At 42.3% G+C, this 70,780-nt stretch overlaps 1 protein-coding gene and 1 long non-coding RNA gene across 7 annotated transcripts in view; one reads left to right on the top strand and one right to left on the bottom strand.

Moving 5' to 3' along the window:
• The window catches only part of Gng2 (G protein subunit gamma 2), a 98,265-nt gene extending 72,022 nt beyond the window's left edge, over positions 1 to 26,243 (top strand). For all 6 annotated transcript variants that reach the window (XM_028758601.1, XM_028758598.1, XM_028758600.1 and 3 more), the window contains 2 exons: positions 10,880 to 10,995; positions 25,765 to 26,243. In XM_028758601.1, the coding sequence (XP_028614434.1) occupies positions 10,909 to 10,995; positions 25,765 to 25,893 (216 nt within the window). In that variant the 5' untranslated portion in view covers positions 10,880 to 10,908 and the 3' untranslated portion in view covers positions 25,894 to 26,243. The remainder of the gene's footprint in view (positions 1 to 10,879; positions 10,996 to 25,764) is intronic.
• Positions 26,244 to 56,031: 29,788 nt separating this feature from the next.
• On the bottom strand, positions 56,032 to 62,331 carry LOC114613246. Its single transcript, XR_003710156.1, has 3 exons — positions 62,272 to 62,331; positions 58,722 to 58,851; positions 56,032 to 56,399 (listed from the first exon to the last, which is right to left on the bottom strand). It is a non-coding gene; the product is annotated as an uncharacterized LOC114613246 (long non-coding RNA).
• Between the last annotated feature and the right edge of the window lie 8,449 nt (positions 62,332 to 70,780).

Genomic DNA, 70,780 nt, shown 5'->3' with positions numbered 1-70,780 from the left:
ATATATATATATATTACGAAGCCCGAGTGACAAGAAAGTGTATGGTTCTTTAACCAAAAAGTTCCTCCCAAAGAAAATGAAAGAGCTGAATGTGTTTTGAAGGAAAGGAAATTGTTATCACCCCCGTAGAATTCTGTAGGAGGAGCTAAGGTGGGAGGAGTAAGGAATGGAAGAGGAGGAGGAGTAGGAAGAGGAAGAGGAGAAGGAAGAGAAGGAGCTAGGAGACAGGAGAGGAGAACGAGAGATGTAGGAGAGATGGAGGCAGATGTTCACATGTCTATAGCAGTCAAAGGTGGTTGGTATATCTAGGTTGGGTATTGGGTTACACTTCTGATTGTATGGGCATCTTGTTACTGATCATTACCAAATATATAAGCTTTTGGATAATTTAAGCATTAGAGTCTCATTTTCCTACTGGGCCCACATGAATGGCGGGATGGTCTGGGCAATGCCCAGCCTTGCAGAGATAGAATGGAAGATTGGCAGAGCCATCTCCCACGCTGGTGTCTTGTGGGTGGCAGGGCTGGTGTTTCTGGCTGGTCGGTTCTAGCTGCTGCACGCACGTGGCCTCCAGCTGAGAAACATGGCGGGTGAGCTAGGCAGAGCCATTGCAGTTTAGACAGTCGGCTTGACCTGAGGCCATTTTAAAATAATTACTATAACAGAATTCTTCTAGTCCTTGGATTGGGTGGGGACTTGTAAATTGAATAGAATAATGTCTTATGTGTTCTTCTTGGGTTTGGAATTCAGGTGGGATGTGACATTACTACAAAGTTCTACAGTCCTTCACATATAATCTCTGTGACTGTTCTAGAGATAGTTGTTATTTGTGGGGGTATTTAGGTTTTGTTGTTGTTTTGTTTTGCCTATGGGCAAATCCAACTCAACATAATCTCAGTCTACCAGGACAAGGCACAAAGAGACTATGTTCTACTTTAAATGCTCAGGAATCACAGATCCCTTAAACACCAAGATGCTAATGAGAATCATGAGCTCTCAGCCTTCATTCGTCACTGGGAGGGTCGTGGGAATCATAAAATATCAGGCTCTAAAAAGTAGGTGGTGGATGCTTTCTGCATGGTGTGTGTTCTGTGAGCAGCTTTGTTGTACATGGCTTGATGGCTGTATTTGAGTGTTTTTCCACTGAGGGCACGGGGGCATTTAGAATAGCACACTTCACTGTTAAGTGGAATGCTGCAGAGCACTGGGTGTCTGCCTCAGCACATTACATACCACTTATGTCTCCATTTATTGTCACAACCGGAAGTCCACACACTTCCAAACGCCTCCTGGTATCACTGCCAGTGGGTCAAGTGGAGGATGCGGGACAAAGATTAGATCCACTTGAAATTGCCATAAGGTAGATTATGCAAATAAGAAGGAAAAGAGAGAGAGAGAGAGAGAGAGAGAGAGAGAGAGAGAGAGAGAGAGAGAGAGAGAGAGAGTTAAAAAATGTAACCACACACATCCCATGCTACATGATGGCTGGTAAATGATACAGGCTTGGTGACTATCACAATTGCTAGGCGAGGGACAGCCTGCTAGTCCAAAAAAAGTCATGTTAGCATTTGTCTGACTTTTAACCATCTCCACATCTGACTCCCAGAAATGTTCTGAGGTCTTCTAGACTTTCCCCCAAACAACTAAAACCAGACTCAGTTTTCTTTGCCCCATAGACTACTGGAAGAGGTGACTACCGCTGCCCAGCACATCTCTGTTGGAGTGTTGAGGGCTCAGGGATGGACTCTGCAGAACTCAAATACATCACCAAGGACTAGGCTGGTGAGAGAGCAGAGAGGCAGTGTGTAGAAATTATCACTTTAAGTTTGGGTTTGGCTTTGGTTGGGTTGGAGTAGGGCTTTGTTTGGTTTGGTTTGTTATACCGGGGATTGAATTGAATTGAGTTGAGTTGAGTTGAATGGAATTCAGGACCTTGGCATGCTAGGAAAATGCTGTACCACTGAACACATCCCAACCTGTATTTTAACACAAAGACATTTTTTTTTTGGCCACTGGTCCTTAATAGGTATGTAAGATTAGAAGCTTTGTGTGATCCCAGAATTTTCCTTACTTTTTACAGCCATTTCAGCGATTAGCTAGCTTGAATTTGTTTCTTCTCTCTTAGAATAAATGCTGTCCAATTAGAATTACCTATAAGATGAAAGAGAACATTAGTAGTGTTGACTATGTGTTGGCGATTCGCTGTTGATGTGCCTAAGCATCCGATGGAATGTACTGCTCTCTTAAATCCCTTGTATTCACAAAGTGCAGTACACGCCTCAACCACGCTTCACCGTGTATGTATGCACCTGCTTCCAACTCAGGGCTGGGAATTAGTGAAGCGACATCTCTATACACGAACAAGAAATGATCCGAAGGGAAAGTTTAAGAAAATGGTTGCTCTTATAATTACATTAAAAAGAGAATATTTGGTAATTATCCAGAGATAAAACTACAGTGAAAACTGACAAACATTGCTGAAAAAAATTAAAGAATGTATACATAGATGAAAGGATATTCCAGAGCCATGGATTGAAGAATGACCACCGACATGTCAATACTACTCCCAAGAATTTTATGTTAATAACACTGATCGAAATTCCAACCGTGGTTTTAGCTAAAATAGAAAAATCTCTTAGCATTTATATAAAGTCCCAAATATCTGAAACAATCATTGAAAAGGACAAATTAAAGTAGTCCTCACACTTGGTGTTTTCAAAATCTACTACGGCTGTGTGGTCAAAACAGTTTGGCAGAGAGGCCAGTTATCTATAGACCAGTGGGACAAAAGCGAGAACACAGAATAATGTCTCACATATTCAGACAATTTGTGACAAGGGTACCAAGACCATGTGTCTTAATCAGTTTGGTCTGCAACAACAAAAGCACAGGCCAGGAGTCCTCTTCCTACTATGCTGGTGTCAACCTTCTCCTCACTTTTCTTGGGGATTAATGGGCAAGATCCTCTCTTCTGTCCTCCTAATCACATTTACAGGACCTCTCCCTGAATGATGTAACTCCTCCCAAAGGCCCCAGTTTTAAATTAGGGGAAGCCAGTAAGCTTTAACAAACAAACTTCTAGTTTATAATTAGTGAGGAAAAAGATATTTTCAACAAATGAGGTTGGAAAAATCAGATAGCCATAGGCAAAAGAGTGATATACACCTGACATGTCAAAGAAAAATGAACTCAGAATGGATCAAAGAAGGCTTGTCCATAGCCCAGAGTTGGGTTGACTGATTGCAGTGAACGTTTGCAAGTAAAGATGTGTGGACAGAAGGGGTATACTGTGGGGCACACTACAGCTTCCACAATGAGATGGTTTTGTTTTGTTATAATGTATTTTTTATTTCCTTTTGGGAGGAAGAGTGGAGGGTGGAAAGGCAGGGACATGGAGATGAGTGGGATTGGGTTGCATCCTGTGAAATTCACAAAAAATCAAAAATAAGATTTTTAAAATGAGCAATAAAGTTGATATGCCATATTTGGTTGATATTTATGGGAGGCTTCCCCTTTTCTGAAGAAAAATGGAGGAGGGGCAGTGGGGGAGGGGTAGAGGTGGGAAGGAGGGATAGGGAAGAAAGGAAAGAGGGCAAACTGTGGACAGGATATACCATATGAAAGAAGAATACATTTTAATTTTGTTAAAAAAAATATGGGGAATAGATTCCAAAAGAAGGCAAGAGAACCACCATTTCCCAAGTGAAAAGATGTCCAGCCACACTTATAACAGAAATGCAAATCCAAGAAAACAACAAAATAATACTAATATAACTAATTACTATTAAAAAAGCAATATCAGAAAATAACATTTGGCTAGCATGTACAGACACACTTATGCACTTTGGTGAAATATAAAATGGCATAGTCATGCTGGAAATCAGTATGATAGTTACAAACACAGACTATATACTGTATGTTACATATATTTATATGTTATATATCTTTGTATATTTATGCATTCTTGTTGTTATATATTTGTATATCCTTTATTCTGTTTTTATATATTTTATAATTTTACTTCTATTTATATATTTATATCTTTACATATATACATAATCTTAAATTCCCCTTTGAATTCTACCATAAGGAGTTGAAAGCATAGTATGGAAGAGGTATCTAAATGCCTGTCTTCATAGCAGTGTTCAAAATAGCTAAAATATGGAAGTAACCAAAATGTCCCTCAAGAAATGAATGGATTTTTAAGCTGTGATATTACACACACACACACACACACACTAAATTGTAAGAAAAAGAATATTTGATGTACATTGCATCCTTCATGAATCTTTAAGCCATCATGCTATGTTATTTATACCTTCTTTCCTTCCTTCCTTCCTTCCTTCCTTCCTTCCTTCCTTCCTTCTTCCTTCCTTCCTTCTTAATTTAAATAAATTTCATGCAATATTCTCCCCAGTACCTCCCGGATCCTTCCCACCTACCTACCCAACTTTATGTTCTTTTCCTCTTCCTTAAACAAAACAAAACAAAACAAAATAAGAAATATAACACATAAACACACAAAAGACCACAGGACAAAAAAATGCCCAAATAAAGTAAGATGAGACAAAAAAATTACAATAGTACTATATAGTTTGTTTTGTGTTAGCCAACTACTACTGTGTGTGGGGAAGGGGCCTGCCATGAAGTGTGGTTAATAATCTCAGTCACACTCCACTGGAGAAAGCTGATTTTTCCTTTGCCAGTGCATATCTACTGGAGATAGCTTCTTGGATAGGGTTTGCAGCCTGTATCTTACCTCTCCATCTACAGTGCTCAGACCCCTTCTCAACTGAACCTGTGCAGGCCTTGTGCGAGCTGCCACAGTCTCTGATAGTTCATGTGTCCATCAGTCCTGTTGTGTCTGGAAGACACTGTTTCCTTGGGGTCAACCATCGCCTATGGCTCTAACAACCTTCACATCTCCTCTTCCACACAGATCCTTGGAGGGAGGACTTTGATGAAAACACCTCATTTAGGACTAAGTGTCCATAAGTCTCTTACTCTCTGCACTGTGCCCATTTGTGAGTGAGACACTGATCTATGGTTATAGCAGAATGACATTAGGAGCCACTTTATTGTTATGTTCCTTTAGAGGAATAGTAGTAGTAAGTTATCCCCTAGGCTCATGGTCTATCTATTCTCAAGTTCTGGGCCACTTTAACAGTGTTAGCTATGGGTTTTATCTCATGGAGTCAGCCTTAAATCCAATTAGAAAGTAGTTGGTTCTTCTCAACTTCCTTGAAGTTGGTCAGATCCCAATTCCTATAACCTGTGAGTACACAGCAAAGATGACTTCGGGTCACAGATGAAATTAAGGCTCTTGATCATCTGACCTAACAAGAAGAAGAGTATCTGGGGTGAGCTGGGAAGTCACACTGGAATTTGAGGATCTTTGCAGAAGTAGACAGAATAGGAATTAGAGTCAAGGGAAGATATGACTTCTCCGAAAGTCAAGGCAGTGGTCTGAGAAGGATTCAGCTCACCTTCTCCAGCCATGAAGAATTCTCTGTAAGACATTAAAAATTAGAAATGAGTTCTTCCTTAGACCACCACCATCCAGAAGGAGCCATGTCTCCTTTCTTTATACCTAGACTTTAGCCTAATGAGACCCATTTCATACTTCTAATGTCCATAAGTACAAGATAATTTCCTGATGTTTTGGTAACTGAATGAATGTGCATGGTATATTACTGCAGCAAAACTGCACAGTCTAAATCTGTCCCCTCTGCAGCAAGAAAAACCACCAGGATACAGACTTCCACAGAATACAAAAAAACAAGACTGGAGCATTTAATCAGTTGCTAGTTTGGTGGCCAGCAACAGGGAAACTCTTAATAGCAGTGTTGTAATCAAGACACCCCTAGCATCTCTATCACATAAAAGGTGCCCAGTCCACAGCTAGCATGGTATCCTTACACTGGCCCAGAGAGATGGCTCAGAAGTTAAGAGCACTTGCTGCTCTTTCAGGGGACTTGAGTTCAGTTCCCAGACCCAACTCAGGTGATGCCTGTAACTTCAGTTCTAGGGTGTCTATCATTCGCTTTCAGTCTTCACACGTACATAGATACATGTGAAAATACACATATAGACATATGAATTTTTAAATTGATCTATTTTTTTTAAAGAAAGGGTACAGCCCTAAAACTTTTTAAAAAAAAAAAAGAGAGAAAAAAAATGCAAATTTCTCCTGCTCATCCTGGAATATTCAAGATGGCCAGCAACAGAAGAGAAATGACAGTGAGGGATAACTCCTTCTTAAGGGCATCATTGCTGTGTCTTATTAACCAAAGCTTGGATAATCATATCAAGTTGCAAAGGAGGCTAGAAAATGGATCATTCAGCAGACAATACCCAGCTAAGGTCCAGGGCTCCTGTGATTTCTGAATCAGAAGGAAGGTGGGCCTGGGAAATGGCTATGTTGCTAAAGTGTTTGCCATGCAAACAGGAAGTCCTGAGTTTGACCTCCCAGAACCTACATACAAACTTTGGGTACAGGGGCATGCACCTGTAATCCCATGACTGGGAAGGCAGAAACAGGAGGATCCCCAGGGCTCAGTGGGCAGCCAGCCTGTAAGAATCAGTGAGTTCTGTTTTCAGTAAAAGACTCTGTCTCAAAAAAATTAGGTAAAGAGCAGTTGACATTGACCTCTGGCCTACACCACATACACACACACACATACACACACACACACACACACCCCACATGAGCATACACAAACGTGTAAAACACACATATCATAAGAAAAGAAATGAAAAGAAAAGGTATTCTTACTAGGGAAGGGTACTGGGAGGCAAATTATGGTCTGTGGGTCAGGTTACTGAATGATTTAGTTTCAATTCAATGCAAAAGGTTAGCTGGCCAGACTTCCAAATCTCTTTCAGGCCCAGTGAAGGTTCAGTAATCCTATGATTATCTCGCTCTAATGTAATGAATGAATTCTAGTTCAGCAAAAATGTTAGCTTCACAAAAGATTGTCCAGGGACTTGGAGATCATGGCTGTTTTTATCTCAGGCTGGCTGGAAGTCAATACTCTGTCTTGGCTTTATAAAGTTTTGCTAGGCTGTCAAAAGTTTATTGGGTTTTGGACTTATAATATCCCTACACAATGACTAGGTTCTTAACCATGCTGATGAATTCATAGTCTTTTATTTTTATTTTGTGTGTGTGTGTGTGTGTGTGTGTTTCTGTGCTGGACACACATGTGGAGGTCTGAGGACAACTGGCAGGGATCATTTCTCTTCTACCATGTGGGCCTTCAGGGGATTGAACCTAGGTTGTCAGGCTTGGCAGCAAGTTCATTCACCTATCAAATCATCCCTCCAGCTCCATCGTTTTGTTTTGTTTTGTTTGACATGAATTTCTCCCTCTCAGTATAGAAGGGCTGTGGTGATTCTAATCTTGCGAAGGCGGGGATAGAGGCCTGACCTCCAGTAATTGAAGGGGACCTTGTAATGGCTCTGATCCCCCTGTCGTTGTCCAGTGAGGCATGAGGGCCATCCCATCCCGATATCTTTTTCTTAACCCTTCTATACTTAGAGAAGAGAGGAGATATCAGGGGCAGCCCTGATTACACACTGAAGGCCTAAAACCAGCCATAGGCCTAAACAGCAATAGGCCTGTCATATATGTATACTAACACCAAGTCTTGGGTCTCTGTGAAAAAACATTGAAACAGATAGCTATAAGCTATTGTAAACAGGCAGCTTTTGTGGAAATTTACCAGCCCGAGTAGTCATAGACCTTGTAAATAGGTAGCCTTGGCAGACAATACCAACTTAGGTAAGGACAAGGGAGTCATAGGCAGAGTCATAGCAACCTGTCCCCTGAACAGGGGACAGCTGATACCCGGTTCTGAAAGATATCTGTATTCCCCCTGAACACCCACACTCCAGTGTCATCCCCTTCCCCACATCCTGCCTTTCTGTGTTTATAACCCCTGTGTGAATGAATTACGATTTGAGAAAAAATAAATAAATAATTTTAAAAAAGAAAAAAAACCAGAACAAAACATAATTTTACTATTAAGTTCTTTCATTTTTTTTTTCCAATTAAGGACATGGTCGGCATGTGGTAGTGCAAACCACAGACCCTAGTTCTCTAGAGGCAGATGGTAGAGGACGGTGAGTTCGATGTGGCCCGGGGTTATGTCCTTGTCTCAAACAAACTCATTAAACATAGAAAAGTAGATAAAATTAAGGAGGTTATCAAATGAGAAGATTAACAAAAAGAAAATTATGACACAAGCTAGGAGATTTTTTTTGTTTCCCTAATTTTTTTCTCAGCCTGTTTATCCTTTGAGTAGAGGGAGGCTACTGATTTGTTTGAGTTGATTTTATATCCAGCCACTTTGCTGAAGTTGTTTATCAGGTTTAGGAGTTCTCTGGTGGAATTTTTGGCGCCACATTAGTATACTAACATATCATCTGCAAATAGTGATATTTTGACTTCTTCCTTTCCAAATTGTATCCCTTTTGTTGTCTAATTGCTCTGTCTAGGACTTCGAGTACTATATTGAGTAAGTAGGGAAAAGACATAACATTTGAAATGTAAATAAATAAAATATCCAATAAAAATCATAAAAAAAAGAATTTCTCCCTCTCTTTATCTTCAAGTGTCTGACGGTAGTTTGGAGCTCCTTGTTGCTTCAGATATAGCTTCAATTTCTCCCTCACTGTGTTGTCTCCAAACCCTTTGAAACAAAGTTGAGGGAACAGTTAATTGCCTTCCTGTTTGCACTGCAAATGTTGGGCAGCCTGTTTTCAGCATTCATTATAAACTAACTGTCTCCGAAGGAACTCGACAGAGAATTTTATAAAATATCCTCTTTTATCTTGAAGAATTATGCATGGAAAAATACCAAAGAGATAATTCATAGACTTTTGTTCTTAATACTAAAGAGATCACTTACAGTCTTTTTTTTTTTTAGTGTTGGATAAAATTATCTATGACTTATTATGTGTTATTCTTCATCCCTTGGGCTTTCTATGTGCCCTTGTTCATTTTTTAGAAGGAGATCCTGGTCCTGTTCCATTCCTGCATAAATACATTTCCCAAAGTGAGCCAGCAGTTCAGCTTTTAATATAATGGATCCAGAACAAGAATGGATCAGTGTTGACCTATGCCATGTGGCGTGTTTCATTTCCTGGGTCTGGTACTCTAGTTAAATTAAAGCTCTTGGATATTGCTACCCTATCAAATGTCAGTAACCTCCAGGGGCAGCTTTAACTGATAGCATGGAGCCTTGGTGAGAAAGCAAGACCCAGTCAAGATTTGAGGGAGGACACCACCAAACATGAAATGATGATTTTTAAAAAGAGCAGAAAGAATACAGTAAGATAATCTGATAGCCCAAGAAAGAATTAGAAGAGAAATAAAACTTAGGATAGGTTTGGAAGGGTGTGGAAGGCATGCCACAGGAGGGGGCTTGGGAGCTCCGGCAGAGACACTGTCTCTTGATCCGACACTGGCAGAGAACTTTGAAAAGCACAAGGGCACACTTTTAGCATTTGAGACATGGTTCTCCCCTGGATACTGTGGGTGTCCCTGAAGGACTAAGAAAAATAGCTGTGAGCAAAAAGCTGCAAACTCAGACACAGGTCAGAGTATTTAGGGACAGCTCTTCACAATGTGCGATTAAGTGGCACTGGAAAGCCGACCCCCACATCCACTACTACCCCTGTTGTCCCAGTTTAGTGTCCCTGTGGTAAGCAGTTTGAGGTGGTCACCTCTAAACAGTAAAGTGGAGCTTGATTCTGTGAGAATATTGGAGATAGTGTTGAGACCTGAAGGAAAATCAAATTTGCCCTGATCGCTCTGCTCAGCTTTCCCTCTCATCCTCTAAGGACTCTTCCTCCAGCCCTGGACGATAGAGAACCCATAACCCACAGCAGCCATACGGTGATGGTGTGCACCAGAACCCTACCACTTCCAGGGCATTTTATAAATTAAATTAAGGTGATTTGATATTATATATATGTTCTGTGTAGTTTTAAAATGCTGCTGCCTTTGACCGGGATTGGCCAAGCTACTAGCCCCTCCTGGCTTCCCTTTTGTTCTACCCAGTTTAGCTCCAGGATCCACCACCACCAGCCCTAGCGCGGCTTCCCTTTCTACCTTCTTTGCTCCGTGGGTAGGGGTGGGAGTCTACCCGCCTTTGTTCCGGGAGGTGACCGCACTACCAGCTCCTTCCTGAGACCCTTGAATCCGTGGATAAAAGACACTCTCACACAGCTCGTTACTCCATAACATGCCTTCTTGGCACAATTGCTGGGCGCAGATATCTCCCACCTGGAAAAGCATGCCCTTCGTATTTATTATCTCCGTCTCTCCACCTGCCCTAAACTTAGCGTCTAGTCCCACCTCGCCCCTGCCAAACATCCTTGGCCATCTGCCTGTGGTGGAGGCCACAGCCCCAGCTCTCCCGGAGACCTCACGTGGTTGCTGCGTTCTACTTGTTCCGAAGCATGGCAGAAAAACAAAACACTCTCCTTCCTTGTGCCTGCCTTTTCCTCCTGTGCCCTGAAGTCCCACCTGTACCCTCTGCCCAGCAGTTGTCCCCTGGCCATCTTTATTGACCAATTGGGGAACAGGATTTTAACATCAGGATCTCCCTCTACGTATATACATATGTGTGTACATGTATATACAATATGTATATATCAGTGCATTTTACTGCGCCTGACTAGGTGAACTCTTTGGGGCAGGGCAGAAATGGGAAATCAAAACCTGCTAGTTATAGATAATCCTGACTGGAATACAGGTGGCTGGAGAATTGGGCCTGGTTACCAGCAATTTTTTGAGGTCCACCAGTTGTGAAGAACTGCACGTCTGACAGCTTGTGAGTTCTCTAATGCAGTCTTCCTCCGTGTTTTTTAGAGTGTCTGAAGACCTCATCCAGCTCTCCAATGGCCAGCAACAACACCGCCAGCATAGCACAAGCCAGGAAGCTGGTAGAGCAGCTGAAGATGGAAGCCAACATCGACAGGATAAAGGTGAGGATGATGTCATCTGTAGCTCATCTAACTTGACTAACGAGCAAATGTCTTGCAGCCAACTGCCACGTGACTGGTTTTCAATAGAGATGTGCAATATCAGAAAGTGTAGGAGCGTGATCTAACAGTTCCACTGATACTAATTTCTCTAAGGTATCTTTGCTCTCTTGAGGATTCTCCAACATCAAATGATGACATTCATTGAAGTAGGCTCCCTATGTGAATCAGAAACAAGCCAGGCAGTGGTGGCACATCACTTTAATCTCCGTGCTTGGGAGGCAGAGGCAGGTGGATCTTTGAATTTGAGACAAGCCTGATCTACAGAAGGAGTTCCAGGATAGCCAGGGCTACACAAAGAAACCCTGTCTTTAAAAAGTAAACAAACAAACAAACAAACAAATGAATACCACACCAAAAAGAAAAATGGGCTTGGGCTGAGATTCAGCCAAGGAAAAGGGTGGGCACTTGAGACTTCGAACCACCAGCCACCTCCAGACCCAATAAAAATCGTCTCATTTTGGGACCTAACTTTTTCTGTCCCGTTCAGTATCTAAGACTTAGTGCTGATTTTTATGAGTCTAATCTGTTTTATTCATTCATCACTGACAATTTTTTCATCTTTATATCTTACTGATTGTTTTTCACACTTGAGGACTTAGGTAGATGTCTTAGTGAGTGAGTGCCTTCCTTCATGCTATGGGGGCTTGAGTTTGGGTCTGTAGCATCCACACAGAAAATCAAATTTGGGTGCCTGCAAGATGACTCAATGGTAAAGTTACTCGATACCAAGCCCGATAGGCTGAGTTCAAGCTCCAGAAGAACCCAAAGAGTAAAAGGAGAGAACTGACCCCTCTGAGCTCTACCATATGTACACTCTGTTGTGTACGCACGTGCGCGCGCGCGCACACACACACACACCACATAAACATCACATACACATATGCATACCTCACCATACACACACACACATACATATACACATACTACACATACCATATACATACACACACATTTACCACATATACACACATACACACATACCACACACACTCATACACACACTTACCATATGCATACACTCACATACACACATATCACACACACACACTCATACGTACACATACACACACCACACACATTATGTGCACATCACACATACACATACCCACCACACATACCACACACACCACATACACACACATCACACATATACACACACATGTACACATGCATACACATACACACACACTATGTGCACATCACACACACACCACGTATACACACATCCTACATACATCACACACACACATATACACACATACTATATGCACATCACACACATCACATATACACACATCACACACACCACATACATGTACACACCACATACACACACACTACATGCACATCACACCACACACACACACCGTAAGCATCGTAAGCGGGTACCTTAAGTAAGTGATGCATGAAGAAAACATCCAAGTGTGGTGGTGCTCAGAAACAGGCAGGTCTCGGACTTGCCAGCCTGCCAGTTAACAGAAACAGCAAACTAGGTTCAGTGAGAGACCCTGTTTCAAAAACTGAGGTTGGGAGAGATGGAGGACAGTGTCCAGCATTCACCTCCTGCCTCCACAAGCACATACAATGTCATTCTTGTTCTCCCCTAAAAAGTCAAGCGGCATGGAAGTTTAAGGAAGGTTAGTAATCTACTTTTCCGTTTATGCCCCAGACTCTACCTGCCAGCTTTACTGGGGCTAATTTAGATAAAGCAAGGTTTCTGTTCAGACCCTTTGGCATATTTTGAATGTGAAACTAGCCCCACTGTCACTGTGAGTAGACAGCTATTATAAGTTGGATTGCAAGAGAGGTGAATTTCTGTCAGTCACCACAATTTTACTTCCTTAGAAACACTTCAGGAAACGGAACTCGGAAACATATCTCATTGTACTAAAGTAAAAATAGAACGTTATCCCAAGTGCCTTTTTTAAAGATGGCAGTATTTTTCTACTTTTTCTTCCTCTACACCTTAAAAAGTCCGGATCAGTCAGTGGATGCACTGAACTGTGCAGTAGGCAAGAAAACGTGGCTCAGGACCCAAATCCAGCCCACACTGTTTTTATAAATAAAGTATTATTGGAACACGTGTATACTCATTCACTTACATTTTGTGGGTGGTTCCAGTCACACTCCAGCCATAGAACAGAGGTGTTAACAGAGATCACACAGCCCACAAAACTTCAAATAATGACCCTCCGTCCCTTTACAAAACAAGTCTGGTGGTTCCTGGTTTAGAGCAGTTGTTCTCAGCCCACTCTGTGTTCACATCACCCAAAGGACTCTATAAACAGACCAATTCCCAAAACATGCCAAAAGGAAAGCCAATTAAATTAGGGTCTCTTGGGTTTAAGGTTTAGGGATCAGTGTTTTTTTTTTAAATCTTCAGTTAATTCCAATATATAGCCACAGTTAAGACCTGCTATCTGAGAGCAAGGGGTTTGAACCTCCGCGCTGCTGTCTGCCCAGTCCTGGATAGTGAAGGGAGGGCTCATCTACCTTCATAAAGAAGCTGGGCAAATACCCAGGACATTTTTCTTTGTAAACTCGGGCTCCTGATGGTGGGCCACACCATCGTCAGATTTCTCTCTGTTTTCCGTGGCATTCATGTTTCCTTGATTGTGAATGAGACAAGGGCTCTTCCCCATGTGCTTTCTCTTCGGTCACACTGTGGCTCCTCCTCCTTCATTGCTTTGTTTTAATTCCCTTACTGAAAAAAACTGCAGAGACTGGTGGGTATCTTAACCCCTAGGAGAAGGGAGGTGGCCCAGGAACTGCTGCTTCAGAGAGAGACACTCATTTCCTTTATGAGGGACTGAGGCTCCACAACCGTCATCCTGAGTGACAGTGGTTATGTCCTATGAAGCTCTGCTGTATTTGGCACGTCCACCACTCTTCACAACCTCTAGACACTGGTCCTGAAGGAGAGTGTGCTGAGGTGCCCTCGTCCATCAGGCCATCCTTTCTGCGTATGCATCCTTGACTGCAATGGTTCCTGCCTGGTCCCTGCAGTCCACTTCAATCCACTTCCATCAGCTGTCTGTCACCTGTCACACTGCTGCCAAGAAAAGTTTCCAGGAGAAGATTCCATCATGTTCCTCTCCCACAGAGGCCTTTGTTATTCCATAGCTCCTCATCCGTTAAACAGTGAGTCTCAGACTTTGATGGAACCCCCGGAGTTCCCTCGGACATCTCTTCAGCTTTATCCCCTTCCTCTTGCCCACGCTGGTCATATCAACCACCTTTGATTCTCTCGAAAGGAACCTCAAGTACCTTGAACATCCTCCATCTTTCCCTTTCCCCTCTCACTTTACTAAGGAGAATGTCATGGACTCCCTGAGGATTCAGACCAGTCAATAGGTTCTCAAAGAAGCTTTCCAGGACCTTCCCTGTGGGGTTTAGATTTTTTTCATCTGTCCATTTGTTCATCTATTTGTCTAATAAGTATTTTACTGAGATTTTCCATGTTGCTGGCACTCAGTTAGGTCTGGGAGATAGAAATGAACAGATAGGATTCACACCCTCAGTTATATGTAGTATAGTGAGGGATAGGTACAGAAGATACAAACATGACCTGTTATCAGAATAAGCAGAAATATCCAGGAAGGATGGTTAGCAAAGATGTCAAAGCTAACTCCTGATTGCCCTTTGAAGAGACATAAGTAAATAGCTTCTGAGAAATGTGATGCGGAGGGGAGGGGTGTGCGGGGACAGCACATGCAAGGATTAGCCCAATGAACCACACACTCAGTGGCCACTACCCAGGTCATCTTCACAGTCGCATCTCTGAGTCCTTCTTGATGTCATCAGACCTTCTGTTGATGGAAATACAGCAGCAGCCTGTACTCTGACATTTGTTCTGTACCACACAGCCAGGCAGGCACGCTGTGGTGAAATGACAGATTATTTTTAGTTTCGCTGTTGGGTAACACTGTGACTATATTGACACCATTCTCAGCTCGATGGTTACCTACGTTCAGGGATCCTTCAAGGGCTCTGAGATTTCTAGCTACTTCACTTACTTTCTAGGCCCGAGCCTTTCAGCAGCACAAGGGGACTTAAATGTTTGTTTTTGGTCTTGATTTTATAGACAGGGGTTCTCAGTGTAGCACAGATTGTTCTAGAACTTGCTCTGTAGACCCCGCTGACCTTAAACTCACAGAGATCCACCTGCCTCTGTCTCCCGAGTGCTGGGATTAAAGGTGTGTGCCACCACTAAGATGGGGCTTTTTGGACAATGCTAGGCTTGTGATTTTCCAGGTACAGCAGTAACCTCATCAAACAATAGCTTTATGTGCATCTGGAAGAACCAGCTGTAGCTAAGGTGACCTGAGGAGGACCCTTAGTAAGAGGAGCTAGGGTACAGCTGCCACTGGAGCTCCTCCAAAGGTCCTATAAGCAAGGGGTGCCTTATCCCTCAGGTGGCCCCCAGAGTAACCCAGCCTGCTCTGTTGGACCTGGATAACACTTTTTGTTTTGAAACTTTTTGTGGTTTTTAGCCTTTGTATCACATGTCCTGGGAGATTCAGACTAATGAAAATCCTATCTGTTCATAAGCCCAGGCCTAGATAAATGACCTTCCCCCAAGCTGTTCTCTGTCTCTTTGTTAGCATTTCCTTCAAGGATTGGGAGTAAAAGTAAGGGAGTAGAGAGGGATTGTGAATGGTAAGGACTTCTAAGGCAGAGAATACACCAAGGATAATAGTGAAGTCAGGGAAAGGTTGTCCTTAGAGCACAGGTGGGAGACACAGAAGTAGAGGGCAGCAGGGTTTCAGGAAGTGTCTTATTACCATGGTAGGACATTTTGGGCATCAAACAGAAACCCAAAGCAAACTAACTTAAGCAGAAAGAGGGGATTAATTGTAGAAGACACAAGATATCTTAAAATACAGGGGCAGGAATGCCGTTGAAGGGTCAGCAGTTGAAGGGACAACTGGGAGCCATTGGGAACCGTGGGTCCTCCATGATGAGCCATTGCGTCTCCTACCATTTGTGTTTCCTGGGAAGAGTGGATTTCTCAGCTGATTGGTGCATATGACAGACACAAGATGGCTGCCCTCAGGTAGCAGAAAGACTTGACCACTTTTTTCAGTTTCACTGCGACAGTCTGGCATCTCTGTTTAGCAAGAATAAGACATCTTTAGCTTCAGTCACCTGCCATCAAAATCAAGCTGTAGGATAAAATCCTGATTTTTAGAAATTAAGAATGAAAAAGGAGCCAGGAACTGTTATAAGCTAGTGTGATCTTTGATAGATGCTACTCCTAATGTTACGAAAGGGAGTCTAGAGGTAAGAGGGGGAGAAATCCAAGGCCAGAAGCATGAAGGAACTGATTGGTTCTTAACTGGCTAGACTCATAAATTGACCTCATATAAAAATTTCAAGCTTGCTCATTTCTCCCAAATATTTCTCATATACCTTTTCAGTGGCTTCTCCTTCTTGCTCTAGCAATGTGTTATATAAATTCCCACTTACCAGGCTATTCCGAGTTCCTCACTGGAAATAACCCACCCCATCCCACGTCACTCTTTGCCTGTGTAAATAATATTCCTTCGTTAAGTGTTAGCTTAATCCTTCATCTGTTCATTAATCTTTTTCTATTCTTACCAAATTTGCTAATTTAACTTTTATTAAATAAACTTTTCCAGACAGACTACATGGTCCTTAAAAGCCAAAGATGATATTTGTGTCCTTTGTGATTCTTTGAGGATTCTAAGTATGAATGTAATTAGCTAAATAAAACTGCAATAATCAGAGAGAATTCAGATGCCATATGAAAAGGGTTAGGAGAGGTGTTTTTAAAGTCAAATTGCTGTGTATTATAGTGCGACTATAGGTAAACGCCATTTGTAGTGCACCTCTTAAAACAATTCAAAAATAAAAAACATGCTGATTTTAGTAATTGAAAAATACATAAATTAGGGAGTCAAGCCTGAACATTTCTATCATCTTTCTGATGATAGACCCATACCACATATGAAATGAACCTTAGACAGCCTGAGCTGCATAGCAAGATGGGGGCAGACAGAGACAGAGAGAAAGAAAGAAAGAAAGAAAGAAAGAAAGAAAGAAAGAAAGAAAGAGGAAGGAAGAAAGATACAGAGAGAGACAGAGACAGAGAGACAGAGAGACAGAGATAGAGAGGCATCCAGGAAGTAAGCTGGTTAGATAGGCAGGGTGCTGGAGAATGAACTCATAGCCTCTGTTTGGGGCTTTGTAGATAGTTTTTCATAATTTGAATTAAAAGCTTTAATATCCTTTTCTCAAAGTGATATGTTCAATTTTATTAGGAAGAATAAGGTATAGTCCTCTTTATGGGTCAATTGAGAACATTTCCATAGATGATAAAAATCAGTAGAACACACAATAGCCTTATAGACATTCAAGCATGGCCAGCCTTAGTTTATTGTAGTTTCTGGAAATGAAGCAAAAGCTTTCCAATTAAATTCTGGTCTGCATTGATATGAGTTAGAAACTTGTGTTTCATAAAGGCTGATAAAATATTTAAGAACTCAGTAGCTATTGGTCCAGCACCAAGTATATAGTTATCCCTATGCAGTTTATATAGCCACTGGGGAAGCATTATAGACAAAGCATCTAAATTTGAAAACCTAAAACATTCCCAAATCCAAAACTTCCTAAGCACCAAAACAGTGCCTTCAGGGGAAACCTTAATTAAAGGGTCATAGTAAAAACATAAGCTCACTAAAAATACTAATATACTTCAGGCTATATGCATGAGGTATATGAAATATAAATGAATTTTGTGTTGACTTGTGTCTTAGCCACAAGGAATGTGTGTATATGCGTGTTATATTCTATTTTTTTATTAAAATATTTTAAGACACAGTAGTTCAAGAATTTGAGATCTTCAATTTATACCACAAAAATTTAGAAGTTTCAAATCCCTGAGAAATTAAGTGAAAGTGGAGTCTCCTTACAAAAAAAAAAATACTGTTCAGCTAAACCTGATGGTATAAGCTTGTAATATCAACTACACATAAGACTGAGGCAGCCCTGGGTAACTGCATTAGTGCAGACAAACCAGCTGAGGAAGTGACATCATGACTAATAACCTTCAGTGCACAGGCAACTTCCTATGGGCAGAAGCAATGACAGCCTGTCAGGATGTATTTCTTTGCCTGCTGGCTTGTATGCATTCTGAGGCATCAATTTGAAGATGGGGCTCAATTTCAGGATGTAATAAAGATGGAACTGTAGCTTTTTATTCCATTTCAGTTTGACAGGAGATCTGACTTCTATCTTCATAGATAGCTGCCTCTTCTGCAACTTCTCAGAAACATCAAGGCAGCTTCTTTTTATTTCAGAGCTGATAGTTGTAGTCCCGTGGCCGTTATTGGAGCTGTCTAGAGTGTCCTCTCTGCACTCCTTGGTTTGAATTTAATGAGGTTACCTGTAACCTGGACTTCAGCAATTGTCAGCCTGGGAAGATCAACGCTACTCTGTGAAGTAAACTCCTGGGCTAGAAAGAGGGAGCTCAGTTACTAAAGTTCTTAACACATAAGCATGAGGACCTGAGTTTGAACCTCAACCCAGGTGTGACAGTGTGCACTTGTAATTCTAGCACGGAGGAGACAGGCAGATCCCTGGAACTTACGGGTCAGCCACCCTAGTTAATCGGAGAGCTTTAGACCAATAAGAAACCCATTTAAAAAAAAACAAAAACAAACAGGGGCTGAAGAGATGCCTTAGCACTTGCTGCTCTTACAGAGGATCAGAGTTCAGTTCCCAGCACCCATGTCAGGCAACCCACAAACAACTACCTGTGACTCCAGCTCTGGGGATTTTGGTACCTTCTTTTGGCCCCTTTGAGTATCCACACTCATGTGGCATATACACACTTAACCATAAATAAAAAGTAAATGTGTTGTTTAAGTGATGACATTCTTTCTTCCTGTAAAGTTATTTTTGTCCTAGAAACATCTCAGTTGACAAGTACGGTGCCAAGGGCTTTTATTTTCCTACCATTTGGAATAAGTTAAGAAAAGGGCCTACCACCTTCAAATGCTTTAATGTCCATTTGCTGCTACTAAGGACATTCTTCTCCATGATCATAATGTAATGATCAGAGTCAACAGTGATACACATTTCCATTCTAATTCTGAGACCCCATTTAAATACTGATAATTATCCCCAATAATAATTTCTTCAGCAAAAGGACCTGATTGAAAATCCTGTCTTGCACTTAGCTGTCCTGTGTGACACAGCTCCTCTCACGACCTTGACACATTTTTTTAAGATTGTGGTCCATTTATTTTATGCAAGGTCACTCAGTTTGGGCTTGTCTGACATTTCTTTTCTTTCACTTTGTGGGCCCTGGGGATCAAACTCAGGTCCTGAGGCTTGGCGACAAGGACATTTACCCACTGAACTATTTTGCTGTTCCTCATATCTCATATTTTGGTCTGATAAAATTCTAGTTAGAAAATCTTGACCATATTGAGTGTTTGTTGCCTGCCCCCAGTGGGACTTGATTTTGAGTTGTCACTTACTAGTGATGCTAACTTTAACTATTGGCTAAGGTGGCATCCTCACGGTTTCTCCATGAGAAGTAATTCATTTTCCTTTTGCAGTTCTTTATCTTGGAACTTGAGAGAGGTAGCTCAAGATTTTGTAGCTCTTTTCTTCCTCATAAAACATCCTGTTTTTTTAAAATATACTTAATTATATTGCTATGGGCTCAGGGTGTCCCCATTAGTCAATGGTTTATAATCTTTGTTAATTCTTCATTACTTTATTTTACCTGTTCTGGTATTTTGCCTACATGTATTTTTGTATGCCATGTGTGTGTCTGGCACTCAAGGAGGGCAGAGAGGGCCCCAGATCCCCTATAAGCAGCATTGTGGGTTCTGGGAATTGAACCCAGGTCTGCAGGAAGAACAGCCATGCTTTCAACCACTCAACCATTTCTCTCTCCAGGTCCTGTAATCTATTATTTTGATCTTAAATTAGCATAAGCTAAAAGTTAGCTACTATGTCCTTTGGGTGTGAATCCCTCATTCCTTTGAGCATTTGCCTAGTTTGGAGCAAAAGCAGGCTCTCCTCTTATTTCTTTCTCAGCCCTGGAGTCATCCTTTCCTCCAGTGAGCCCTGATTCCTTAGAGAATGGTATTTAAGAACCAAGATCTGGATGTGCAGTGTGCTCATTGCGCCCAGGTCCTCTCCCTGGGCAAAGCTAGAAAACGCACATATGTGTACACACACACACACACACACACAGACACACACACACACACATTTCACATCTGTTTTTTACTATGTCTGTGAATTTCTAACCATGCATTTATATCCAAACTAAGTCCTATTCTATACCATTGGGTTCAGTATCATTTTTTTAATTTCCACAATTATAACTCTCTTTAGTGGCAAATGAGACATCATCTCCCCTCATCCCTTTCCCCTGTAGGGAACTGAGTTTCACTTCACACCTCTCCTTCTCCACAGAAGATGTCTTAAATATCCTTCATGTCTTTCTTGATCATATTTTCTTTTCCTCTGTTTTTTGTCATATAGAGAATTTTTTTTTGGCAATATCCCTATCCACTAACTCTATGGACCACACCAGTCATAAGTCTTTTTGTTCCAATTAGTTTATCTCTTCCCTATAGTAAAACCCTCTTCTTGCTTATTTGCTATTGGCAATATTTTATGACCACTAGACACTGTGAAGTTGCCTGTAACTCTAGTTTCAAGGAAGGCAATGCCCTCTTCTTGCCCCACGGGAATTCGCAAGAACACACCACTATTAGTTGAATGAAATATCTGTTCACTGAGGTTGCATTTGAGAACTCCTTTAGCATCGACCTGAACCTCTTCCATGTGTCAGCACTGATACTCCAATGATGAGTAAGACAGATAAGGTTCCTGTCCTCACACACATAGTGCTTGAAGGGCTAGAAAATATTAAACAACCAATAAACAGACCCAGAAGGATAATCACGCTGGGAAGGGGTGTGGCTTCTGTGTGTGAGAAGAGTGTCCCACTTAGACAGAAAAGGGTAAAGAAAGCCAGTTTGAAGAAAGACATCAGTGAGTGCCCTATCAGGAGTCAGATTTCTGGAAGGAAAACAGGGGCTGGGCTGCAGAGGATGTGTGGAAGGATGTTCATCAGAATCATATATACAGAATTGTAAGGCAGAGAGGACTCTGGGGCTCTCAAAAATTAAAGGAGAAAAGTGTCAGGACAGGAAATTGGAGAGGAGTGGACTCTAAACATTCAGGACCCACAGATTAGTATATTATGTTTTTGTTTCTACAAGGTATAGTGGGCAAGAACTGATGGTTTCAAATGGGGAATTACATAAGCCAATGTGAAGTTTTAAACTACTGTTATAGTCACAGTATGGTGACAGAACTCATGGCAGTTTCAAAAGCAAAGGAGTCATCCAGCTTCCTTTCACATTTTGGTGTCCTTGACCCAACTGGCTGTCTGATGAAGTTTTTGGTCCCTTTCTCAGAATGATGAGAAATTACAGAGGAAACTACTTATGTTGAAATGTAGTGTATCAGAATATTTTTATAAGATTTTTTAGATAATAACATGTCTCTAAAAATATTTTCAAAACCTATATAGCATATACTATGGTTATGGATATGTTCCTTTATTTACAGTATCTAATACCATGCTTATAGCCATAAAGTGGGTAAATATTAGTACAATGTTGAGATAGGAAGATGAGTGTAACATGATTGAAACGGAGATGATAAATTTCCATTTGAGGTCAGTGAAAATAAAGGAATGATTATTATCATCAAACTTCATAGATAACTCTCTTTTGTTTGTTTGGTTGGTTTTATTTTTCAAGACAGTGTTTGTCTGTGTCGCCCTGGCTGTCCTGTAACTCTCTCTGTAGACCAGGCTGGCCTTAAACTCAGAAATCTGCCTGTCTCTGCCTCCCAAGTGCTGGGATTAAAGGCGTACGCCACCACAGCCCAGCTAGGCCACTCTTTAAATTCTATCCTAAGGCCCACTGGTGAACCCACTTGATCACTTTTTATTTAAGCATCTACTTCAGTTGTCCTGGAAAGGATGGAGCTTCAGACTATGGAGCTGGATGGAGATGACAGCAAGGGATCTAAGTGGAAGCTATTTCTGGACTGTTCTAGGGTTCAGAGAGAGTCTTCATGAAACAACTAGGCCTATGAATATAAAAGAAATTGTGTTCATTATGTTAGAAAGTATAACCCCGAAGCATGAGATCCAGGCAGAACATCACATAAATTACTGCAAGGTAAGGGACACATGTGACAGTCTATGTAGAGAATAAATCAGGAACATGGACATTCACATTTGGCTGCTTCTGAGCTGACACCTAAGCCAAGCACTTACTCAGTGAAACACAGAATCCACACAACCCCACCCCATGTTGAGGACATGATGGCACACATCTAGAATCCCAGTGTCCAAGAGACAGAGCTTCACACTAGTCTGAGCTAAATAGCAAGGGCCAGGGCAGCATAGGAAGATCCTGTCTCAAAAAGCAGCCGAACAAAGCATAGGGTTTTAATAACTTACAGACTCATACGACTAATCTACAGATTAACTATGATACTTGGTATAAAGTAGTTTACACAGTTTGGACACATAGCAAAGGCCAGAAATATCAGCAACTATTCCAGCTGTTAGCAAGATTCTGATGTTGTGTTGGGTCATCATTCACAAGATACTGCAGTCTCGTGAGGAAACAAAATGTATTTTGAAAAAGAAATCACTCAGAATCATTTGTTCAAATATAAACTAGGATCAGTTCCATGTTATTAATTTTTCCTGCTCTAGTATCTTCTGTGTCATAAAAAGCAATCTGAGGATTGCAGAGATGACTTGGTTAAGAGCACTGACTGCTCTTCCAGAAGACCGGGGTTTGGTTCCCAGCACCCATGTGGCAGCTCCCAACAGTCTGTAACTCCAGTTCCAGAGGATCCAGTGCTCTATTCTCACCTCCTGGAGCACTGCACACACGTGGTGCACAGACATGCACACAGTCAGACACACACACATAAAGGAAAATAAAATCTCAAGTAAAAAGTGCTTCAGGAATTTCATGCCATGTGTTTGTGTGAGAGCATCAGGGATGAATAGGTGTGGATGGTACCAGATCTCTTCCTAAAAAATGTGAATTCAGTATTGCTGTTTAAAGTCTCTGCTGCTAAGCAGTTACACTCCTGTTTAACGCATTCATGCCTATTGCTCAAATAAGTAAAAGTCACAGAAAAAAAAGTTTTCAATTTTTCCCCAAAGTCTGACCTTTGCCCTTATTTGACGAAGCCATGGCTAGAACAGTCAGTTTTCTTTCATTTCATCATCATCAAGTTTAGGAAAGATGCGTAAAGGATTAGTTTCCATCTATGGAACTAGTCGGGCATTTGAGTAGTTTGAATGCAGGCAGCTGCAGCTTAAGAGCAAAACATCAGCATCCGAGTTCTTCTGTCACGTATTTCGCTGCCTGCCTGTGGAAAACTCCTGGAATCTGCTGATCCTTGAGCTTTCATCCACAGAAGGCAGACGAGGCTTTTCACTGATGCATTGTCACAGAGATGGGAAGTAAAAGATGCTCGACGGGACACGCCTAACATTCATGTTAGAATAGGGTGTTTGCAGGCGGAAGCATGTCAGTAGACGGCTAGCCACACCGAGTATGGCAGACTCTAACACAATGACTGATGGAGTTGAACAACAGAGAGACGACTGTCATGTAAAGACAGGGTCAACATTGGAGTGGTCTGTGTATGTGAAATACCGAAGGTCACCACAACCACTAGGTGCTGAGTGTCATGGAGCAGATTCTCGCTCAGAGGGCTGGGGACCAACCCTGCTGACACCTTAGTTTCAAACATCAAATTTCTAATGCTGTGAGAGAATGCACTGGTGCTGTGCTAGCCATCTGGTTGGTAATGCTACATCAAGGCAGCCATGGGAAACACATAACTTCTATCAATGTCTATATCCAAATCAAGGTAAGCGGGCTTCCCGGCAGTAATCATCCCCCTGTTTTTTTGGCACTTCCCACACAGGTCTACTTTCCATGTCTACTATAGACCAAGAGAAAGTTTAACCTGATGTCAAGAACGAAGTAGGCTTATGATTATAGAGCTTCTGTGAGGTCTTCCCTAATCCGAGCAGCTTCCTCTCCACAGCACCTCACTGTCATCAGGAATCCTGGCCTATGGAGCAGTGTCTGTCTAGAATATTGCTTCTGACTGGTCTGTGGCAAACAGAACAGAGAAAGAAAAGCTGAGCATTGGTTGACTGAGAATATAAAACTGATTTCTGTGTCTAACCTGTTAGTCACAAACCTGTTGTAGTTGTAAGTGATGGGAGTCTAATCCACTTGATCCTTGGGCAAGGACCAAAGCGAGGGCGTGGCCATTGATCCATTGATCCTCAGGCAAGGACCAAAGCAAGGACGTGGCCATTGATCCATTCATGGAAACTTGTGAATTAAGGAGGTCCTAATTATTAGTTCAAATGGACAGAGAGGAAGAGGAAAGAGTACCCGGCAAGTCATGCATTGATTCTTCTGCCCCAAAGTAATTAGTATTGATTCTGCTCACGTCTCATTGGCTAGAACAAATCACTGGTGATATAAGCTAGCCTGACATCACTGTGTGAATATACGGAGCCTACCTGGAGTGAGAAACATGGTATATTTTTAGTTATAGTATATTCTGCCTGAGTCTTAGAGAAGCTTGTGCTTGCGGTAGTCACTATGAGAGACTTTCACACCCTACCGTGGTGGTATTTTCATAAGCAAAGAAAGGTCTTTGGGAGTGACCTTTAGCACAGGCATACCGTGTCATATAAAAGACCAATGACTGACTCCATGTTTCTGATTCCAAATGGCATTCTTCTGGGGGATCACCTACCTCATCAACAGATGTCAGCTTATCTCTCAAAAATGAAATGAAATCTAGCTCCTCAAGTAACAAAAATGTGCAACAACTGCAGAGGAAAGCACCACTGGCAACTCCTCACAGGGAGCTGGCAATGTGCAGTGCATTGCTTCATCTCCAAAAGCAGGGAAGCCCTTCTAATGGGAACCTTCTTGGTTGGAATCACATGGTCTTACTGTAATGTATATGTTCTATAGTACATGATATCAGTTTGTGTGTGTGTGTCTGTGTGTGTGTGTGTCTGTGTGTGTGTCTGTGTGTGATGATATGCCTCCTGGTTAGAAAGGGTCACCAGCCTGGCTGTAGACGTCTGTAGGAGAATTCCAAGAGCAGGCTCATGGCTATAGAAAGATAGCAGTGACTATCCTACATAAAGAGCATCCTTTATGTGAGATTGGATGTCTTTCCTGGGTTATCTCACTTGTATAATCCTACCACTAGTGCTGGAACTCAGGTGCAGCAACTAAGGTATCATGGCACAAAGGTATAAAGAGAGGGTTGCGATTCTCGAGTTGAGTGGCTCTTCTGTTTGAGGCCCTGAGTGCTTCGCTCCTAGATCCTCACCTGCCGACAACAGTGTGGTCAGCTCAGTTTCACTGACAACCCCGTCTACAGATCAGGAAGCAGAGCTTATGCAGGTGAGGCGTAGCCCTTTACTCGTGTCCTTTGGCTTTCAAGTGCTTAGCCGGGTGAGCTCCGAGCTCCGAGGTGGTGGACCCCAAAGGTGTGGTCCCGAGTGGCTGAGTGGTGATGTTTGGGTCCGTGCCTGTCTATCCTCTCAGATATTTCTGCCTTCCCTTGCAGGTGTCGAAGGCAGCTGCAGACTTGATGGCTTACTGTGAGGCCCATGCCAAGGAAGACCCCCTGCTGACCCCAGTCCCGGCCTCAGAAAACCCCTTCCGGGAGAAGAAGTTCTTCTGTGCCATCCTTTAAGTCTCTGGGAGGAGGCTGAAGAGCGTCGGGGCTCCTGGGACATTGATGTAGAGTTCCTAGCAAAGTGGGCGCCTTTCTCGTCCGCAGCATTTAAAGAGAGGAAGGAGAACCATCTTGGACACTCCGGGCTGTGCATGTTTAAAGAACTGTCCCCTTATGAGAATGAAAGCTGATTCCGTGTCCCAACTTTAGAGATCTGACCTTGCAGACCGGCCTGGAGGAGGGGAATGTATAAAAAACGAGATCGGTGTAACTTTCCTGCTTTCCCTCTAAGACCTTACATTTCTGCTTCATATTTATAAACAAAATAAACATTAAAGCCGGTGTCCTGAGCTGAGATATGGCTGACATTCTGGGAATAGAATTGTCTTTCAAATACCCTCTGATAAGCGCCCCATGTAGCCACAGTCCAGTTTAATGACTTCCATGTTTAGTCTTTTGTGCCTTTTTCTTTTCTTTCCCTTTCTCTTTCTCTACCCCTCTCTGTTAGAGGGCTGAGGGGATAAGATTGGGCTTGTGTGTTAGTCTCAACTCCAAGGAGGAATGAACAGTGGAGATGTTTAGAAAGATATTCCCCATGGGATTTCTTCATGAGAATAACAATGAGAAAATAGAAATACACACACACACACACAAACACACACTACAGTGCCGGCTCTCTGTGTTCTCTTACCACTATTCTTAATATTTGTATATGATAGTTTTGATTCTGCGAGTAAAAGTAAACCGTGTGTTGTGACCGGTGCTTTCATATCTCTGTGGTAGTTTTTGAGTAATACTGCATGAACACGAACATGTCCCTATACTGCATCCATTCAGAAGTTTTGTTGTTCAGCTGGAAAGCTAAGTGAGAGAAAAAGAGGCCAGAGAGGAAAAAACCAAATCTTCTGTAATTTGAAAAATTGAGATCACTTCAGCGCCTTAGCCATGCCTGAAATACCTCCTGATGAACTGTGGTGTAAGTACCTCTTGACAGATTTCCCCAATCCACAGCATGTAGGCTTACCCAGGACCCAGGGCAGCATGTTACCCCACACGGGAGAGCAGGCAGGATCCATGAGGACTTGGGAAGGCGCTGTCAGAACATCAGCCTGTTTCCACTTTCCAGGAACCGTAGAAAGCATAAGCAAAAGAACATTTTTCCATGTTCATAACTAGACAACCACGGCCCTCTTTAGCTCAAGCATCATAAGAAATAAACCCACAGCTCCAAGGGAGGGGGCCAGCCTCAGAATGCCGGTTGTTTGGGAGACAAAGTCCCCGAATTGTGCTTTGAGCAACCCTCTTAGTTGGCTCTTCTTCCTGCTGATGCTAACGTGGCCCTTGTTTTCCACTACCCCAAAATTTCAAACCATTGGCTGCTTCACTCTCCACCCCGTTTGTCAGAGCCTCTCTGCCCTATTTCCAGCCTCCTTTGGCTAGTGCTCTTCTCCCACAATAAGACATTGAGAGAGAGGTTTGTCATGACAGTTGTATCCTCCGTCAGTAACTGAAAGCCTCAGCTGCCTGCAGGCTGCCATCTACCCAGTCAGAGAGAACCTCTTAGACTTCTTTTTGTTTTCAAATCCTAAAAGACCACTAAATCCAAGCAAAATTGATTTTCTCTTCTTGCCACTCTCTTCCTCATGTTTTAAAAGCTGGTGGTATTTCTAAAGGAAAGAGAAGGTAAAAAGACTTCCTATGATGAGGACACATTTTTGAAATAGATTTGGTAAGATATTTTTCTTAAGTCTTTTATGGGTTTTCAGCTAAAGCATAACTATGTCCAATTAAAGTTTATGCCTGGGGTGTGAGAGAAGAGGATACCGGAACAATTATCCATGTACACATGCAATTCTGTAGCCAGAAACTTCTGTTCCGGCAGGTTTTGGGGTTTTGTTATAGTTAGTGGGATACTCATGAAGGTTTGTTTAATGGTAAAACCAAAACAAAACAGATAAAAAAAAAACACTGTCAGTTGTTACAGAACTGCACTATAATGCAGTTAAGAATACTGTGGAATCAGCTAAATGTATCACACCTTCAAAGTGAACTGAAACATACATATGTGTTCACAGGTCAACAACTGTGACTGGGGCAGTCTGTGCTGATTAGGGGCAGGGGTACACTAGGAGGCTTCTATACTTCTGTGCAAATTTAGATCTCGGAAATGAGTACAGTGGAAACACAATCTTTAGGGTGCCCCATGTACAGGCCTAAAAATTAAAAATTGAGGATTTGCAAATTACTTGTGAGCGTGTTTACAGAATAAAAAAGCAGGAAACTATCCTCTTCCACACAGAAGTTTCAGGAAAATATTTTCTTTTTTAATAATTTCATATTCTTCAGTGTGGAGCTATACCTGGAATCAGTTTTGACTTATTGATGTTTGTATTTATTAAAGGCAAATGGTTTTGTTTTCTTGGATCTTGAAAGAGCTTAATTCTTTTCAATGTCAACCATCCTTGTCACCAGCATAATTTCATCTTAGGGTAACTAATAGGAAATTTTAGTTTAACTATTTAAGTCCCTCATTTTTATATACCTGGATAACAATTACAATCTGCCATGGAATTAATAAATAATAAATGCCAAACTTATAATGAAGTGTCTGTTAAAATACCTGAACCACTTTTAATATCAACTCCAAATTAAAATGTTTTTAAATTTGAAAGTAAGTAAGATATAATTTAAATCATCAGATTTAAGAAGACAAAGTATCATACTTTTCCCCATATGCTTGCTTGAAGTCAAATGACGAGTTTTGAGAAAATCAACCTGGTGACCTTTAGCAGATATTTTTATGCTTTTTTCTTTTTCCTTGGTGTTTGTTTCTAGCCGATCCTGCAAATGATGGATTTTTATGTGTATATTACTGTCTCACAGCCCAACAACTGTGCAACTGTTCAGAGCTTCACACTTCTCCTGTATAAGATCTGTGGAATGTGTCTTTAAAGAGAGGAAAGCAGAAAAATGGGGGTCTTGTGTTTTGGTGGGGGTTTTGCTTTTGGGGGGTTTTGTTTTTTTCAAGACAGGGTCTCATTATGTGGCACTGGCTGTCCTGGAACTTGTTCTGTAGACCAAGCTGGCCCTGAATTCAGAGGTCCCCCTGCCTCTGACTCTTGAGTGGTTGGGAATAAAGGCATGAGCCACCACGCCCAGCTTAGAAATGTTAAAACAGGAAAACCTGAATGTGATGTGCACATCTTTATCCCACATGAACTGTGTGTTTGTTTTAATAAATGGAATTTTCAGATTCATTTCCTATGGGGTCACTTTCATTGCAAAGACTTGTGGACCACCTCCCACATCAGTATTAAGAGGGACCTGGAAATACAGAATGATGGGGAAACAGAGAAAATGATTTTCTTTAGGAGTCTGTTCATAGCAGATTTAAAGAAGAAATACATCTTATCTGGAGCTCTGTGTAAAGCTCCTCTCCCTCGGTCACTGTGCCTCACGTATAACCCTTGGGAATAAAGAAATATGGAAGGGAGGATCTTCAGAGTTCTGTGGACTAGACCAGAGAGAGAGAGAGCAATTAGCTGTATAGAGGTTTAACTTGCTGTAGCTACACAATAGTGCCACCCCATTCCCACCCCACTCAGAGTGTGTTATTCTCTGTCTGTGGTTTTACAACTGTACTAGAGACAGAGCCTTCGGATTCTAGATCCAGAAGCTCCTTGAAGATCTCAGTCAACAAAGGCTATTTCCCCTCAGGTCTAGAATTGAATTTATGGTTGCATAAATACTGGAAAAGCTCAGTGAGCTAGATGCTCCACCCTTTCTTCTGCTTTTAAAAAACTGTTAACAGGATCTTGTCATATTGCTCAGACTGGCCCTGAACTCACTCTATAACCCAGGCAGTGCTCACACTTGTAGTCCTCCTGCTTCAACGGGGCCTCCCCCAGTAAGTGGGGCTATAGGTCCATCCCAGCAGACCCAGCCAAGAAAGCCTTCTGACTGTCCCTCACATTGTGCCAGGCATAGGTATTCCTAATGAAGAAGGAGGCCCTGGCTCCCTTAGGACTGTATCAGCATCAGTGGCGTCTCTAACCCATGGGTGAAGGAGCCACGCGGTGGAGTTTGTACCTTATTGCTCCAAGTCCATCACTGTATCTCAGATGGTAACCTCCTGCCTCAGAATCACCTGAGATGCATTTTCTTTTTTTTCTTTTAAAAAAGATTTTATTTTTATTTTACATTCGTGAGTATTTGTCTGCATGTTTATCTATGTACTACATGTTTGCCAGGTGCCCACAGAGGTCAGAAACGGCATCAAATCCTTGGAACTGAAGTTATAGACAGTTGTAAGCCACCACATAATGCTAGGAATTGAACTCAAGTCTTCTAAAAAGAGCAGGCAGTGCTCTTAATCACTGAGCCATCTCTCCAACTCACTCCACTCCTAACCCTCTTTTTGAAATCTTGGCTTCCAGCTTCCAAAGTTCTGAGATTGCAGGCATGGACCACCACACTAAGCTTTGGGTTTTTGATGGTGGTGGTGGTGGTGGTTTTGGATTTGGTTTTGATTTTTTTTTTTTTTTTGGTGTTTGGTTTGGTTTTTTTCTTCTTTTTTTTAACTTCTTTTTTTTAATTGGATATTTTATTTATTTACATTTCAGATGTCATCCCCTTTCCCCATCCCTTCCCCAGGAACCCCCTATGAAAAGATTTTCAGGAGCAGCTTGGAACAGATAACAACAGACCAAATGGTTCCATGAGGGGAGGTTTATTAAGAGGGAGAGAGAGTGAGAGGAGAGAGAGAGGAGTAGAGGCTGGCCATGACCACGTGGAGAGGGGGAAGGGAAGGGGGGAAGGGAGAGGGGAACAGCGAACCTGCAGGCGCGGGGTCAAGGGACCAAGAGAGGAGTAAGAGAGTGAGGAGGGGGTAAGCAGCCCCTTTTATAGTGGCAGGGCTATCTGCCTGTTGCCAGGTAACTGGGGAGGATCATACCTGGCCACTGCCAGGTAACTGTGGAGGTGGAGTTTAGACAGAATACTAACACCCTATCCTATACCCCCTCCTCCTTCTTGCTTTTGTTTCTTTATTAGTATTTTAAGTTAACATACAAAGTACTGGGTTTTATTACAGCATCCTCATACATGTGTCTTTAGAGTTCTGATTTGTTTCCCTCTGCCCCTTCCTTTTCTTCCTCCAGCTAGTTTCCTCATCTGATTTCCTGTCACATGTATTCCATCACCTTCCCTCCTCGTCCTTTTTTTTAATTAGTAATTTTCTTTTAAATGTTAATCAAAGGCTTTATAAGTTTGGTAATGCTCAATAAAAAGATGCCCATACAATCAGAAGTGTAACCCAATACCCAACCTAGATATACTAACTACCTTTGACTGGTAGAGACATGCGGACATTCGCCTCCATGTTGCTCTCTCTCTTTCTCTCTCTCATCTCCTAGCTCCTCCTCTCATTCTCCTCCTCCTCTCCTTACTCCTCTTCTTCCTCTCCTTACTCCTCCCACCTTAGCCCCTCCTGTTAAAATAAAAATTTTCTCTCAAAATACAATGAGAGCATAACTATACCAATTTGTATCAGTAAGGTACAAGATAGACCTAATAATACCCAGTCCAACATTTTGTTGACTAACCAGAACCTCTGTCATCTCTCCTAACTAAAAGGCTTAGTTCTGAACCTGGCTTTTTTCTTTGCTTTAGAATGAATGTCAGCTGAAAAACATCCTCTCAAATCTTTTCTCTCAAAGTAAATAGCCAAGATTGGCTATGAGACTATAAGTCTTCAACCCTGTCAGAAATCCAGAATGACTGAATTAACTGAAATTATGGGAAGCACAAAGCATAGCTTCTAAAATTTAGCCAATTTATAGACACCACTGAACACCTGAACAGCCCTTATACTACAAAACGTTGAAGCATTCGATCTTCAGCCTTCAGACCTAGTGATGCAGAATTATTAAGGGCTGATTACTCTGTCTTGGCAGATATAATCAGTCCACTATTCCACAAGTGTGTCCTTTTCTGGACAGTAATTTGTCTGTAGATGAAAAGAAGCAATTCTTGCTCAGTGGCTGTCTCACTACAACTGGAGTAACTCCGAAGATGGTCAATTTTTTTCTTAGAATCCAAGACAGGAAGCTGTCAGGAGCAGACAGGTCTCTAATCAAAATGAACATTAATACAGAAATATTTGTAACGTCAATTCTGTGGACTTCTGACATTTTGAAAGCCAACTATCCATGTAAGGTAATCTGACTATTGTCTGTTAACCCCTCTCAGCTATTTCTAAATAAAATATAGAAACATCCTAACAATAAACTCAGAGCCATGAATTTGCTATAGGCCCTTAACTCTCAGACTAACCATCTTGAATCAGTTAAAAGAGTTAAAGAAGGACTGGATCTAAACCTTGTATTCCTAAATGTGTTATACAGGCACAATGCCTATGACAGTAACAATATTAATCTCACTTTTATATCAATAAGAAATTCATATCAATGAAAACCTTAAATTTGAAATCAAAGTAAATTTTGTACCATTTAAGAAATTATAACTTCAGCTTAATAACAATTATACAAATTTCTACCAACAGGTTATGGCTATGCAATAAATCCTAGCTATTCCTCACTGTTCCAACAAAACCACTACTTTTCCCTAGAAAGACAGCCCAATATTAACCTCCTCAGTCCCCAAGCCCAGGGAATAGGAGCGCTGACTTCATTGACTTCTTCAAGCTAATTACGGGCGTTGAAATATTAGAAGAGGGGCGGGGGAAGAGTAAATTGATAAGCCTCTGACGTCTGTGTCTTCACTGCATTCATCTGAGATTCCAGGACATCAGAGGTTTGAGCAGGTCTGCTCAGCTTGCTTGATGAGTAGATAAACCAAGGCTGTGTATTCTGCAATATACAATTCTCAAAACAAAATTTTAGTATCAAGATAATTTTTTGTTTGAATTCTGGAATCTAGCCTTCTGGCGGCCTGCCTCTGCCATGTCTAATCCATATAATTCTGGGAGTTTCTATGAGGGTGTGCTCCCACCATCCTTCCATTCCTGTCTCCCTGCTCTCAAATTCCCCAACACTAGGGAATCCAAAGTTTCAGACACCAAGGCCCTCCACTTCCACTGATGCCTGACAAGGCCACCCTCAACTACCTATACAGATGAAGCTGTGAGTCCCTCCTTTTCTGTTCTCGGGCTGGAGGTTTTAGAATGGCTACTCCAGCTTGTTTCTTAGGACCAATTGGTTGAAAAATTGTTCTCCAGCCTTTTACTCTAAGGTTGTGTCTGTCTTTGTCACTGAGGTGGGTTTCCTGTATGCAGCAAAATGCTGGGTCCTGTTTACCTATCCTGTTAGCCTATGTCTTTTTATTGGGGAATTGAGTCCATAGATGTTAAGAGATATTAAGAAGCAGTGATTGTTGCTTCCTGTTATTTTTGTTATTAGAGGTGGAGTTATCTTTGTGTGGCTATCTTCTTTTGGATTTGTTGGAAGAGGATTACTTTCTTGCTCTTTCTAGGATATAATTTCCCTCCTTGTATTGGAGCTTTTCCGCTATTATCCTTTGTAATGCTGGCTTTGTGGAAAGATATTGTGTAAATTTGGATTTGTCGTGGAATATCTTGGTTTCTCCATATACGGTAATTGAAAGTTTTGCTGGGTACAGTAACTGGGCTGGCATTTGTGTTCTCTTAGGGTCTGTATGACATCTGTCCAGGATTTTCTGGCTTTTATAGTATCTGTTGAGAACTCTGGTGTAATTCTGATAGATCTGCCTTTATATGCTACTTGGCCTTTTTCCCTTACTGCTTTTAATATTCTTTCTTTGTTTTGTGCATTTGGTGTTTTGATTATTATGTAACGGGAGGTATTTCTTTTCTGGTCTAGTCTATTTGACGTTCTGTAGGCTTCTTGTATGTTTATGGGCATCTCGTCCTTTAGATTAGGGAAATTTTCTTTTATAATTTTGTGGAAGATATTTACTGGTCCTTTAAGTTGGGACTCTTCACTCTCATCTATACCTATTATTCTTAGGTTTGGTCTTCTCATTTTGTCCTGGATTTCCTGGATGTTTTGCGTTAAGAATTTTTTGCATTTTGCATTTTCTTTGACAGCTGTGTCGATATTTTCTATGGTATCTTCTGCACCTGAAATTCTCTCTTCTATCTCTTGTATTCTGTTGGTGATGCTTGCATTTATGACTCCTGATTTTTTTCCTAGGTTTTCTATCTTCAGGGTAGTCTCCCTTTGAGATTTCTTTATTGTTTCTACTTCCATTTTTATGTCCTTGATGATTTTGTTGAATTCCTTCACCTGTTTTGTTGTGTTCTCTTGTAATTCTTTAAGGGATTTTTGTGTTTCCTCTTTAAGGGCTTCTAAATGTTTCTCTGTGTTCTCCTCAAATTCTTTGAGAGTGTTATTTATGTCCTTCTTAAAGTCCTCTATCATCATCATTAGAAGTGAGTTTAAATCTGAATCTTGCTTTCCTGGTGATATGGGGAACTCAGGACTTTCTAGAGTGGGAGAACTAGGTTCTAAAGATGCCAAGTACCCTGGGTTGCTGATGCTTATATTCTTGTGCTTGCCTTTCTATCGACATCTGGATCTCCTGAGTGCTACCTGCCCTGTCTCTGACTCGAGCCTGTCTTTCCTATTATCTTGGTTGTTTCAGAACTGTGTGGGGGTGGGTGTTACTACTGGGGTTGAAGCTGGGGCCCAAGATCTGCTCCGTGCCCAGGCGCAGACCGGAAGGAACCAGTTCTCCGGGCCTGGAGTGAGTTCCTGGGTCTCAGTGGGTCCCAGTTATTCCCTGTTTGGGGCGGGTGTAGCTGTCTTTTTACCTAAGATGCTGCTCAGGTTAGAGCTCCTGGGAGCCCCGCTTCCTCTGGGATTTGTGAGATTAGGTGCAGAGCTGATGCAGGGGATCTGCTCAAAGCTCGGGCCCAGACCAGAAGGAGAGATGCATTTTCAAAGGAAAGATCCCGCCCTTTCCCACCACACACATGCACTCGTGTTCTTTGATGTTGACTTAACAACATGCATTACTTGGCATCTGCCTGCTGTCTGATTATCGGTCTCTATCTAGCGTTGCTTTCTTTTCTTAATGCTAAAGAAAGGCACCGATTGCAAACATCATAGGAGTAAGCACAGAAACGCTGGATCCAGCCAGCTCCTGGCCTGAGCCTCTGTCAGGAGGATGCGGTGGGCTTTGGCTCCGTTCCTGTTTCATTCGGGCCCCGTGGGAGGATCTTCTCTAGCTCTCCCTCTTTAATAAGCCAGTCACATTTTAGACAGCGCTCACGGTGACAGAGGGAATTAGAGCTGGGTCAGCTCCAATCCACAAATTGCAAATAATTTGCCAAGGGAAATCCCTTTCCCTTTGGTTCTGCCCCAAATCTACATTCTCTTCTATTTAGAATCAGGAGAGTCAGGCAGAATCGATTTCAATGAAGGGGCCTTTGGGTTCCCGACCCTTCCTCAGGGAGAACGCCCACTGGAGCTGGAAAACTGCATCCCTGCCCTAGGTTACAGGTGGATGGTGTCTGGTGACCTCAAGCACAGTTGTACTCACTATGAGCCCACTGTGTGAAGAATTAGAATGAGGCCCCAAGTTCCCATGTGATCTCAACCAAGACACTCCTGACTGTAAGACTGAGAGAAGACTGCTGACTCATTTGTCTTACTGAGTGGCTAAACAGAGCCTAGTATGGTGGCCCATGCCTTCAGTCTCAGCACTCAGAAGGCAGAGGCAGGTGCAGCTAGGAGTTCAAGACCAATCTAGTGTACAAGAGTGAGTTTCAGGACAGACAGGGCTACACAGAGAAATCTTGTCTTGGAAAGAAAAAAAAGTTGTCAAATCAAATGAAAGAAAACAGACTAACAGGTATCACATTGGCAAAGGATGGTGGCCACTGCTTGCCAGCAACCCTCCTCAAAGATGAAAACACTAAGCAGCCCCTCTTCAGCTCCCAGCACACCTTCCTCTCTAGCTACACTCCCTGGCTCAAACCCTTAGTGTCTAAATTTCTACTACACGGACTGCTGTGATCACCCTCACACCTTCCCACTCTCAGCAACAGCACCCAAGTGGTCTATAATCAGGCTCCTTCGGTTGTGGGTGGCAGGATCATCACAATTGCCTAAGAAGAGCCCAGAAGCAGGTCTACTGTACACCCAGCTGTCTCCCTGTGCTCCCTCAAGCTCTTTGCATGCCCTGTTCTCCGTGCTTCCCTCTGTAGCATCCAGATACTGTCAGCTCTGACCAGGCCAGCAATTACAGGAAAAGGGCAATGACAGTCCCAGAAAAAGTGCCTGGCAGTGTTCATGGACCACGGCCTCACAAGCTAGGCTTGGAGTAGAGTCATTATGGTCACGTGGGCAGAACAGGTGTCCCAAAGGAAATAGAACTCCTTGCCAGGCTTAGAACCCCATGATGCTCTGCTTCGAGGTACTACATCAGACACATCCTCCTTCAAGCCTCTACAGCTTCTGGCCCTGCCTTGCTGATCTTCCCAATTCACCAGGACTCTCTTCCCTTTCACTGATGTGTGACGCTCTGCGTCCTAACATCTTTGCTTATGGTTTAATCCTCTCAGAATTCTCATAGACCTTTGATGAGAAAAATAACTGATACAAAACAACTCTTTTGAGCAACTTCATCTCACTCCTCTTTGGAGGCCAGTCCGAAGTCCGTGCTGCCTTTGACTTTACCCTTTCACTTCCAAGCAAATGGTATTTTGCAGTATTTGAGGTGCTGTGTCAGAGTCGACAGCATGGAGCTTGTGGGTTAGTGGATAAAAATAAAAGTCAATCGCCTGTTACCAAGAACACAGGAAGCTGGAAAGAGAGCAGAGGTGGATTCTGGACCAGAGGAGTTGATGTTGGCATTAATAACCTACCATATGAGAATCTTTTCTCTCTGCGAAACTATAACCATCTCAGGAGTCAGGAATACCCCTTGTGGAAACTTCTTTTTACTCCTCCATCCTTAAGGCCACTGAGAATGAAGTTCTCCACACAGAACAATAGTCTGAAGCTGAGTGGACTCGGCCTCCTCGCCTGACCTGTGTGAGTGAGATCCATACTCCCATACCATGCCCCTCTGTCACTAAGATCATGGGCTGATTGTCCTCTATTCTGCCTATGTGTGACTATTCAAAGTTAGCTATAAATTAACTAGATTTTAGTAATATTAAATTTTCAGCTCCTCACATAAGCTAATCACATGTTAAGTGTCCAATAGCCACATTCAGACAGCAGCTTCTGTAATAAATGGCACAGATACAGACTATTTCTGTCATGGCAGAGAGTCATGTCATATGCTATTCTGTAGCAATGGTAGCTTGATTTCCAACCCCAAACAACTGACTGAGCATACTTTATTCTTGTACTCAAAATTTGACAGTGTATTTAAAAAAATAAGAAGAGAAAGTCAATATTCATTCATGGGTGGAAACTATTTAGAAACCAATCTTCATCTGTACTGAACATGTCATGATTTTCTTTCTTGTCTTTATTCCCTAAATAATACAGTATAGTGACTCTTAGCATTAATATGAGGTTAGGTATTATAGGTGTCTTCCAAGGAACAACTATACTGTAATAATCCATAATTGGTATACTTGGCCATAGGTCATGGCAAGCCATATAGGCTGCAGATTATGTCATTCCTGGAAATCTCTAAGCCATGTATTGTCACCTGCCTGTCACTTAGTAAAGTACAATGATAATAACCATGACAACAGCAATAGCAGTAACAAGAAAGCAAACACAAATTAAGCACTTAACTGGACATGAGGCATGACGCCCAGCATTTTGTACATAATATGCCAGATAATTCCCATAATAATTCAAAAAGCATCATCTGTCTCCTGAAGCAGATACCTTTTGTGCCTAACACATGCATGACCCACTTCTGACTTCAGAAGCAGCTGCAGCAGAGTGTTCTCAGCAGGCTATGGCTTCCCAGAGGAAACTGGTGCCCTCCCTGTCCCCTCTACCCCTCCTCTTGCTACCTCTCCGCTGAGGCAGCTCTCAGCCAATAAAGGAGGAAGAGTCTGAGACAGTGTCTGATGCTCCGCCCTCCAAAGGGATCATTCTGGGTGTGGTTTCTACAGTTGACCTGAGAGTTCCTAACTGGCTTGTCCCAGTCATCTCCAATAGTAACCAGCTCAATAACGCACTTCACTGACTCCTGCTCCTTCAATCGGCCTCCTTTTCTCATTAAAGCTTTTAAAATTTATTTCTATCTTTAATTGTGTGTGTATGTATGTATGTATGTATGTATGTATGTATGTATGTATTCAGATCCTCCTAGAGGCCCCTTTGGGGTGTTGACTGTCCTGGAGCTGGAGTTACAGACAGTTGTGAGCTGTCTAACATAGGTGTTGGGAATGGAAACTGCATCCTCTGTAGAATAGTGTTCCTGAAGACTGAGAGCGTCCCTCCAGCCCCATGCCTCCTTTCCTCTTACTACATTTTTGCCTGCTGTGGTCATTCTCAGCACTTCCTCCCACTAAGCTCCTTATGGTCAACCCACTGACCCAAGCCTTGACCTAGCAAGAACCCAAACAAATTCATCCTGTTTTCGTAGATAAAGAATGTGAGGTTTCAAAAGATTGGCATTCTCCCAAATAGCAGATGAACGACGCCTATGTGGATTCATCTTGATTTCAAAGACTTTGTTCGTAATTACTATCCTAGAGTGCAAATTGGGATGCAAGTTCAAAAGAGGGAGGGTTTTAAGGGGAGTTCTGACTGTGTATATAAGATACACAGTTTGTGAGCATCAAGCCTCTTGATTACCTCCCTGGCATGAAGACTTTAGTATTGTAAGTCAATATCTAACCCCTTCTTCACTGGGCTGATGTGGTGCCTAGACAGTGTCAGCAGAAGCTATCAGGTTTACCTTACACAGGGAATATTTCCTGGCATCATGGAGCCTGTGCCAGGAGAATCAATATTGATTACATCAAGGATGGTCCAAGGTGTGATTATTTCTTTAAGACTTTCAGGAGGAGAGAAAGAATTCTTCCTCTTTCAACTACTGTTCTAACAACAGATGCTGTGTCAACTAAGCCCAGCAACTATCAGTGGGTCAGAAGCAGAGACATCCCATTGGCAATGGAGGCTTCTGGGGCCTTTTCTCCTCAATCCATGATTTGAGCAAAGTTTAGGAAGAAAAGCAAGACCAGTATCCTTACCCATATAGCTGTAATCCTATCAGAGTCAGAGAAAGGTAAGACAAGGGTGCTCATCTCCACCCCAGTCCCCATCCGTCTTGGTTCAAATGCCAGGAACATGTGAAAGCCCACACAAACTTGGATCTGAATCACAGCACTGATCAACAGATGCCACTGCACATGTGTGCATCCCTCCACATACACACATACAAGGGAAAGCTGTCCCAGAAGGCTTGCGAAAGCAAATCAGCGTTCTCAGATGGGATCTAGCACAGTGTACTGGCACATCCCACCACTAAAATGTCACTGGCCCCATCTGTAGGTGATTTGTGTTTATTTTTATAATGGCGTTTCTCACAGAGTGCTCCAGGAGCTCTATCAGGTCCCTTCCGGGGGATCTCCAAGGTGAGGCTGAATTAGTAGTAGTTCTGGAGTATTGCTTTTCCTTTCATCACCTCACAGAGTGAGACGTTTGAGAAGCTACAGGATACAGATGCCACAGAAGACTGAATGCAGGCTCAATATGAGACTCTAGCTGCCTAGTTTCTAATAAACCACACATCAAAAAGACCTGCAAAATTATGAAATGAGGTTCATCTTCTTACCATAGCTTTGTCCTGAAAAATAGAATTTTTCATAAAAATATGCTAACATGAAATGGTTTGCTGTTGTTATTTTCAATGAGTTAGCACACATAATTTGTGTTCAGTTGTTGCCTGTGTGTTTTTAAGTCTCACCTGGTAGTCTGCTATGTAACTAAAAGTGACTTCACGTTCAAGGCTATCCTCTCACTTCAGCTAAGGGTTAGCATTACAGGTACAAGTCATCCTGTCTGGTAAATATAAATATTTCAAAATATATTGGTTTAGTCTCTAATTTGATGAGTGGTGATAAGTAAAACTCACATAAGCCAAAGTCCTAATCATGTGAGCCGATTACTGGTGGTAATTTAAAAATATGACAGAGACATGAAGCGTGAGGAGAGCTGCTTGCTATTCAGGGAATGTCTTCTCATCTAGCTCTGTTTTGTGGATGAAAATTTAAGCATCATTCAAAGTACTTGAACTGTTGAGAGGAAGAGTCACAAGCAGATGTAAGTAGAAAGAGAAGATTAAAACAAAAACCAGAATGTGGTGGCTTGAATAGGTACGGCCTCCATAGACTGATGTGTTTTAAGGCTTGGCCCACAAGCAGTGGCACCTTTTAGGAGGTATGGCCTTGTTGGAGGAAATGTGTCACTGTGGGGTTGGGCTTTGAGTGTTCTTATGCTCAAGCTATGCCCAGTCTGGCACAGAATCCCCATCTGCATCCTGTTGATCAAGATGTAGAACTCTCAGCTCCTTCTCCAGCACCATGTCTTCATGATGCTGCAACAATTCCTGCCATGATGATAATGAACTAAACCTTCGATCCTGTAAGCCAGCTCCAATTAAATGTTTTCCTTCATAAGATGGTATCACTTCACAGCCATAAAACCCTAAGTCAGAAGTTGTTATCAGGAACTGGGGTATTGCCATGATAGGCCTGGCCATGCTTTTGTTGGGAAGGGTATGGATTTTGGGTTTTGAAAGCAGTGGAATACTTTAAACACTGCTTAAGAAGCCACACTAGTAGAACCTTGGAAGACAGTGGTGCTGAGGGTGATTTGAACTGTGGGGACAAACCTTGCTCAAGAGGTTTCAGAGGTGAAGAATTTAGTATGTTAGCTAGAGATCGATCATTCTTGTGACATTTTGGTTGAAGATGTGATTGAATGAAGGGGCTATGTTCCAGTCCCCAGCAAGTAGCAGAACTTGACAGCTTCAGCCATGTCGTTCTTGCTTGAGAGTCAAGGGTAGAAGAAAGGGGTTATGGAATATCCTTCTGAAGCTAAGGAAAATCACTGAGGCCAGGCATGTGGCAGGATTATCCCTGTATGGAGTCCCTCTGTATGGAGGGAAGCTGTGAAGGTGAAGCTTGTGTTGCCTCGGAGACCCCAAGAGGTTAGAGATGCCAGAGCCATGGGACACCTGCTAAGAAAAGCTGCTAACTGGGAGTGGAACCAGGAAAGGGAAAGAAGTGCTGTAGTCAACAGAGCTGAGAGGAATTGGAGATCTGAAGAGTGCTTTGGCATCAGCCATGAAGATAAAGAGTTTGGAGTTTGCCCAGATGGTGTTTAGTCTTGCTTTTTGTCCAGTGTTTCTTCACAATGCTCCTTTCCCTACATCTGGAATGGTAATGTGTAACCTATGCCATTATATGTTTAAAGTATGTGGTCTATTTTTTTGATTTTTTATTTTATAGGGAATTACAGTTAAGAGATTGCATGAATCTCAAAACAAACTTTGAACTTAGGACTTTTAAACAATGTTGAGACTGTGATAGACTATGGGGACTTTTGAAGTTGGACTAAATGCATTTTGCATTGTGTTATGGCTACAAGCTTATGGGGACCAGAAAGTGGAATGTGGTGGTTTGAATATATATGACTCCCATAGACTCGTGTGTTTGAATGCTTGGTGAGAGGGAGTGGCAATACTAGGAGGTGAGGCCTTGTTGGAGAAAGTATGTCGTTGTTAGGGAGGGCTTTGAGGTCTCCTATACACAAGCTATGCCAGTGCGGCACAGTCTCTTTCTGTATCATGTGGGTCAAGATGTAGAACTCTCGGCTCCACCAGCACCATGTCTGCCTGAATGCTGCTGTGCTTCCCACCATGATGATAATAGACTCATTACCTGAAACTGTAAACCAGTCCCAATGAAATGTTCTCCTATATAAGAGTTTTCATGGTCATGCTGTCTCTTCACAACAATAAAACTCAAACTAAGACACAGGATCTTACTATATAGCTCTGTCCTGGAACTCATTATCTAGATCTGGCTGGCCTGAACTAACAGAGATCCCCATGCCCCTGCCTCCTGAGTGCTGGAATTAAAGGAATGCACCATTATGCCCAGCTAAAAGAGAAGATGATTAAGAGAGAAAGGGGGAAATGTGTTGAACTGTCTCCTAGGATGCTGTTAAAGGCTTTCTAGGAAAACATTCCTGATTTCAAGTTCATAATTAAGCAGGAAATTAAGGGATAATTTCTATGCAAAAAAAGCAAAATTATGACTGACATAAGTGTTGAAAGAATACATATCAAAGATTTTATTTAACTCATTATTAATAAGAAAATTAAGCAGATGTCATAATGAGCTCAAAATCAAAGTCAGAGGCAGAGACATTTATGGATTTGGAATACTGATAAATCTGCAAGGGGATGCAAAACTGGATTTGTTCATAAAGAGGAAACAATCACCTGAGCTTCTTTGGGGCTTGACTCAGTTGTACAGCTAAAGCAAGAGCCATTTTACCTTGTTACTAGTGGCCTACACCAGAGGCTAGCAAATAGCATAAAGGCAAGCAAAGACAGAGAGCTCCTACAGTCAGAACTAGGCAATCTGGGAGCCATGAGTGTACTACTGTGGCCCCATGGGCTACATGCAGCCAAGAAGAGTGATGAATAAGGCTCAACACAGAATGATAAACTTTCTTAAAGCATTTTAAGGGTTTTTGTGATTTAACCATTTGTCTAACCAGACTGCATAGTTCTGTGTGATGTTTATAAATGACAGTGGTGTGTCACCATCAAGGTTAGGCACTTCTGTCTAGACTGTTTTGTATTAAAGCCTCCAGTTATAAACCAGAGAGAGGGGAGGTGCTGGTATACGCTCTATCTTAAGATCTTCTGGTTTCATTCAAATTCATAGCCCTGATCCTATTTCATACATGGGCATTTCTTGGGGTATCCTTCTATCTCTTGATACTAAAAATTATCATGGATTAAATGCCTACTTGAAGATTTTAATTTGAAATATCCCAATAGGCTCATGATTGAACAGTTGGTCCCTAGTTAGTGACACCATTTTGGAAGGCTGTGGAAACTTTGGCAGGCCTGGAAATTAGGTCACTGAGAGACTGTCTTTGAAGGTGATACCTGTTTCTGCATAGATTGGCTTTCTGCTTCCTGTCCACCAAGAAGCAAGAAACTGCCTGAACAGGCTTCCATTAGCTGGCCACAGAACCAACATAGCATATTGTGGGCTCAATTTTCTGCAAATATAAGCAGAAATAGGTCCTTCCTGCTTTCCACAGTTTCTGTCAGGTACTTTGTCAGGATGAAAGTTTCTAATGCTTCTATATTATGCTTTGGGCTCTCGACAGCCTCCATAAAGCCCCATCGGATAGTCTTTCCTTGCAGTGTGATAAACAAGCCGAGAAGTTGAGACACTTGTACAAAACCTCCATCAGCAAGGCTAGGTTTGGGTTCAAATCCCAATGCCTCAAACAGCATCTTCTCTTCCTCCCTTAGTTCTGCACCAGGACACCAGAGGGCGTGCTACACCGGAAGCGCATCCTACAGTTATTCACCCCAGGGGAGCAGTTACCTCTGCTTACTCTGAGAATCACTGTTCTATTAATCCTGGCCTGGATTCCAGTTTATATTTACTCATATTTTATACACATGAGTGTTTTGCCTGTACGTATGAGTGTGAATCATGTGTGTGCAGTGTTGACAGAGGCCAGAAAGGGGTGTCAGATCTCCCTGGAACTGGAGTTACAAAGGGTTGTGAGCTGTCACATGGGTGCTGGGAGCTGAACCCTAGATCTTCTGGGGGAGCAATGAGTCATCGCTCCTGCTCCCCAGTCCCAGATTTTAAAAGCTATCTCTGCTCAGCTATACACAGTGACACCTCAGAGATTTGTTTTCCTTTTTGATCCTTTGTTTTATTCTTTGAGATACAGTCTCTCTACACAGCCCTAACGGTCCTGGATCTCACTATGTAGACCAGGCTGGCGTCCAACTCACAGAGATCCATCTGCCTCTCTTTCCGGGGTGCTAAAAGAAAGGTAGTTTTTTTTGTTTGTTTGATTGGTTTTTGCTTCTGTTTTTGTTTTGTTTGTTTTGCTGTTGTTGTTCGGGGTTTTGCTTGTTTTTAAAGTGACTATGTGTACATGGGCACAGGAAGAAAATATTTATACAAGTATTCCTGAAGAGAAACACAGACACTGCAGATGAAGTTCAGAGGTTGGGCTAAGTGCTGGCTTAGATCAGGAGTTAACAAACCAAGGCCATAGCCAAGCTCACCCGGTGTTTGTAGTGTACAAACTAAGAATGCTTTCACTTTAATGATTAAATATTCTCAAAAGAGCAGGGCAGTGGTGGTACATGCCTTTAATCTCAGCACTCAAGGGGATAGAGGTATGCAGATCTCTGCTTTTGAGGCCTGGTCTACAGAATGAGCTCTAGGCCAGCCAGGGCTACACAGAGAAACCCTGTGTACAACAATAACACAGATAGGTATGTAGATAGATAGATGGATAGATAGATAGATAGATAGATAGATAGTTTTAATTAAAATATGTATCAAACAAGTTTTGACATATGGAATTAACTTGGCATTCAAATTGCAGTTTCTATGTTTTCCTTAGAATACAACTTCACCCATTAATGTCACATTCTTGTGCTGCCTGTCTTCAAGTTGCAAGAAAGCTGAGGGCCAGAGAAAGGCAGCTTCTTCACAGTTCCCAGCCAACAGTGACTTTCTACTTAGGAACAATTTCTCAGAAAGCCTAGATAGCTCTGAAGAACCTAAACATTGCATGTCCTAAAGCCCACAGAGTTTAGAGTTATGCAATGGGAATGAGGCCTGGAACCCTGAGCTTGAATAGCACGATGGGAAGGCTCTCCACTGGGCTTCCTGCACTTGACATCTCTGTCAATTTGTGGCTGTTCTGGTTTGTGTCCCGTGGAAGTCTGCTTGAATTCACCATTAATTATAATCATTAAAATCATGGAGTCTCCTCAGTGGGAATTTTCCAGCTCCTAGACAGAAATGTTTTCTTACAAGCGCCCTCTACTGGCCTGTTCTCAGAAGGACATTTTCTTTCTTTCTTTTCTTCCTTTCTTTCTTCCTTTTCTTTCTTCCTCTTCTTTCTTCCCTTTCTTTCTTTCTTTCTTTCTTTCTTTCTTTCTTTCCTTCTTTCTTTCTTTCTTTTTGTAATTTATTACCTTTAATCGTTTTATTTACAATCCATTCGTTATCCCCCTTCCAGTCCACCCTCTGACAGTTCCTCATCCCATTCCTTCTCCCCCCAGAACCCCCATCTCCAAGAAGATGTCTCCACCCCTCCACCCCATTTCACCTCCCTCACCCCACCTTGGTAGGATTATTAATTGTTCTTCTCTCTTGTCTGCTTGCACAGCACCTTCTCATACTATGAAAGACATACTTCTGTGTCTGAAATATGTGGTACCTTCAGCAATGAGATCTTACCTTCAAATTCAAGGTAGTAACTAAGGGTTATGAGTTAAGACAATACACCATATGATTTGGGGACAGTGTCTCTTGGAATTCCCTGACCAACAACTGAAAGAGAAATTTTCCATGCCTGGCCATGGAGTTAGAACACCATATTATTCTATATTTGTGTATTATTTATGTTTAAAATTCATATGTGATAGACAAGCATATTATATACACATATAAATAATTTAAACGAAGTTACTTTACTTTGGGTGACAACGCATCTCCCCTGTAGGACTCAGTAAGAGAACAACACTCGCTTTGAATACAAATGAGCAGCGAGTCTAAGAGAAGCTTTGTCAAGCAACGCCTTCCCAAACACAGCTCCCAAAACACCATGCTAATGACACAGAGCTGATCTTGCTGCTCACAGCCTTGGGAAGGATGGTCATGTGCAGGTAGGAGCACAGTGATGTTTGCTTTATTAAGGCTTGAGGGTTGTAAGCAGCTCTTCTAATGTGGTTGAAGGAGGCCTGGTTGGAACTGGATAAAGACTGTGGTATAATATGACTGTTGTATAATAATAAAGACTGTTGGAAACAACAAGGTCATGGATCTAGAAGTATAAACTGTTTGTTGGTGACTTAAAGAAACAGATTGAAGGAACTCTGGCCAGCCCAAGTGTGGCAAGCATGGCTCTGGCAGGCCTTGCCCTTCCCCATTCCCTCTGCCCTGTTAAAACACACACACACACACACACACACACACACACACACACACTAGATTACATTCCTAAAGCTAGCCACCAAGGTCTATTTCCTTATTTGGCCACTTCTTCCTCCTGAGGCTGATTACCATGGTCCAGCTATCAAAGTATTGCAGTCCAGATCAAAAGTCCCCTTTTGGTTGTTCCAATTAACATGCCCAGTCAAAATTAAACACCTCATGTTAACATGGGGTGTCCCCTTTTACCTTTACAAACTGTCATTTGCCTATGGGCCACATCTGTCTACTCTTTATCCAGAGGCAGTCCTTTGTCTCTCTCCTTATCCCCCACAACCCCATCTCTTGTTCCTTTCCCCTTCTCCCTGTCCTCTACCTCTTTGCCTCTTATTTGCTGCCCTTTGTCCCTCTGGAGCAAATAAATGTCCTTTGTACCAAATACTTGTCTCTTCAGAAACATCCTATACGTTTCTGCAATAAAACAAAATTTGTAGTTTGTTTTACCTGGCAAGACTCTCCAGACTACTTCATTCCAGAGGCACCACTGAGCCCCTTAAAAGTGTCAAGATTTGACTTGGTACTTAGAATTTCACCCCAGCTACGTAAGTAGATGCACAAAAAGACTAATAGATGGGAAGTTTTGCTTGAGACAAGAGAACAATGACCTTCGCTAAGAAAGCGGCTTTGTGAATGGAAAGGTGAGTCACTGTGCCTTAGTGGCTCTATTAGTCAGACTGTATTGCTATGACAAAATGCCTGCCATAACAGTTTACAAGGGACAGGTTTATTTGGCTCACATTTTCAACGGTTTTGATCGTGGTGGGGAAAGCTTGGGCCACCAAAATGACTCTGTGATGGCTAATGAAGCTCCGTTTTATGCTAAGCATTCATCTTGGCACTCACCAGCCATTTGTCTCTGACTCCAGTCCCTGAAAGATAAGTTCCCAGTAACCCTGATTCAGTGACCACTCACCCAGAAATGGACAACCATGACTATCCACTTGTTATGATATGACTAACTGCTTTTCCTGCTTCTGCAACTTGCTTACGAAAACACACAAAGATTGTTTTGAGTTGCCTTAACCACTTACTTTAGCAGAACAGAACAGTTTTTACTTGTTTACATAGATGTCGAAGGTCTTCGTGTGATTTTTTCCTTTAAAAGTTCTTCTGCACACCCCTCCTTCACACAATCTCAAATTTGACTCAGAGATTGTTTGTCCTTCTAACAGCTAGTCAATAAATTTTTAAATTATAGTTGAGTTGATTCTATGGCCTTTTCCCAGGGGTCACAAACTCTGTGATGTTTGGAGGTCCCAAAGAGATCCCTGGGAGACCTCAGACTGAGGGTCAGGGGTCTGGAATAGGCACCAGATGGAGCAAGCCTAAAGTGGACTTGATAGGCCCCTAGGATTCCAGACTGCAACTGCCCCAATTTATAAATTGAAATTAAGAATGGGCTTCTAAAGCTTGGACCTATCAGTGGGTTGTTTTGTTCTGTTTTAGAGTCCAGACATCTGGAGAGACAAAAGGCAAGATCTAACAAGATTATAGACCTGGTCTCTGGGATGGAGGGGACATCCTACTGTCCTTTTGGTTTTAACATATAAATGAAGATGGTCAACATATGTCTGAGTTCTTTTTCTTTCTGCTTGTGTTGTTGTATTGTCTTTTTCTGTTCTTTGTTATCTGTTGGATTTATGTTTTCAAGTTTTGTTGCAGAGGTAGAAATAGAACTGAGCAAGCCAAATATCCTCTGGGATAGACTATTCCTGGCTGCCTCTACACCAGCTCCCCACTGAAGCTTGTTCTGTCCCTCTCATTGGCTTGTACAGGTATATCAGGTATGTCCTTACACCCTCCTGTTTGAAATCCTTTTTCCTAACTCTGCTTCTAAAGGATATATTTTTGTAGGTCTTCCCCAGCTGGCTCCTGTTGGTGACCATGAAGCTCTGGCTACAGCCACTTCCCTGCTGGGGTGATCGAGGCACCCCTGGTGTATAATCCTGATGGGCACTGTAAGCCCCCTGTACCACTGCCTGCTGCCCTCTGTGCTGCTGCAGCTGGCCTGCACCCACATTTTCTTACCTTAAACCTTTCTTTGTATTCTGCTAGCTCTGGTCTCTTCTGATCACTGGATTTGGTTTTACAGGGATTAGATGTCATTTGGGTATGGTTAATATATTGTTTTATGCTGTTCTATTTTATTAAAAAGATGGCTCTGACGTTGAGACATGGCCTCTCTCTTCTTGTTTTACACATTCCTCCAAATGCCCAAGGTCAAAAGGCCATTTGACTCTAGGACAAAGAGAGAAAACACAATAGCCCAAGAAAAGACACTATATGCTTTAAAACAGCTAAAATATAAACTCTCTGTACCTTAAGATTCATAAGCTTATTGACTATGGTTAACAACCTGTAAGATAAAAATCTGTAAAGTAAACAAAAACAACCTGATGTCAACATTTTCTGAGTTCCTATAGATATCTGGATTTTATAGGTTTCTATTTGACATCCTCTAGGTTATAGATGCTTATTTTACAACTTAATGACTTTATAAAATAAAAAATGCTTATTAGGATTCCCAGGTTGTCTGCCTCCATCTGCAGACACACAAACTATAAAATAAAATAAAATCTTCTGTCTATAATCTCTCAATAATATCCTTAGCATAAAACAATAAAAATAATCAGAGATGGACTTGTTAAAAGTTAATATTCTTCCAAAAGAAGGAGATGGGCAAGGTCATTGATCTTTACCTCCAGACGCTTCTTCCAGCTGGTTGTGTGCAGTTAGACTCTAACTGCACGAAGCCTCAAGGTTTTCTGGAGAAACCAGGGTATATATACATGCTAAAAAACTAAAAATTAGGATGAAGTCTACCTATGCAACTATGAGAAAGCTGTTGTTATATGTACTGTGTAAAGGCTCCAGATATTATCGAACACCTCCTTGGAAAAAGAATTCTTACAACAAGTGGTAAATGTATGTGTCACTTTTGAATTTCATACCCGGGATAAGGGGCTTAGGTGCATATTTTATATATCAAAGCAGGCCTGACCTCTAGGTTCTCCCAGCATCCCTCAGTCCCTACCTGGAACACCCTGCCCCAACCCTGAACTCTCCAGTCAGGGGCGGGGATGCCTGTCTACCCCAACCCCCACCCCAGAAGCTCTTCCCTATATAATCCAGACATTTTGGCCTCCCTTCTGTCGCTTTCTTTCTCTTCCCCCTCCCCTCCCTCCCTCCTCTTGACAACCTCCCTGGCCTCAGTCCTTGGAGGCCAGTGAACTCGCCCAAGAGCAGTTTCCTAATAAACCTGAGTTTATATATATTTTAATTTGACTTGAAGTGGCTCCTTTCACCAGCAGAGAAATAACTTATCAGTCTCTCTTATGTCTCATATTATTTAAATTTAAAAAAAGATTTATACAACAATTAGGATGGCTAAATGCAGTTGCAGATGTCCAGCTCTTTGGCTTCAGCCCCTTTCTTGGTTCCTGTTTGCAAAATTGTTCCCTCATTCAAGATAATGGATACTCAAACTCTTGCTAAAACATAAACTTTCTTTCTCAGGATCTGTAAGACCATTGCAAGGTGGGGGCAGGGAGGACCTATAAAATTCCAAGCAAAAAGTTTACCTTAAAACTTATAACAAAAAGGTTAATAATTAAAAATCTATATGTGCTTACATGTAACTTGAAGTCAACTCTGGGCAACTTTTAGACTAAGGAGACAGCAACAGATCCCCAAGATATTTTGGATTAGGATAGATTTTTTTATGATAATTTTTGTCTTGAAATTTTTAAATAAAAAACAATATATGTTTAACAAATAAAATATATTTGATAAATAAGGTTTATAAATTCCTAATATGGTTTATAAATTCAGATTAACAATAACTCAAGTAAAGATATATGTCTAGCCTCTTTGTCTTTGCTAGCTTCATTAAGCCTTAACTATTTGGATAAACCGAGTCATACAAGAAAGTATAATAGCCGGGCGGTGGTGGCGCACGCCTTTAATCCCAGCACTTGGGAGGCAGAGGCAGGAGGATTTCTGAGTTCGAGGCCAGCCTGGTCTACAGAGTGAGTTCCAGGACAGCCCGGGCTACACAGAGAAACCCTGTCTCGAAAAACCAAAAAAAAAAACAAAAAACAAAAAACAAAACAAAAAAAAAAAACAACAAGAAAGTATAATAGTCTGTAGTGGTGTAGTATAAAAGAATTAAAAAAACCAACAAAATAAGATTTCTGATCTGTTTATAAGTTACATTTATAGTTTTTAATACTCTCAGTCTCTCTGGGGGCTACATTTATGACTTACATTTCATTTTGATACTAAGAGAGCTTCAATTCAAAAATTATCATTTCTAAGGTTAAAACTTAACATGAATAAAACTGTAAAATCCTAATCTTATGAAAGCCACTAACTTCTTATAAACTATTAAGCATAATTAAGACATGGAAGTTAATATTCAGTCATCTTATAAATGATCACATTCTTTTATGTGCTCAAAACTGTGCTTGTAATCATGCTAAGTCAATTGTAATTCATTTTCAGGGACAAGCCTTTATTTAACCTGTATTAAACTTAAAGCAAGTAACTAAAAACAAAGCTTGTTTAGCTCATATATACTTAGTAGATAATGGTTGTCAAACTTCTCAGAGATCAACTGAATACTACATTTAAAATGTTTAATGGAAAAAGATTACTATGAAAGACAGACCCAAGCTCCTAGCAGTGACCCCAAGGTCTCCAAAGAAGGGGGCACAATGACTTTACCAGGATTATGGCAACACTAACCACTGATTTAAACTGCCTTAAATGTTTTATTGGCCACCAAGACCCAGCACAAACTGTGTACAAACGACACTGGAAAGTTGATCACCTCACTTTGCCTAGGCAAGGTGAGGTCAGTCTCCCAAGAACCTTCCCCACAGGAAAACCTCTCAGATCTTCTGGGCCTGGCAGCCAAAGACTGAGGCTGTCCTGGGACCTCTGCCCCCAGTGGATCACCAATGGAGCTGGTGGAGTGACTGTCTAGGTAATGGACAAGTCTCTGTCATTTTAACTGATTCATAGGCCTTTTGGATTGTACTTCCTACTATAATTTATTCTTCTCAGATCTCTGATGGCGTTGATGGCTAGGCTAACTGAGCTTTGTTAGATTAATAGCAACAGGCCAACAGCTCCTTCCCCCAAGTCACCTTAGTTCATTTCATGCATAAAATCAGGCTTGCTGTTTCTAGAGCTACTAGATCTCCTGCCAAGAAAGGCAGGCAGGTTTGTCTGGTTAACAGTCTTCATTTTAAAGGATAAACAGGTTCCGGATGTAACTTTTGACTGTTCCTTTATTTAAAAGAACTTGTTTTGTAATGACCACTCTTAGTAATAACATCTCATGTCTCTGATAAATGATTAGATTAAAAAAAAAAAGGTTAAAAGTCTATACACGTTCTGAGTGTCTAAAGAAGTGTTTTAAAGAGTATAAAGCTCTGAGAATGTGGACACTTAAGTTCCTGAGGGTGTAAGAAAATGATTTAAAGTATGTAAATGCAAACCATATAAGGAGAAGATTTAAGGTATATGAAAATAGAAAATATTTCCGATTTCTTTCTCCCTTCTATGCTATTGTTTTACTAAGACTTCAGAAGTTCAGAGTGTTAGTGTTGGTCAGTGGAGTTCTAATAAGTTGGTAGAGCTTACTATTCGGTCACGAGCTCAAGATTTTAATTTTCCTTTGGTTGTTTTCTAAATATAGACTTAAGGGTGCTTCTCATTGAGCTAAAAACATCTCTGACAACAGAAAAAATGTTCTATCCCAAAGCCATAGCTTTTGCGATGATTCAAAGGTGTGAGTCTACTCTGGCTGTCTTACCTGTTAGCTGATTTTCCTACACTGTAGACTTTAGTACAGATTACAAACAGTGGTAATGCTATTAGCTAAAACTTTTATCTCTTTTTGTAAACTAAAAAAAAAAAAATCATATAAGCTTCAGGGAATTGTGGGAGTCACAAGGCTTGGATCTACCCCTCACAGATCTAATGGGCTCCAGATAAGTACAACCTAAGTTTCCCAACGTGCCTATCTCTGAGGATAGGATCTCTCTCTGTCTCTCTCCCTAGTCTTGGGACTCCTCCGCTCCCCCAACTACCAGGATAATGGGCCTAAAATTTCCAAAGAGCAGATTTTCCTTTAAGTTTCTAAACTTTAACTTCTATTCCTAGTCCATATAATTGTTCCAGTAGATTTCCAATCAACCAAAGACTGCACGCTGCTCCAAACATACCAGCCTCAGGTGGTCCTTCAAAACTAGCAAGCCCTGGACTTGAAGCCAATGTAAGCCAAATGCTTCTGACAAAATTTCCTACCAGCTTGAGCCCCAGCTTTGGCCCAGCATTCCAGACTGTTCTGAAGCTACCCATAGTTCACTAGCCTCAGATGATCCAACAAAGCCTGGAAAGCAAACCAGATATACTCTTCCCCTCCAGACCTTTGCCCATCATCCTAGCCTCTCTGGGCCTGACAACGCCGTCCTAGTTTGGCTAAGAAGCAGTTTTACAGAGAAGACTACAGCATCCTTTATCATTAACAAAAGCCTGGAACGTTAGGTCCGAAGAAAACCAGTTCCCCTCTGCCAAAGGAGACGTTTTTCTATCACTGTCAGAAGAAACAAATGGCTGTCTCAGCACACCAAAGCTCATACTGGCCTAGAGCCACCTTCAGTGTTACAAATACCTGTTAAAACTGGAGAATTACAAAAAGGATTACTCAAGATGTAAGGGGGCTGAGATCTGATTGAATGAGAGTTAAAATATTAAACTTCATCCCTACATAAGTATAAACCAATGATTTTGATTCATATGATATAGAGATAGTGGGAAATGTTATGGCTAAAGAACCTCCATTTTATGATATCCTGGTATTCAAAAGTCATTTTTTCTCTGATTCCAGTCCCTGGAAGATATGTTCCTTGTAACTCTGATTTAGTGACCTCGCCTTATCCAAAAATGTATAGCCATGGCTATCTACTTGTTATGACTAACTGCTTTTTACTTCCGTAACTTGCTTATGCAGCTATCCAAAGATTATTTTGAGTTGCCTTAATTACTTAATTTAGTGAACAGAAGTTTTTACTTGCTTATATAGATATTGAAGGTTTTCATGTGGTTTTTTTTTTCTCTTTAAACATTATTCCCTGTTGTAGTAACATTTAATCCCAATCGGAGGTTTCCTACCCCACCTTGATCATTCAGTTCCCAGATAAAAGACAACACAACTTTTTTATTTATGGTAAGCCTTTAATCAGCTCTAGAACTGGGAAGTTATCTACCCTTTAAGCTATTTAATCTACTTTCCCATCAATAACCCTGAGTTATAACTTGTCATGTTCTATCTGGGCAGCTCTTAATTCCAATTAGTCAGTCCTCATGGCCATATTTTCGAGATTTCTACACCACAGTGATTTTTCCGCTTTCCATCTTCCTCCTCTTCCTCATGGTCTCTCCTTAGACCCCAAGTCCAGGAACCAACCACTCTGCCTATCTCTCTTCTCCTCAACTATAGGCTGTAGGCATCTTTATTCAACAATCAGGGATACCTTGGAGGCTAAGGTTACATAGCATCACTTGGATCTACATGCAGATTCTCTCATTCCTGGTGGCAACCAGGCTTTGAGGGCCAGTATTTAGCATTATAGTACATAGCAAAAGACCAAACCTCATCAATTCCCCATACCCCTCCTTCATGGAAACCTCAAATTTGACTTAGAGATTGTTCATCCTGATAGCAGCTAATCAATAACTCGTTTAATTATAATTGGATTTAGTCCATGGTCTTTCCCCAGAGGTCACAAACTCCATATCAGCTCCCATCATAACAGCTAGCTAGAAGAAAGGGGAAAAAATTCTTCGTGTCCTGATTTCCTCCTTTGCTCCATTTAATTCTATTGGGGTCCCGAACCTATGGGATGATGCCACCCATTTTCAGGGTAGATGCCATGGCTTTAGTTGATCCTCTGTGCAACACTTTCCCAGATACACCTGGGTTTTTCTTATCTCCTTGGTGCTTCTCGGTCCAACAAAAAATAACAACTCAAAGTCACCAGTACAAGCCCACTCTCCCTAACTTGACACCTAAACCCTTCTCCTTAGATTGTGACCAAAGGCACTGAATACAGAGAAGAGAAACAGTTTCTAGTCTGATGATGCACTAGACTTTGGTTCCATTAGCTGAAACAGAAAGTGAAAAGGAGTAAGTGGATTTGCACATATCGGCTCTGGCCTCTCTGCAGGTAGTAAGAAAATGTCACAGAACAGGTGTAACCCCGACCGAACGAGAGAGTATAAATCATGAATAGAACTAAAGGCAGCCACTGTGTCAGAGGCTGAGCAGAGCTGACTGGCTGAGTTCTGTAGCTTCTCCTTCCACCAACACAGGGACAACAGTCTCAGGACATAAACCTGTGCTGACATCTGGGGACCCAAACCACCTGACAGATGCCAACAGCAAGAATATACCCCAGAGAAAAATGGAAAGACAACCAACTCAGCAAAGAACAGGGGATGGGGAAGGTAATTAGTTTTTGTGGAACAGAAGATCTGGCCTATTTCTTGCTCTGGATTTAATCAACTCAATGCCTGAAAGGTTGGGAAACAGTAGAAGTGGGGGAAAAGAAATTATTACAAATGAAGGCTGCCTCCCCAGGGATCCAGCTGGCCCTGAAGGCAAGGCAAGCCAATGCCTGGGCTGGGGCTCATGGCACAGCTGTTGAACAAGAATGAATCTATGGTTCCAAAGGGAGACAGGGGAGAGCAGAGGCCCAAGAAGGAGCTTGAGCTGGGAATTCCTGGTGGAGAGGTCAGTGGTGTAATGATTCACTTGGGGTAGTTACTGCCAGCTGCACTGAGAAGGCCAATGAAAAGTTTTAAGTTTTTTTTTTTTCTTGACAGCCAGACCAAGAGCAGGCTTGAGCCTTCAAAAAGTATCTTAGTCTCTAAATTTAGGGAAACAGAATTTTAAAATGCAAAACCCACAAAGATACAACAGTTAGAGAAGGTTCAGGGTAACCTTGAAATGTTCATTCCTGGCAGAACATAGTGAGTATTTTAGACACAACTTGCCAATTATTCTGGTTAATGTATCTTTACTGTAGTCAATGCCATAGAAATCTCAAACATATTGTCCAGGCAGGCATGACTGTTGTGGGAAGGACTGTAGAGAGTGGAGAACTGTCTAAGCAGACACAACATGGAATCAGGACAGAATGGTGCTACCTTGGTCATTTCACTCCCCCATTTTTTAAAAAGTTATTTTCAAATCTTTGATCTTGGCTAAGGGGTAAATACTGAGTCTTGAGGATCATTAACTTAATGAAGGTAATTTAAATTATACACACACAGTAGGTCTTATAAAAATGAGGCATAAAGGACCAGCCAGGACAGTGAGGAAGTTTGTGAACCATGATTTTAATTCAACATTTTATGGTACCAGAAACTAATCTATGCTTCTATTGTCTTTTATCTAAATCATTAACTTTTTGTAAAATCTCTTTGAGAACTCATGATTTGTTAACATAGAAACAACAAGCCTCTCCCACTGTCATGTAAAGTCCTCTTTGGGACATGAAAACCGAGTCTAAGCCTAACTGATATGGGGAGATACTTCTGCCAGAGACTCTAGATGGACATGGACCATACAGAGGGAGAACTGAAGGTGCCTGAGGTCTGCTTCTATCTGATAACTTCTCTGTTACAGGCCCATTTCCCCCAGTTAGGGCTGTAGAACTCAAGGCAGCAGATATAAATGGAATAATTTCTACCATCATTGGAACAAGGAGAGGAAAAGCTCTCCTGTCCAATAGGGAATAAAAGGTGGGCCCCCTCTGGTCATGAATAAAAATTCACATACAACAATACTTAACACTGGATTATTATACAGATGTTCTGTGGCCATACAGCATGTGAGACCCATGAAACAGGCAACCAAGTTCCTGTGGGAGTGAAATAAGTTTCTGAGTTAAGAGTAACTGTGAGACTAATATTACAAGAGGCAGAAGGCGGGGAGCTATATATAACCAACCATGTGTTCTATTGTGAGAGAGTCTTAGCCTGAATGGATCTGGTCCAAGTGAGACAGTCTGTTTCTGGTCCTGGTCTGGAACAAGCTTGGCAAGGGAGTGGTGAATCCAAGCAGATATCCATCTACCATGATTGTAGCTGATGTTGTCAGGATGACAGCGTGAAGTCCTCTCCAGGCAGGTGTCAGTCCATTTTTCTGAAACCTCTTAATGTCCCTGGGTCAGAATGAATGATGAGGCACTGCAGAAGGATCTGGAAAGATGTCTTCAACCCTAGAATGGACCAAAATTTGGACCTGTTGGAGAGACTCAAAAAGAGACTGATCTCCTCAATGATAGGAACTCTTAAACAGGGCAACAAGGGAATGAATGGCCTTCCAAACATAATCTCACTGTGGGTGAATTCTGCTTTGTAGGGGATCTATCTTTGTCCTAAAAAGAGCCAGAGGTAGTAGGTTGGAACAATTTTCATTGGTTTCCAAAATTAATTAGAGAAATGGACTTACTAGTGCAGTTCCTCCGTTTAACCTGTCTGAGATTGGTAGGAGCAGTGAAACTCCCAGATTATGTTTAAGGACTTACTGACTTATTGAGCTATGGGCAAAGTGAAAACAGATCCATTATCTGATCCAACAGATAGAGGCAGCCCGAATGTAGGAATAACCACATGTAAAAGAGGCTTGACCATTGTCAGAGCTACTTCTGTCCAGGTAAGCTTTTATTCATTATGAGAAGGTGTCCACAAACATTAACAAGTAGCTATACCTGATTTAAGAAGCCTTCATCTCTGTGAAATCAACTTTCCATTCCTCATCAGGGGCTAGCCCCTTCAGAGGAATGATGGGCAATCCTTTGGCCTTTGCATTGGGTTAACCTGTATGCAGGAAAGATATTTAGAGGCACCCTGAGCAGCTGTCTCTCAGAGATGCAGAATCTTGTACCTGGAAGATAGTAACTCAGTCTGGTAAGATCTATGATCCAGTTGTAAGCTGTTTAGTGTTCCTAGGAATGATCCCTGTTTCCTTCTTCCTGGGAGTAGATGGATGGGGGAAAGAGCTGGGGATCAGGAAAAGCAATGGGCAAGACAGAAGGGGGCTCTGCAGAAATCTCTGCTGCTAATTGGGCTGCCTCATCTTCCCTTTGATTTTTTTGGGCTTCAAGTGTGTTGTCTGTTTGATACACCTTGCAATAGATAACAGCCACCTCCTTGGGGAGTGAGACTGTTTTAAAGAAAGCAACAGTTTCCTCTTTGTTTAAAACAGTCTTTTCCTTCAGCTGCCAGTAGGCTTCTGCCTCAAGTAGCGGAGTGTCTCAGGGGTCTGGGTGGCTAGCCTGACATATGTCCAGCAAGTTCCCACAGTCAGGGAGGAGGATCTCAGGGTTGTTATCAGATATCTATGTCACAAGGTTGAGGCTGTACCACAGCAAAAGTGAAACAGAGCTGATCAAGCAATAGGCTCTGGTACTGACTGATGAGGGTACTTGACACCCACTAGTCATTTGTTCCTTTGAGAGGGCTTCGGCAGTGTGGGGAGCTGTCAAAGTCAGGTTCTGGCTCGGTGACAAGGTGAGCTTGTCGGTTTCTCTTACTTGTGTAGCAGTTTCGGCTATGCCATGCAATCAAAATGGCCAACCAGAGGCCATCATATTCAGACACTTGGGCAGATATATACAGGCCTGGGCCAGGGTGCCAGGATCTGAGTAAAAAAATCCTTTGAGTCTCATGGATAAAATGGTGGAATGGTCTAGTGATCTCTGGTAGTTTGGGTTAGAGTTTGTGTTAGTTCCCAAAATGCTTGTTCCTCTGTTTTAGTCTGCTTCAAAGGCTGATCTCTCCAACGACAAAATACAGGGTCTGGGCTATTTCATCTAACCCAAGAATCCAGAGCCTGAAATATCTACTGTGCCCAGGAATTCTTTTATTTGCTTTTTGGTTTAGGAGTCATGGATTCCTTCTGGGTGGTGCTGAGCATTCTCCTACCTTGAGTGGTCTTGTATGCCAGATAGGAGACTTTGTTTGGCAGCATGAGTCTTTTTCTTGGAGATGAAATGTCTGGAGCAGTTGGAGCAAGTCCTTTATGACTTTCAAACAGATGGCAGTGTTGGCTGCTGCCGTTAGAATATCATCTACATACTGGAGCAGAGTTGAACTGCGTTGCGGAACCCAGAGGAATCCTGTTAAGTCTTTTTGTAATGCTTCCCCAATATAGCGTAGGGGGATTTTTGAACTCTTTAGGTAGTCATGTCCAGGTTAGCTGGCTAGTCTCATTACACATTGAATCAGACAAACATGGGCTGGCTATCTGGCATAAGGGGAATAGAGAAGTAAGCATTCTTAAGGCCTTGGGCTGTATCAACCTAGTGTTCTGGTGAGATTGAAACTGCAAGAGGAATGGTTTCTGTCCATTATTTGCTTCCTAGAGATCCTGAACTGGCTGATAACCTGAGATCCCTGGTTTATGCACAGGCAGGAAAGGCAGATTCCAAACCAACTGTCATGGGGTAAGGTAATTACATTCAAACAGCCTCTTGATATAGGGAGCAGTTTCCAGTTTAGCTTTTTGGTTCCAGAGGTATCACCAGACCCTCACTGATGTGGCTGTAGTGAAGAGACTTACCAAAACTGGTGGGTGGTGTGGTGCCATGCCAGGAAGACTTCTCTCAACCTGTATTCTAGGAAATTGTTGTTGCAAATCCTGAAGCAGATCCCTGGGTCCAGATTTGTTTCTGTTGTGGCATCTGGGAGAACTAGAAGATATTCTTCAGACAGAGAGCAGTTCAGCTGAGTTTGTAGTAGGTAGGGATATTTCTTGAAGAGTAAAGGTGATGATGGTGTTATGGAGTTCAAGAACACTCAGAAAAGATCCCTAGACTCAATTCACATTTTAATTAATCAAATTTATTAAAGCCACTACAGGATCACTCGTAGTCTTTGGCCCAAATCAGAGACATGCTAACCAGAGGCAGGTGAAGGGAGGTCTTTTAAAGATGAAACACACAAGAGCTTTTCTTCTCTGCCAAGATTAGATGGTCAAGGTGACTTTAGAATAGTCCTTGAATGTCTGCATGAGCAGGTTATAAAAACCAAAATCAGCAATTAGTCATATCATAACAAGCAGATGGTCATGGCTGTACATTTCTGGGTGAGGGTTAGGGAGTCAAGGTTCCTAGGAATTTTATCTTCTAGGAACTTGAGTCAGGTAAAAACTGCTATTAGACACCAAAATGGATGCCTAACACAAACATGGATTTTCTTTAGGTATCACAGTGGTGTCTAATTTTTAAACAATACCTCTGTTATGGATTGCCTTGGTGCTGTTGGTATTTTGATGATAATTCAGCTTCCCCAAGAGGGGCTGCCTGGGATGAGGAGTTAATCACATTCTCAGGTGACTTCTTAGGAACCTTCTCCCTATTTTAACTTGTAAAATAAAGGTTAGAGCCTGTGATTGGACAGTGGAAGAGAGGGTGAGCAAAAATGTTTTGGGAGAGGAGGAGAGAAAGGATGGGGGAGAGAAGGAGAGGAAGACGAGGGGGTGGAAGGAAAAAGGAACAGAAGCACATGGCCTAGAGAAACCGCAAGTGATAAGGGATCTCACAGCTGGGGATAGAGTAGTGTAGTGGTGGGTCGGCCCAATCTAGGCATGCAGCTTGTATTCATATTACTTGAGCTGTGTTTTCCTTGCACAGGCTTATTCGGGTTGGAGATTTACTGTGACATACCTCTGCCCAGAAGAGAGAAAGAACAGTCTGAGACCACTGCAAAGGAGTGAGTCACCTGTTTTTGGGCCAGAACTGTTTAGCTGTAAGGTGATTGTCTTTAATGTCTGTACTCCCTGTATTGGCATCATTATGTTGGTAAATTTGGGTTTTTGTTTGTTTGTTTGAGGATCATTTGGATACAAAACAGTACAGTATGAGCTGTAGGGGCTCAGAATGAGCTGACTGGAACGCAGTCAGCATAGATCTTGCTTGACTTCGTAAGCTCAGCAGTAGCCAAGGCATCTTGCCTGTCCTGTAGTCTCAGCTATTAACTTTTTGGGGGTACCATGATAAACTGAAAGGTTTATCCTTTCAGGGATAACTAAAAGGTTATCCCTGAAAAGCCCTCTAGATTTTGGAGATTTTCTTATGGATGTCCAGAGCTGATTGAGGGACAAAAGCCAAATTTAATGCTCTAGCATTTTTTTCGGAGCTAATGACTCAAAAGAGACATAAGATCGAAGGCTTCTCCCACTCCTTGAGTAATGCCCCAGGAGACTCTTCTGGGCCCGGAAAAACCTCATTAGTTTTAGACAAATTAGTGGTTGCAAGCTGCATCCTGAATTCCAGTCAGAAGATTCTGGTGACAAGTGTCCACAGCCTGATGAACCTGCATATGTATTGGGGACCCAATAGGGGCATTCGGACGGAAACACTGCCTCAAATCGAGTAGCTTTTAAAAGCATCCGTACCAGCAACTAAGGCCAAAAAAGCCTCCCTTTATCTCAGTTCAGATCTATGCCCATGTAAACTCTTTCCTTTGAAGTAACGGGTCAGAAGGAATTACTGACTAACATTCCAGGTAGGGAACCATGCAGGGGACAGATTCCAGGAGAGAGTTGGAGGCTTGGGATTATCAGAAAAAGGGGCTCTGAGTCTTCCAGTTATGCCGATCTGAAGTAGAGAAAGGAAAGGGTGACGTCCTTTTAAGCCACTGCCCCCTGCCTCTTGAGGGAGCAGCATCTAATGTGACAGACAAAGAGAGGCCACACCTAAGTCCAGTATAAGGCATAGAGGGCCCTCAAGCTGGGAAGCCAAAGGTGCCTCCGAAGTGACAGGGCAGTAGGCGAAGGGAGCAGCCGCCGCCCTGCGCGGGAGCACCAAGGCTACCCTCCCAGGCCCAGACCCAGGCTCCGGGCAGAGCCAAGAGGAGCGGAGGGCTCCATCCTGCACCCTCCCCGGAGCCCACAGCGAATCCAGCCTGCCCAGGTCCCAGGGAATTGCACATTGTCACATGAATCAGGCCAGGGCTGGGGACAGATCCCCAATTGTAGGGCCCGGGTGAGAGAAGCACTAGGGTGCAAATCAAAAGACAAGCAGCTAACATCGGCAGAGGGTGCCATCTACTGGCAGAATACGGGAAAAGCCACAGAATTTTAACCAATTGGTCAATCAGTCAGATCCCTTTTGGGACAAAACAAAAATACCAACAGCAAAATCAAGAAATCAATTAAACAAATCCCAAACCCAAACTTGCCTGTCACACGTTCAATCAAAAATCTGGGCCAAACTTTTCTTTCATGCACTCAGTTATTCACACAGTTGGTCAGCCATTCATTCAAGCAAAACCGAAACCAGACCTCTTATGAGAGGCAGAACCAGGATTCAAAGTCCGCCATTGACCTTCCAACTTAGTATGGAAGGAGGACTAGGAAAGAGTTTCCTGTCGAAAACTGTCTTCCTAAACCACGACTAGGGCCTTAAATATCCATCCCTCTTATCCAGAAGAGACCCCCCCCCCACCTCTTCTGGGCCTATCTCTCTTATCCAGAAGGCTCCCGTGGGGTCTCATTCTCTTCACCCACAATTCAGTATACAGACTCATCTCCCACCAATAACAGAAGGACTCTTTTGGTGTTGGGAACACTCCGGACCTCTCTAGAGAGGAGAGGCGTGCAGCCCTGGAACGCTCCCGAGGAGGAACCTCCCCAGCAGCCTCTCCTGCACCAGGAAGGCCAGGAGCAAGGCTGAGTCTCATGGAGCAGAGGGTGGGAAATCTCATGTGACCTCCAAATGATCCACATGAGATACTTATAGATAACCATACTTATTAAGACAATAATTTTAAGTCCCTTTTATTAATGCCCAAACCAAAGAGGGGGTTGAGCCTTCAAAAAGTCTCTTGGTGCCTAAGTTCAGGGATACAGTTTTTAAAGGTAAAACTACATAGATACACCAGTTAGATGAGGGTCAGAGTAACCTTGAAACGTTGATTCTTGGCAGAGCATAGCAGGTATTTCGGACATAACTGGTCAATTATTTTGGTTAATACATCTGGTCCATACTCAAGGCCATGGAGATCTCAAACATGTTGTCAAGGTAGATATGACTTTTGTGGGAAGAAGTGTAAAGGGCTGAGAACTGTCTAAGCACACACAAAATAGAGTCAGAACAGGATAATGTTACCTTAGTCATTTCAATGGGAAGCTCACCCAGCTTGTGGTAGCTATTCTCAGGCCTGTGGCCAGGGTTTCAATCAGCAAGTCTGGGGTGTGGCAGAGGCTGGGGAGTGGGTATTTCTTCACTTGGTTTTCTCAGACAGGGTTTTGTTGCCTAAGCTAACATTAAGCTCACACTCTTTCTGCCTCAGCCTCCTGTGTGCTGGGATTACAGCGGTATAACACCACACCCAGCTTGAAAATGTGTGATTCTGATGGGCTCCTGGCAGTTCTAAAGCAGCTGTCCCAGGTACCATGGGTCTCTGACACCTGCAAAGGACAAGGTTCACGCCATGGTCCAGCAGTTCTCAACCTTCCCAATGATGCGACTCTTTAGCTCCTCATATTGTGTCAACCCCCTACCATAAAGTTATTTTCTTTGCTACGTCATAACTGTAGTTTTGCTACTGTTACAAACTATAATATAATTTTTTTTTGGAGATAGAGAGTTGCCAAAAGAGTTGCAACCCCCAGATTGAGAACCACTGTAACACAGCTGACTCTTACGTCAGCTGTGCATGTATCTTCAGATTCTGTGCAAAGTATTAGCTGTATAAAAATCAGAATTTTGAGCCTATTATTTGGCATATAGGTATAGTAGGTGTAAATAAAAGAAAGCTAATTTAAACAAACATATTAAGTATTCATGCAGATAAAATGTAGACATAGCTAGGTATGGTAGTGCATGCTTTTAAATGCCTGTGAGACAGAGGCAGGCAAGTCTCTGTAAGTGCACAGCCAGCTTGATCTACCTATAAAGCTGTGTACCAGGTAGGGATACATAGTGAAACAGTCTCAAAAACAAAGAAAACAAAACTAAAAAAAAAATGTGAATATAGGGAAATTTGAGCTATACAAATTAGTAATATTAGTTAAATACGCAAATAAAATGAGGGTGAGAATAATTGGGGTGTGGCTCAATGGGTAGAGTACCTGAGGCCTGGGTTCCTACCCAGAACCAAAGCATACCATAAAAAAGTAAGAAGGAAGCCTCAATTAACAAAAGAGGAGTCCACCAGCTACCTTTTGCCTTCCTTCAGGAGCCTGCACACAAGGTGGATGGGGGAGGCTGAGCATGGGATGAGCCAAATAAGACCTGATTGGGAGTGAGGGCTGAGAGTACTGGAAGGGCTGGAGAGAAGAAAGCCTTCCTCAGGAGTTTTAGGCACGGCTCGTTAGATGGCCTTCCCCACAGCAATCCTTAATGAAGCAGTTCGCTGAGACGATCCTTCCTTGTTCATATTGCTTTATTTTTATGGTAGATGTGAATGGATACCCTTTATATAAAGTGAACCAGGGATTAAATACCTTTTTGGGGGGAAAGGAATATCTAGGAGGGGAAGCTCACTGGCTGAAGGCCATTGCGTGGAGAAGAACTCCAGGTGTTATGCTACGTGGCTGAGTGTCCATGGTCGTCACAGTGGGGTGTTGTGGTTACAAGTTTCAGAGCAGGTGCAGAGACAGGGAGGGAGGGAATGGCTCCACTCCTGCTGTCAAATCCCAGAGATATTCCCCCAACCCCTAACCCTGGATTCCTGGTCTGAGCTCATTCAACCTTACCACTTTGGTTGTTGTTTTGTTTTGTTTTCGAGATAGAGTTTCTCTGTGTAGCCCTGGCTGTCCTGGAACTCACTCTGTAGACCAGGCTGGCCTCGAACTCAGAAATCCTCCTGCCTCTGCCTCCCAAGTGCTGGGATTAAAGGCATGTGCCACCACTGCCTAGTATCTTACCAGTTCTTAAGCCTGTCTGGTAGTGCGGTCCCACACGTCCTACCTTTATTACTTACATTGAGATGAAATGAGACAATACAAAAAGAGACTAGAAAGGGTGTAGACGGCTACAGACCTGGAGGTCCTTAGACTTAGTTAGGATTTCTATGGCTATAAAGCCATGACTTTAGCAACTTAGGAAGGAAGCTCCTTTCTGTCATTGGGGTTAGCCTTTAATGGGAAGTACCCAATTAACTAATGCTCACAATAATAAGCAAAGTGGAAGGGCAGACCAGGTTTGATTGGAGTATGTGATGGGGTCCAGGCTGAGGAGTTTGGGCAGCTTCCCAGAGGAAGAGGAATGCTCTCCAGGTGTGTTGACGCCAGACAAAGGGAACTGGGGAGGGAGATGTTGTGGATTTGGTCGAATGCTACTTGTATTATGTTAATCTGGTCCCCAAAATTGCACAAGAATCTGCACTCAGGGAACCCTGCCCCTAGTTGGTTTTGATTGGTAAATAAAGTTGCTGGGGGCCAATAACGGGGCAGGGAGACAGAGGCCGGACTTTTGAGATTCTGAGGCAAGGGACCGAGGAGGAGGGAGAGATATAAATGCCCTGCCAGGGAAGGAAGAGAGACATCAGGCCTGAGAGGTGCAGAAGACAGAGAGATAGTTGTCATGTAGGTGCAGGGAAATGCAGCTGAGGGGGCTGCAGGTCTGGGTCCGGGACAACAAAGATGGAATATAGATTTTAGTAAGCAATAACTCAGGAATATCGGAGGGAAGTGTGTTAGCCATGTGAAGGTTAGGAAGTGCCCCAGCCATGGAGCTGTTAAAGGCATATTAAAAGGTGTGTGTGTGTGTGTGTGTGTTTAGTGTGTGTGTTTATTCGGAAATGCAGGACATTGTGGCAGGTAGTGGGGAGCTCTGCCACTGCCACTGGGATCTACTTGAGACCCATTAATTGGGTTCTGCTACAGGGAGATGTTAGAGGGAATGCCAGGTAGATAGAACTGAGGATGCGGGCTGGAGAGATGGCTCAGTGGTTAAGAGCACTGACTGCACTTCCAGAGGTCCTGAGTTCAAATCCCAGCAACCACATGGTGGCTCACAACCATCTGTAATGAGATCTGATGCCCTCTTCTGGTGTGTCTGAAGACAGCTACAATGCATTCATATATAATAAATAAATAAATCTTTAAAAAAAAAAAAAAAAAGAACTGAGGATGCCGTGGTACCTCCTATCAGAGGAGTGAGGTTTATAGAATAGATCTGGGAAGAGAAAAGCAAAAGGAATGGACTTTATTCAGTTGCAGGGTTTAAGGTACCAACAAGGCACCAAATGACAGTGTCCTGTGGGCAAGGGAGTTTATGGGTTGAATACAATGGTTTACACTTAAGATTTGGGAATCTTCAGCAAACATAGAACATCCAAAACTATCAGGATGAACAAGATCTGAGGTCATTATTGGATGACAGAGGAAAAATGGCTGCACATGGCTCTCAGCTGTTAAGGCAAGGAGGCAGAGATTTAATACCTTGGAGCAGTAAAGGAAATAGCAGTCATAAGGTGCCAATTGTGGGACATTACTCTTAACTCTTATCATTTGCACACCCTGGCTGAATCCTGATTCTCACACTGGCAAGGAGCCTCACACATAGACTTTTGACTTCTATGTAAGGCCATGGGGTGTGTGTGTATGAATGTGTGTGTGCACATTCCCATATGTGCACCAAGCATGTGCACTTGTGTGGTATCTGTGTATCCTTGTGATAAAAGTGCCATTTGCTATTAAACATTTAATATATGTCACAAATACATCCTAGGCTGGCTTTGAACTTGTTATTAGGAAGAGATGACCTTGAACTATGGATCTATTCACCTTCACTTCCTAAGTGCTAGGATTACAGGTATGTGCCACCACACTTAGTTTTATGAGGTGCTAAGGATCAAGCTCTGAGCTTAATGCATGCTAGGCAAGCTCTCTGACCAACTGAACTGCATCTCTAGCCCATTATACTACAACTCTTCCCACAAGGTTTGATATTCCGTCATTTCAAAAACAAACCTGAAATCTTAAAACATAGCAATAGTAATAGTCTGACTTCCAACTTCGGAGAGGAATTGAATGTGTAGGTAAGATTTTACATGTACCTTCCCTGGCCCTGCTAAGCTGGCTGTGATGAGCATGGTGGAGTTTTTGAAGTCATTCTTCACCAAGGATGGTCTTTGGGGTCAGATGAAGTGTCTCCAGCATCCCCTAGAATAGCCTTTTAGGATCTCTGAAGAGTTCTAATTAAACAAAAAAGATTTATTTATTTATTTATTTATTTATTTATTTATTTATTTAGTACACAGTGTTCTGCCTGCATATATGTCTACATGCCATAAGAGGGCCAGACCTTGTTATAGGTGGTTGTGAGCCACCATGTGGTTGCTGGGAATTGAACTCTGGACCTCTGGAAGAGCAGTCAGTGCTCTCAACCTCTGAGCCATCTCTCCAGCCCAAGTTCTAATTTTTTTTTTTTTTTGAGACAGGGTTTCTCCATATAGCCCTGGCTGTCCTGGTACTCACTCTGTAGACCAAAGTTCTAATGTTTAAGCTAGAAAAACAACCAGAAAATTTCAAGTTTGGTGCGAAAGAACACTACTTCCAAACATGGATTCTTACCCTAGAACATTCTGTGTGCTTGCTCAAAATGCACATGAGCCATCCACTCGTATTAAGGTAAGATATTCAGGTGGTTTCCCTTGGCAACAGTAAGTAGAGCTGAGTGTAGGAGGCTCTTTATAGTACACAGCTCAAGTCCTACAGCTAAATTAGTGAGGATTTGTAGAGTGGAACTCAGAATAGAGCTCAATGGCACCCTTGAGCTTCTTCACAAGAAAAAATTCAATTGAGCAGCTTTGAGTTTGGACATTTGCTACATGACTTAATGTCATTTCCTGGTGCTGTGATAAAATATCCTGAGCAAGGCAGGGGAAAGGATATCCCCTAGTGAGTCATCACATCACACTCCAGAGCACAGAGGCGACAAATGTGTACACACTTCTGCTCAACTCACTTTCTCTAATCTCACTCTGTCCAAGAAATAGCCCCTGAAATGCTGCTGCTCACACTGGGAGAGACTTCCTAATTCAAGTAATGTGATCAAGACAATGTAGTCAAGGGTACCCTGATCCAGACTGTCACTCACTGAGATGCTCTTCCTGGGTGATTTTAGAGCATATGAAGTTGTCAGTTAGACTGAATCATCACACTACCCATAAGGCATTGTGTGGGTATCACATGGGAGAGTGTCTAGCACAGGCAGGTGGTATCAGGAAGAAGTATAGTAACCCAAATAAAGAGTGATCATAATAGGTTGCCAAAGGGATGAGGGTCGACCATGGGCTCCAGCATAGCTAGTAAGGGGATAAGGAAGGATGCCTCCTAACCAGAGCAGCATTGAAAGAGTCATGACGCTTCCAGAGCCGTGTGGAGGACAAGCACAATAACAAAGGTGAGGCAGGAGGAGAGGGTGAACTGTGATGGGAACGGCACGAGCAAACACAGAAGTGGAGATGTTTGACGGTCTCTTAGGGCCATGCTCGTGATCCACACCCCTCCATGATGAGAACAGTACAGAAGCTGACGGTGTCAAATAGAATCTTACGGCGACTTAATGAAGCCATTTCTTTTAAAACTAATATAAAGTTGGGCCTGTATCTATGTGTGTGTTTTATTTCCGTTTTCTGATTTTGTATTTCAGTTTCTCCATCCCACTCAGCCCCACTACTCCCTTTATCTATAGTTTCTCTTTCTGAAGTTTCAGTTATATACACTCAAATATGATTTGACAATGTTAAATGAAAAATTCCAGAAATAAGCAATTCATAACTTAAATGCATGTGTTTCTAAGTAGCGTGATTGTCTCACAGTGTCCTCTGTCCCATGTGACTCATCCCGGATCCCTTTACTCAGTTTATCCATGTTATGTACACTACCAGCCCCTTAATTAGTAACTGCCTTGGTTATCAGATCAACAATTGGCTATTACAGTGCTTGTATTCAAGTAATCTTTATTAAACTTAATGATGTCTCCACAGAGCTAGTGTAAAGGAGACCCAGGGCACAGAATTTGGACAGAATAATTTTGGTACCGTGTGACAATGATGTAGTGCATTCAAGAAAACATATAGGGCCAGCCAGATGGCTCTCAACAGGTAAGGGTGTTTGCCATTCAAGCCCGATAACCTGAATTTAGTCCTCAGGACCCATTTAAAGGAGGAAGGAGAGAAATGACTCCAGAAAGATGTCTTCTGACCTCTATGCATGAGCCCTAGTGTGTAAATGCCTCCATTATCTTATACATATAAACACAATAACAACAATAATAACAATAATGATAATAAAATGAAGTGTACATGTGAGTTTTGAGGTGTATGTGAGAGTATGGGTCTGTATGTGCGTGTGAGTGGACATGTGTGTGCACTCGTGTCCTAGCATGAGTGTTCAAAGATCTATGGTGGGGAGAGTATGGGGGAAGGGGTGGAATGTATCATCTATGGATAAAAAGGGACTTCTGTGTTTTACAGATTTTTGATCTGTGACAGATTGGCCAGCTTAAAGCTGGTCCCTCATCACGGATGGTCTGAGAAGCACCAAAGTGAGGGAATATAGACTCTTGCCCCATGCAGTGTGAGAGGTTATGCAGAGCTAGAATACACTTGCAATGGCAGATTGAAGCTGACCGTGTGTTATGGGGATGTCCATTATGGTTTCAGAGATATCAAGGAAGAGACGGGAGGGGTGCAGAATGTGTGGAATCGGAGTTATGAATACAGATTCTAATTTTTAGGATTTTTCCCCTACCAGCTCAGATCAAAAAAAAAAAAACAATCAAGCAAACAAACAAACCACATGTGTGCCATCCACTTGTGATCTTTAAGGCAATCAGCATGGGGCTCAGCTCCTCAGTGTCACATGTCACAGGGAGCAATGTCTCCTGGCCCTGGAGACCACAGGTCCTGAAATCCTATTACCTGAATGGTGTAGGAGCAGTGTCATGTTCCTGTGAGGTAGATGACAGTGACCTGCACCCCAACAACCATGGACTAGACAGAAAGAAAAATACTCCAGTTGATACCAGAGTATCATGCAGACTGCCTCTAAACCATGCAGACTCCAATACCTTCCCCTGGCCCCTTGACATTTCAGAATTTCCCCCCAAATTTACTCAATCAATAGAAAAGAGATCAAGAATGGAGTATCATGACGCTAAGGTGACTTAAGCCTGTGGCTATGTGTAGAGAGAAGGTTCAGCTTAGAAATCCAGCTCAGCACTGTGAACTGTTCTCTCATGCTCTCCAGTGATGGTTTGAGTCAACAAGCAGGCAAGACATACATTCATTCTCCCAGGGCATCATCAAAGGTGGCCCACTCTCAAGTCTATCCTGTTTGGACTTTTTTTTGGGGGGGGGAGGTTGTTTTATTGGAACAGACTTTTGTAGAACCCCGGCTGGCCACAGACTCACATATAGCTATTGATATGTCTATACTCTCTCGAAAACTGAATTCCACAGTTTCTCAGCTGTGAAGAATTGGTAGCAAAAGCAGGCGCACCGGAGATGTGTGCTTCATTCTGCTAGCTATCAAGACTACAGCTGCCAGAAAGTTGGGCTCGATGGGGAAATCACTCAAACCCTCACTAGCAATTTGAATTGTTCAGTCCCATGTAGTCATTAGTGGGACCAATCAGATCAGACTTCAGGTTTCTCCAACACCTTCTGGGAAGTTATGTGATTAAAGTGGCAAAGGAAGAAGACAGTGGGAGCCACTTCGTTCTCTTGGGGACACCTGGGAACATCGTGGAGTACTAGACCCTGATAGGAGAAGTCGAAGAAGGCGGGTCTTATTTGCTGATGTGATATAGAATGACCCAGCAAACATGAAAAATAAAAAGTGACATAGCATCAAGGTGGCTAGGAATCCAAAGAACAGTGCTCGGCCTTGTGATTAAACCCCAATATAAGAGTATGCTTACAGTTCCCATTTTAGATGAAAAGACTATAAAGGAACACCCCCCCCCCCCCGCCGCCCAGTGTTTTTCTGTGCTAAGGAAAAGAATGTGGGTCAATGTCTCACTGGATAATCGAAAAATTTGTTATTGTCATTTTGTGTTGTTTTGGGGGTTTGTTTAGTTTTGTTTTGTTTGAGAGAGAGGTTATTACTCTAGAGCTATGTTTTGTTCGGATTTCTCTGATGATCTCAAACCTGTGTCAGTCCTCCTGTCTTTGTTTCCTGAGTGCTGGGATTACAGATGTGAGCTCCAACTCCCAGGCAGGAAAAAAGTCTATCTGAATTGCATGAATCTGTCTTACAACAATGGCTCCTCTGGTAAAACTGTGGACTGGAAGTAGCTACGCTTCCTTTTCTGATGTATTCTTTCAGCCTTATGCTTTATTTTTCTGTATTGAAAATTTATCCTAGCCGGGCGGTGGTGGCGCACGCCTTTAATCCCAGCACTTGGAAGGCAGAGGCAGGCAGATTTCTGAGTTCGAGGCCAGCCTGGTCTACAGAGTGAGTTCCAGGACAGCCAGGGCTACACAGAGAAACCCTGTCTCGAAAAACCAAAAACCAAAAAAGAAAGAAAGAAAGAAAGAAAGAAAGAAAGAAAGAAAGAAAGAAAGAAAGAAAGGGAAAGGAAAGGAAAGAAAAGAAAAGAAAAGAAAAGAAAAGAAAAGAAAAGAAAAGAAAAGAAAAGAAAAGAAAAGAAAAGAAAA

This window comes from Grammomys surdaster, unplaced genomic scaffold, assembly GCF_004785775.1.
Source record: "Grammomys surdaster isolate TR1022 unplaced genomic scaffold, NIH_TR_1.0 126198, whole genome shotgun sequence".
NCBI classification, from domain to species: domain Eukaryota; kingdom Metazoa; phylum Chordata; class Mammalia; order Rodentia; family Muridae; genus Grammomys; species Grammomys surdaster.
The sequence above is the reverse complement of the archived record's forward strand: the minus strand, read 5'-3'. Positions and strand labels throughout refer to the sequence as shown.